This window comes from Lampris incognitus, chromosome 4 (genome assembly GCF_029633865.1).
Source record: "Lampris incognitus isolate fLamInc1 chromosome 4, fLamInc1.hap2, whole genome shotgun sequence".
Classification (NCBI taxonomy): Eukaryota; Metazoa; Chordata; class Actinopteri; order Lampriformes; family Lampridae; genus Lampris; species Lampris incognitus.
In genome coordinates this window covers 28,575,563-28,647,651 of record NC_079214.1, presented here as the reverse complement: position 1 = coordinate 28,647,651, position 72,089 = coordinate 28,575,563, and the positions used below count along the sequence as shown (strand labels likewise).

Below are 72,089 nucleotides of genomic sequence, written 5' to 3'. Positions count from 1 at the left end.
TTTTGCAGATTATTTCAGTCTGGGGCTCAAAATATCTCATTCATGAACAAAGATGGATGTCAGTCACACTTTGTGGTTAACAACATAAGGCTTTCCCAGCTGGATGTTTTATATATGGATGTAAATATTTCTTCTCGGACCATCAATGGACACATTCAATACAACTGTTTCCATATTCATTACTCGTGAAGGAAAAAGTTCTGTGAGTGAAGCTGGAAGTCTTTGAAAATCAGAGATTATTGTAAAAAAATAAATATTTTTGCCCCGTATGAATATGTCAGATCAGTCAGGATTTCTGTATTAGGTATTTGTTCTTATTAGTCAATTTCTTTTTAGAGCTTTATTTGTACTTTTTATCCATTTTAATAAGATAAGCTAATCAAATTTTACACATTTTTGACTTTTTTTCAGAGAATTATAGCGATCTATATATCATTGCTTATTTGATGTGAACATGCTTGAACAGAATTCGACAGACCTGATGGACACCTCAGTCAGACCAGTTAGCTGTGACTGCCACCGTTTGGTTCTATGTAGCCACATGTTGCAGAGAGACCCTCCCGAAGCTCAACCTCCCTCGAAAGACTGGCCTCGAGGTACAGTTATGGATGACGGCCTTCCATAACAAGTTGCTCTGTTAACTTTTTGTGAGTTCATGTAATGTGGCAGACGTACAGTAGATGGCGCTATCACTTAACACAGCCACCTACACCCAGGGACAGGCGTTGAGGAAAAATCCATCCCATTATTCAATACTCGAAGCGTAGTAGAGTTTAGTGCACTTTTGAACTCATCACACAGAAATGACAATTTACACATTTGCTTATTGCAGTGTTGAACCGTTCATCAATAAGTTGCATCTGAGGCAGAGCCGGCCCACGGCTTTATGGGGCCCTAAGCAGAATTTGATTTGCCCCCCCCCCCACGCTAAACCCACCTCCCACCACCGACAATATTATGTCCATGCTTGATCGTCAGCCCACAGGCATCTATTTAACTAACGTTATTGTTAGTGAATGTTCATGAGAACATGCCGTAATTGGTCGTGGAAACATACCTTTATCCTGCTGTTTTTTGTCCTCCTCTGCTTTCCTCCTCTTTCGCTTCTCTGAGCCAGACGGATAAACCCTTTAAGGTGACACTGTCGCGATGCACTTGCTTGCAGTTATAATGCGCATGAACCTGACCCCAGCTCTGACACAGGCAGCGGAAATGATTAAACCAGTAGCACTAATTTGTCAATCTGTTAACAACATGCTATCAAAATATTTAGTTGTTTTTTTTTTGGCGATTACTACTGATATGATATATCACACACACAAATATATATATATATATATATATATATATATATATATATATATATATATATATATATCAGCCTGTCGTGTTTGACACGAGCACGGGGGCCCTAAGCGACTGCTTAGTTCGCTTATGCCTTGGGCCGGCTCTGATCTGAGGCTGCTCATCACCATTGAGAAAGGGCCCTGCAAACACTGCAGCTTTTAGCACATGTCCAGACCATAGGGGAAAAAAAGTAATTTGTAATATAATTTTGAATTTGAAAAATACAAAAACTTTGCTTGACCCAATCTTTTTATTGAAATAACACATACACAGGAGACAAATTACCACAGAATTTGCAGCTTTGAAAAAAAAAAGTGATTCCTCTGCATTAAAAAAAAAGTTTTTTTTCTATGTCAGTAAACATTCACAGCTGGCTCTAGGGGCCAAGGAATATTTTAGGTGGTATGCCCCTTAAAATGTTCTAGGAATGTCCTGTATAGGCAGAAAGTAGGCCAAGTGGACTTTTGTAGTAGGGCCAGCAGGTGTGCCCCTGTGTTGCAGAGGGCTGATGGGCTGGCTAGGTACTCTACGGGCCTGCATCGGTTTCCAATTCCAACTCCATGTGCTGCGGTGTTACAGCTCTACCTCCTCATTTTCCTGTTTATCTACAGTGTACTATTTGGAGAATGAGAAGAACCAATGCGCTGACCCTTTTTTGGCTATACTTGGATGAAACAGCATTCTAAGTCACTCCAATTTATCAATCCCTTCAAAATATCACCCAAAGCCTTGTGTGATCTTGCATCAGAGCTACAAAAACTATACACACTTCTCATGACCGCCCACCCAAAATGCATTGACTAAGAAGAACGAGATCCATCATACATTCTTCATCCGCAACAAATAACTACAAGTGTAACACTGGCATGGCACCATGTTCTCCCTACTAGGTTTTAAAGACATGGAGCAATTCTAATTTTTCACGTGCCATGGTTGTTTTGATGACCCATGTAATGACACTGGTGTCCACCCCTTACTTTTCTTACTATCTATCAAGCAGGAAGCCAAACCAACTGGACAACCTTCCTCGGCCAACCAAGCCACAGAGATGTTCAGATAAGCAACCAGTGTCTCCCATCCCTCTCCTTCTTCAAACACACAAAAAATGTGTCCAGCGATGTGCTGACTTGTTTAATCATCAATCCTGAATAGAGAATAAATAAGGAAAATGCTCCCCCCTCCCGTTTATTTTCTATGCATAGCAATAACTAGATAGCAAATCAGAATCTGTAGCAAGGTCCACCGTGCACTCTTTAAAGAAATCCGTGTTAGCCTCTAGTGCAACAGTCGTTGCATTTACTGAGCAGACTACTGCATTTACATGGTGGACTAGACAACCCATGTCCAACAAGTGTATCAGTTCCGCTGGCTGAATCTGGCATGTGCTATTCTTACACACACACTCTCTCTCTCTCTCCTTTGCTAGCTCTGCTGCCCTATCTGTATTGAAAAAAAGGGGGGGAACAAACAAAAAAACTAGCAAAATGCTAATGCAAGCTAGATAGCCCATACTCCTAAAATCGTCCCCGTGAGCCGTCTCGTGCACAGGTGTTGAATACATTTAAGAAGAGAAACTTCCGCGAAAAACATCCGTTTCTTTCTACTTCATCACATGATTTTACAATTGAATAGATTCAAAGTCTCAGATCGCATATGTCATAATGCGATTCTGCTGCTTTTCTCGCCAACCCTCGCTAAAAAAACGTAAAAAAATTTTTTTTTTTAAAAAGCGCACTGTGACGGACAACTGGCTCTCTTGGGGCAAAAAGTCACCACGAAAAGTTTCATTGCCATCTGCCTCTCTGTAGCTCTGTCCCTGTCCTTCCAACTGGCTTGGCTGCATGGCTTCTGACAAGTTAAACTCTCCTCTGCCACCTGTTGAACACACCCCACCGTCTCCTTCCCTCTCCACGCCTCCAGTATGATCACCTCCCCCTTGGCCCCTCTGACCTCCCCTCACCGTGTCAACTGCCCACCCCTTCACACTTTAGGCCTGCGTTTCGTGGAGACTCCGATCCGGAGGGGCTCAGAAGTGCATAAAAGTCCCTCAGCCTTGCTTTGCATCACCCCCCCCCCGCCCCAACTAGCACCCACCGCCCATCTTTTTTCATAGACACACTGGGTTGAGTCGCACGTACTCCGCCCCTTTTTCTCTCTTTCACCATCCAAGTCTGCTGAGTTTCACCCCTCCCTATCTTCCGTCTCCTCCTCCCTCTACGTGCCTCAAGGTCCTTCAATTACATTACTGGAATAATCAAACTATAAGCTCATTGTATCCTTTACTTTTTTTCTGAGAACGTTTTGAAAACTGCATTGCGAGTGGACACCTATTAAATAAGGGTAATGGTAACAATGGCCCAACCTGTAACAAGAATTTCATTTATTTGATTCTGGTGTATTCGAGTAATACAGTCTTACACTGGATTTCAATAGTGTTTAAGTGTCAGATAAGCTGTATTTATCCGGCCCAACAGAAAGGCAGAATGAATATAAATACTAGATAACATCTAACCATGGTGATATGAAATGAATTGGCTCATCTAAAGCAACATCAAAATGTCTCTCCATATAGCACGAGTCCAGTCTTGAGGCCATCACAGAAATTGAATGAGAGTAGAAACGGACATTGAACTGTTTGCCATGGTCATTTGAGTAGTTCAGAAGAAAATTGTGATCGTTATTAGCTGTTATGGTTACGACACGTCACTGGGGCCGTAAATGTTCGTACTTTTCCGCTGTTCGTTTGGTCGTTACTGTCAAACCTCGCTAGAGGTAGTCCGCGACACGAATGTTGTTTCTTAGGATGAATCTGGGAAGTTCCCGCCCTCAAGCGCTAGGATTGGCCAGGTCAGCCTGTCAGTCAGCCTACCAGGAGTCCCTCCCTCAATTTTACATTCAATTCAACTCGCTACATCAGGCTGCAGCGACAGTACACATGACCTGTCATTCGTTCGCGAAAATATTGATATTGATTTGGGGACAATGACATAGCTGGATAGCTTGCGGGTCTTGTTGTTAAACATATTGTTGTAGCGGACTCTATCGGCATGATTTCCCATAATCGGTTCTGGTGGCTTTAGGAAAGTGTTTCCGGGTTCACAGGGTGAGCTACGACGATGATTGGTTGGGGCAGCGCCATGTTGCTCGGCTGTTGGTTTTGGATAGAGAAATAAAATTGTCCGTCTCTTCTTTCCTGCAATTCCACACTGGTGCCCCCGACGTTTGTCTGCTGGACGTTTCCAGACACAACTCTTTATGAACATGACGACTAAGGCAGTTTCTCTCAAGCTGCCGGACTTCTGGGAGTCATCAGCCTCGCCACAAAATACTATTATGCGGTGTCAGCTCTCGGCGGTTCAACAGCAACCAGAGTGGTGAGGATCCTCAAAAATCCTCCGCAGCAGGATAAATACGAGACACTCAAGGCTCACCTCTCTACAAGATCTCGGTGACAGTAAGCCGTCTGAACTTATGGACAGGATGCTGGATCTCCTGGGAGAGCACAAGCCCGACTTCCTATTCATCCAGCTGTTTCTGCGACAGCTGCCTTCTCAGGCACGGGCTGCTTTAGCCAACACCGCCATCACTGACTGTCGTGCTCTGGCCGAAGAGGCTGATAAAAAAAAATTCCTGGCCGGTCAACAGCACTGCGCAGCCGCGTTTTTTCCTGCCCAAACACTTTCACCACTGCCTGGAGACACAACAGCCGCCGCCACAAGAGCAGCTCCTCAACGGCGGAAGGACCACGGCCTGTGTTTTTACCACGCAAACTTTGGACCCAAGGCCAAGTGGTGCCAATCTCCATGCAGTTTCAGCGCGGCGGGAAACGCCGGGGCCGGCGCTCAGTAGCGGCCTCGTGCGTCGGCCGAACTGGCAGGCTGCTCTTCATCCAAGATACAATTTCTGGACGACGGTTCCTGTGCGACACGGGCGCGCAGAGGAGCGTCCTGCCCGCATCGAGAATAGACATCTTGTCCTGCGGATATGCCCCCCATGGAAGCCGCTAACGGCAGCCCCACCCGCACTTATGGCACTAGGTACGTGGAGCTGTGTTTCGGAGGACAGCGGTTCAGTTGGGACTTTGTCACCGCAAAAGTGGCCGTCCCCCTCCTCAGCGTGGATTGCCTATGCGCCTGTGGGCTGCTGGTGGATGTCAAAAATCGCCGCTTGATCGACGCTGTCACTTTCTGCTCATATGTGTGTACTCTCAGTGGAGCGAACTCCATCAAACTGTCTAGCATGCTCTCCGCCGCAGACGATTTTCTCCGGCTTCTCGCTGAGTTCCCGGTCCTCACGCAGCCCAACTTCTCGTCTTCCACCGCCAAGCATGGAGTGGAGCACCACATCGCCACCACTGGCCCACCAGTCTATGCTCGGGCTCGGCGCCTCGACCCGGCCAAGCTCACCGCCGCCAGAGAGGAGTTCGAGAATATGGAATGTCTCGGCAGTAACGTGCAGTGAGGTCCATGGCTGGGTAAGCAGAAGACGGCAAGCCAGAGGGTGGGAGAGAGTCAAAATACATCCGTTCACAAAACGCGAGGCAGGTTAGCGATGTGCCTCATCGCTGATGCTGACACTGTAAGAACAGACTACACACGTGCAAAACTCCGAAACCGTTTGCTTTCATTCCACACGCCAGAGAGAGGCACAAGCAGACTCTGCCTCAGCAGCCTGCATTCACGAATGCTAGCTTTGGGAGCAAGCCACCCTGAATAGGGTATGCCTTTTATTGATAAAACAAATTTTACATGATATTTTTTTAATTATTTTTTACAGCAATTTTAACAAATTAAAATTAAAAAATAAAAAATAAATACTTTTTTGTAACTATCATGATGTTTCATTTTTTTTCTTTTTCTTATTAGCCTGGGTGAGGCACTGCCTACCCTGCCTGCACATCACTGTGTCTCGGCATCATGAGGTTGAGGACCTCGTCGGGGGAGAGGGTGGGACATGGAGAGGTGAGGGAGGGTGCAGAGGGTGGGCTGATGCAAGGAGTGCTAACCGGGTGGTGAGAAAAGGAGGATCTGATGTCGTTTACCTTCTTGTCAAAGAAGTTAGTGAAGTCATCAGGGAGGACGGAGGAAGTAGAAGGAGGAGGTGGGGGTTGAAGAAGCGTAGAGAAGTTTCAAAGAGTTTCTTGGGATTAGAGGCAGAGGATTGGATTTTAGAGCAATAGAAGGCAGCTTTAGCAACAGAAAGGGAGGAGGAGAAAGTGGAAAGAAGAGATTGGAAGTTGAGAAGGTCCTCTGGGAGTTTGCCTTTTCTCCACTTGCGCTCTGCCACTCTTACGCTCCGTCTGTCAGTACGTACTGAGTCGGACGGCCAAAGGGCAGGTGGAGTTGGACGTGCAAGCCTGGAGGTGATGGGACAGAGGTTGTCCAGAGAGGAGGAGAGGGTAGAGAGAAGGTCAGTAGCAGTGTCAGGGGGTAGGAGAGAGAAAGATTCAGGTGTAGGAAGGATAGAGGTAACAGAGGAAGAAAGATCAGTGGCGGAGAGAGAGCGGAGGTGTCTACGGGTGGAAACCATGTGGGTAGGGGCTGAGGGGGGAGAAGAGAGTAGGACATGAAATAGTGGTCAGAGAGCTGGAGGGGAGTAACAGAGAGATTGGAAATAGAACAGTGTCTAGTAAAGATAAGGTCCAGCTGGTTGCCGGCCTTGTGGGTAGGAGGAGAGGATGAGAGGTCAAGGTCAAAGGAGGAAAGGAAAGAGAGAGAGGATCTAGCTTGTCAGTGTGGATGTTGAAGTCACAGAGAAGGATAGTGCAGAGTCATAAGTGTGTCAAGCTCCTCCAGAAAGTCACCAAGGGGGGCTGGTGGGTGGTACACAACCACAATGGTGAATTTGACTGGATAAGAGACAGTAACTGCATGAAATTCAAAAGAGGGTGGAGAAAATTGTGGAATGGAAACAAGAGAGTATTTCCATTTCGGGAGATTAGCACGCCAGTACCACCACCTTGCCTCCCAGCTCTGGGAGTGTGAGAAAAAGAGTACACATCTGACAGAGCTGTGGGCACGATAGTGTTTTCTGACGTAATCCAGGTCTCAGAGCAAGAAAGTTGAGGGAGAGCAAGGATGCGTAGCCTGAGATAAACTCACCTTTCGGCACCACGGACTGGCAATTCCAGAGCCCTCCCATCCCCACTTGCTCAACGTGAGTAGAGAGAGTGGGATAGATGAGATTGGTAGGGTCACAGCGCTGAGGAGTGACCCATCGTCTATGCCAGCCCTGGGAAGAGGAAAGGACAGGAATGTGAAGGTAACACATAGTCTATATTAGGTACACTAAATACAGATGACTGATTGGATCTAAAAAGAGCAATCCTTGCTTAATGATGTCTTGGCTTGAAAAAGTCACGCTTGCCTTTGTTCAGCCTAGACCTGTTTTCCCTTGGCTTGTTTGCCTGATGCCAAGTAGCACCAGTGACATAAGGAACACTGATTGCTAATTGTCTGCCCGGAGTGCAGGTCACACCCTGGCCACTTAACACCCAATTGGCCAAATAGCTAAAATGAAAGTAGGCCTATTGCCCAGAAACTGGTCACTTATGTAAAACTCTATCAAACCTCACACAAAACTATTAAAGCTGCAAAACAGCAAGTTACCAAGGAATATACACTCACCGGCCACTTTATTTGGCACACCTGTCCAACTGCTCGTTAACGCAAATTTCTAATCAGCCAATCACATGGCAGCAACTCAATGCATTTAGGCATGTAGACATGGTCAAGACGATCTGCTGCAGTTCAAACCGAGCATCAGAATGGGGAAGAAAGGTGATTTAAGTGACTTTGAACGTGGCATGGTTGTTGGTGCCAGTCGGGCTGGTCTGAGTATTTCAGAAACTGCTGATCTACTGGGATTTTCACGCACAACCATCTCTAGGGTTTACAGAAAATGGTACGAAAAAGAGAAAATATCAAGTGAGCGGCAGTTCTGTGGGCGAAAATGCCTTGTTGATGCCAGAGGTCAGAGGAGAATGGCCAGACTGGTTCGAGCTGACAGAAAGGCAACAGTAACTCAAATAACCACTCATTACAACTGAGGTATGCAGAAGAGCATCTCTGAACGCACAACACGTCGAACCTTGAGGCAGATGGGCTACAGCAGCAGAAGACCACACCGGGTGCCCACTCCTGTCAGCTAAGAACAGGAAACTGAGGCTACAATTCGCACAGGCTCACCAAAATTGGACAATAGAAGATTGGAAAAACGTTGCCTGGTCTGATGAGTCTCGATTTCTGCTGCGACATTCGGATGGTAGGGTCAGAATTTGGCGTCAACAACATGAAAGCATGGATCCATCCTGCCTTGTATCAACGGTTCAGGCTGGTGGTGTAATGGTGTGGGGGATATTTTCTTGGCACACTTTGGGCCCCTTAGTACCAATTGAGCATCGTGTCAACGCCACAGCCTACCTGAGTATTGTTGCTGACCATGTCCATCCCTTTATGACCACAGTGTTCCCATCTTCTGAGGGCTACTTCCAGCAGGATAACGCGCCATGTCATAAAGCTCGAATCATCTCAGACTGGTTTCTTGAACATGACAATGAGTTCACTGTACTCAAATGGCCTCCACAGTCACCAGATCTCAATCCAATAGAGCACCTTTGGGATGTGGTGGACCGGGAGATTCGCATCATGGATGTGCAGCCGACAAATCTGCAGCAACTGCGTGATGCCATCATGTCAATATGGACCAAACTCTCTGAGGAATGTTTCCAGTACCTTGTTGAATCTATGCCACGAAGGATTAAGGCAGTTCTGAAGGCAAAAGGGGGTCCAACCCGGTACTAGCAAGGTGTACCTAATAAAGTGGCCAGTGAGTGTATATATAAGCTAAAAGGATAACTAAGTTGAAACAGCTAGGCAACAAGAAATATTTAAGGACACACTAAGTGAAAAACAGCTACAGCTAAAATAACACAGCTGCACCTGGAATAAGATCCTACTAGTTCCCACTAGGAACCAGCAGCAGATCTATAGAGAAAAGGACTAATACTCAGGCAGCTGGAATAAGACTAATAGCAACTTGTTAAGCAGGAAAGATGATACTTACTCTATTCTAGATGATCCAGCAATTCAGAATCACTCCAGAAGTTAAAATGCACACTTGATTGAAACTGAACCAGGCCAGACTTATAAATCCCTTTGATATTCTGGTCACACCCTGGCCACTTAACACCCAATTGGCCAAAGAGCTAAGATGACAGTAGGCCTATTGCCCAGAAACTGGTCACTTATGTAAAACTCTATCAAACCTCACACAAAACTATTAAACCTTCAAACAGCAAGTTAACAAGGAATATATTTATAAGCTAAAAGGATAACTAAGTCGAAACAGCTAGGCAACAAAAAACATTTAAGGACACACTAGGTGAAAAACAGCTACAGCTGTAGCTAGAATAAGATCCCACTAGTTCCCATTGGGAACCAGCAGCAGATCTTTAGAGAAAAGGACTAATGTTCAAGCAGCTGGAATAAGACTAATAGCAACTTGTTAAGCAAGAAAGATGATACTTACTCTATTCTAGATGAGCCAGCAATTCGGAATCACTCCAGAAGTTAAAATGCACTTACTGTGTGTTAAGATCAAGTCAATGCTGAAGTTAGGGCAGTCATCTTGACATTTGTCTCAATAATTGATTTTCTACTTACTCAAGCTCAAAGTTGTGTTCGTTCAGTTTCAAGTCCTCCCATGAGTTTCTGTATCAGTACAGTACACCTGGCTCAATATCGGTACATCCTCAGATGTACCGATATTGAGCCAGTAGTAGTGCCCAGCGTTGAAGGCGCGGTGATGCAGCTGATTGAATGTTTTTAAGCTCACCCAGTAGACCCAGTAGGGGCTTGTGGTCAGTCTGGATGGTGCAGTTACGGCCATACACATATTGGTGGAGCTTCTTCACAGCAAAAATAACAGCTAGTGCTTCTTTCTCCAGCTGAAAGTAGTTCTTTTCTGCTGGCGACAAAGAGCGGGACGCAAAGCAGATGGGCCTCTCAGAGTTGTCCATCCTATGTGACAAAACTGCTCCAACTCCTTACATGGAGCCATCACATTTTATGATCAGGGGCAACTGTGGGTCATAATGTACCAGCAGTGTCGATGCTGACAGTAGGTCGTTAGTTCTCTGGAATGCTACATGCTGTTGAGACCCCCACATCCATTTTACACCTGTCTTGAGGAGATAATGAAGTTGGGCTAAGGTTGATGACAAATCCTGAAGAAACCGCTCATAGTAATTAATCATTCCTAGCAGCTCTATCACATCTTTGGGCTCTGGGGCCTCTTTGATGGCCCTTACTTTCTTCTCCAGGGGCTGGAGACTGGCGGCAGATACCCTGTGTCCAAGATATTCGACTGCTGGAGCCATGAACTCACATTTGGACTTTTTCAGCCTGGGTCCTGCTTCGTCTAGTCGTGTTAAGACCAGGTCAAGATTTCGAAGGTGATCTTCCTCTGTCGCTCCCATGATGAGCACATCATCCAGATATACCGCTGTGTGTGGGATCCTGGCCAGTAAGTTCTCCATTGTCCTCTGAAAAATTGCACAGGCTGATGAAAACCCAAAAGGGAGATGTGAGTACTGGAATAACCCCTTGTGAGTGTTAATTGTCAGCAGCTTGCGTGAGTCTTCCGTCAACACCAACTGTTGATGCAGAAGCTACTCCAAACTAGACATTTCCCATAAATGTCTAGTTTGGAGTAGCTTCTGCATCCTGCCAGTTTTGCAAAAAGCTCTTCAATTTGTGGCAAGGGTTATTGCTCCAGTCTTGAAGCTAAGTTTGCAGTCAGCTTATAGTATCCGCAAATTCTGACTGTATTGTCTGGCTTCAGTACAGGCATGGTCGATGTAGCCCAATCTGAGTGTGTCACAGGTTCGATGACCCCTATTGCTTGTAGTCGGTCTAGCTCTGCTTCAGTCTTTGATCAAATGGCAAATGGCACAGGTCTGGCCTTACAATAGCGAGGTTCACATTCTGATCAATATGGAAATGCACTTCCATCCCTTTTAATGTCTCAAATTAATCTTTGAAGATATCATCATGTTTGAAGAGAACATGTTGCAGCTCGCCATCTGCGACCCTGAAAATTGGCTTGAAAAGCTCCTTCCAGTCGAGCCACAACACGCCCATCCAGTCCCGTCCCAGCAGATTAGGACCTCAGCTGTGGACTACCAGCATGTTCAACTGTAATGTCTGGCCCTTATAGCGCACATTCACCTTAGTTTTGCCTTGGACATCGACATTCTCCCACATGAAAGACCTCAGCACGATTGCGGAAGGCTGCAACTCCAACCCTGGGACTGTGGCTTGTAGTCTGGTAAAACACTCCTCACCTGTGACCATACGAGATGCTCCCGTGTCCACGTCAAAATGCACTGGGCAATTGTTCAGTCAGCTCCACTGTTATCACTAGTGGACCATTTGGTCTCTCTTTCAGTGCCAAAAGGTAATCAGCCTGTTCCTCCCCTTTCTATACAACCGACGACGGAGAACACTGACATGAGATGGGCTTTCCTTGAGCCCAGCGTCCGAGTCTGCTTGCCTTTGTCCTTTATCCACTGCCTACACACACACGGGCGATATGACACCGTTTTTTACAGTAATTGTCACGCCCCGTTTGGATAGTTAAGTTATCTTTTGTTTCTCCCAGTCTTCTTTGTCTTGTACTTCCTGTTTCATTTTGATACTCACCTCTTGTCTCGTTTCAGGTCCTTTACTTCCTGCCCTCGTGTCTCCCTCCTGTGTGATTACCTGCCCTGCCCTAATGTGTTGCACCTGTGTTTCATTGTCTCCCCTCCTCCAGAGTATATAGTCCTAGTGTTCCCTTCCTTCTGTGCCAGTTCGTCTTGTTCCTTGTGACAGCGTTCCAGCATTTTTTCCTTGTGTGAGTTTCTTGAGCCCTATAGTTTCCTGACCTGTTTTTGCCTCTTTTTTTTACCTCACCTTTCGCCTGCCGATTTGGACACTGTTTCCTTTTTATCTGATCACCTGTTTACCGACCTCATTTTTATTAAAAAGACTGATTTTTCTGAACTGAGACTGAGTCTGCATTTTGAGTCCAAGCCTGTGGTTCAGTACTGACAGTACGAACTGGCCATAACATAGACTCAGCGGACTCAGATACAGTACGCTCTGTGCTCCGGGCACAGGTTCACAAGATCCAGAGTCAAGATGAACAGATTAATCTTCTTTGCCATTAAGTGAAGGAGCTGATAGACCGTCAGGAGTCCCTCTTGGCAGCTTTCGGAACCCAGCTCAACCATCTCTTTGACCAAATGCGGAAGATGCAGAGCCCTGGTGAGACTGCGACAGGGTAAGAAGAGGGTCTCTGATTACGCCATAGAGTTCCACACTCTAGCAGCAGAGAGTGATTGGAATCAGCCAGCCTTGTTTGATGCTTTTCTTGATGGACTTTCTGACACTCTCAAAGACCAATTAGCCCCCCTTGACCTACCTGCAGAGCTGGATTCCCTTATAGCCCTGGCTATAAAGATTGACAAGCATCTGTATGAGAGAGAGAGAGGCAGAAAAAAGACCCTGCAGTTCCCCGCTGCTCCAGCGGAGGCAACAGGTCAGGAACTCTTCTTTTTCTTCCTGGCAACGCACTCCTCCTGCTGACTCTATCACAGCGCCTCCCCAAGACACGGAGGAACCTATGCAGCTTGGCCGAACCCACCTGACCCTAGAGGAACGCCAGCGATGAGTTTCAGAGGGTCGCTGCATCTACTTTGGCCAACTGGGCCACTTCATCGCCTTCTGCCTGTTAAAGACCGGGCTTGCCAGTGAAGGTGAGGGCACTGGTGAGCCGTACTTTGACTGTTTCTAATCCCTCTCGTTTACAACCTCTAGTGTCTCTCATCTCCCCTGAGTTTTCTCTTAAGCATCCAGTCCGAGTTGATTCCGGCTCAGATGCTAACCTAATGGACTTTGATCTAGTCAGGAGGCTGGGCCTCAAAACCTTCCACCTCAACTAGCCCCTGGATGCCAGTGCCCTGGACGGTAGGCTATTATATAAGGTCACCCATCGCACTCAGTCACTGCACCTGTCTTTTCCTGACTCTCACATCGAAAGAATCAGCTTTCATGTCTTTCGAGCTCCTCAGCACCCACTTATCCTGGGATACCCCTGGCTCACACTCCACAGCCCCCATATAGACTGGAAAACAGGGCAGGTAATTTCATGGGGAAAGACTTGTGCAAAGAACTGTTTCTCACCCTCTCAACCTTTCCTGTCAGAGCTTCAACCTCCTAACACCTCCCAGAACTCCCCCAGCCTGGATCCAGAGTTTTCCGACCTTTCCCGGGTTCCCGTCTGCTACCATGACCTTAAGGAGGTTTTTAGCAAGGCCCATGCCATATCCTTGCCTCCACACCGGGCCTATGACTGCGCCATTGACCTGCTCCTCGGAACTTCACCACCCAAGGGTCGCCTGTATTCCCTGTCAGCTCCTGAAACCCAGGCCATGAGAAAGTACGTTGAGGAATCCCTGGCTGCAGGGAGTATTTGGCCTTCCTCCTCTCCCGCTGGCGCTGGGTTCTTCTTCCTTGACAAGAAGGATAAAACTCTGCGGCCTTGCATTGACTACAGAGGACTCAACGAGATCACCCCCTCCTTTTAATTTCCATTGCTTCTGAACTACTAAATGGTGCTAAGGTTTTCACTAAACTGGACTTAAGGAATGCTTATCACCTAGTTAGAATAAGGGAGGGGGATGAATGGAAGACAGCATTTAACACTCCCAGTGGTCATTACGAGTACCCGGTCATGCCATTTGGACTTACCAATGCCCCAGCTGTCTTTCAGGCCCTGGTGAACGACGTCCTCCGGGATATGCTCAATGAGTTTGTTTTTGTTTACCTGGACGACATCTTAATCTTCTCCCCTGATGAGCAAACTCATATTCAGCACATCCGGCGGGTCCTCTAGCACCTCCTCCACCACCAACTCTTTGTCAAAGCTGAGAAGTGTGAGTTTCACGTGCCCTCTGTGTCCTTCCTGGGGTTCATTGTGTCTGAGAGGGAGGTCAGGATGGATCCAGAAAAGGTTGGCGCTGTTGTGGATTGGCCCACTCCCACTAGCCGTATGGAGGTTCAGCGACTGCTGGGGTTTGCTAACTTTTACAGAAAGTTCATCAGAAATTTTAGTTCTGTTGCTGTCCCCTTCATGCACTGACCTCTTCTAAGCTTAGCTTCCAGTGGAACCCCTGAGCTGAGCCCGATTTCCAGAGACTGAAGACCAGCTTCACCTCAGCTCCTGTCCTCACGTTGCCTGACCCCAACCTGCAGTTTGTGGTGGAGGTGGATGTCTCCGACGTGGAGGTGGGAGCTGTTCTCTCTCAGAGGTCGGCTAAGGACAATAAGCTACACCCCTGTGCCTTTCTTTCCCACAAGCAGTCAGCCTCTGAGAGAAACTATGATGTTGGAAACCATGAGCTGCTTGCCATCAAGGTGGCACTGGAGGAGTGGAAGCACTTGTTGGAGGGGGCCGAACAGCCTTTTCTCATCTGGACGGATCATAAAATTCTTGAGTACTTGAGGACGGCTAAGAGGCTCAACTCTCGGCAGGCAAAGTGGGCTCTCTTTTTCAACTGGTTCCATTTCACCCTGTCTTATCGCCCTGGCTCCAAGAACTTAAAGCCTGATGCTCTTTCCCGTTTCCCTCCGATAACTCTTGCAAAGATCCTACTCCCATTCTTCCTGCCTCGTGTGATGTGGGTTCTGCCACTTGGGACATTGAGAGAAGGGTCAATGAGGCTAATGTGAACTGTCAACCTCCGGCCGGCTGCCCGCCGAACCGGCTGTTTGTGCCTCCTGTTTTGCATTCACAGGTCATCCACTGGGCCCACTCTTCCCGGTTATCCTGTCACCCTGGAGTATGCAGGACCTTGGTCGTCATACGACAGCAGTTCTGGTGGCCGGTCATGGAGAAGGAGGTGACAGAGTACGTGGCAGCCTGTCCGGTGTGTGCTCGCAGTAAGGTCTCTCGACGCCCAGCTTCTGGTCAGCTTCGCCCACTCCCTGTGCCCCATCGACCCTGGTCAGACATCTCCGTGGACTTTGTGACTGGTCTCCCCTTCCGAAGGTAACATCACCATCCTCACGGTGGTTGATAGATTTTCAAAGATGGTTCATTTTGTTCCCTTGCCCAAGTTGCCCTCGGTCAAGGAGAAAGCCGAGGTGATGCTGCATCATGTTTTTCGCCTCCATGGCTTCCCCAGGAACATTGTGTCTGACCGGGGCCCGCAGTTTGTGGCACAGTTCTAGCGGGCTTTCTATTCACTCCTGGGAGCATCCATCAGCCTCTCATCTGGCCACCATCCCCAAACCAATGGTCAGACAGAGCGGCTGAACCAGGAGCTGGAGACCAGTGTTATGGTCAGTGTTTTCTGTTGGTTTTCCCCCTCCTCTCTCTGAGTACCTGCAGGATGGGCTGCGACATGGAGGCGTGGCTGATCTACTTCTGGGCTGAGTGCAGCAAGGCACACCTGATCCCCATGTGCAATTACCCACCTCTCCTCCATAACAGCCTGGTTCAGTCTTCACCACTTTGCCAGATAATTCCGTCTCATCGGTAGTGCCTGCGTACCCTATCCAGAAGAAGTTTACCAAGAAAGTGTTCTCGCCGTTTGTTTGTTTCTTGACCAAACTCTCCCCCTTGCCATTTCCAGATCCAGGACCTCGTTGCTTCAGCCCAGATCCCGGGAAGGCGCCAGCCTGCCTTCAGTCACCGCCTCCTGCCTTTTCCTGTTTTTCTGTTGCTGACCTTTTGGCTAAGACGAATAAACCCGTTTTAGCACCACAGCACTGTCTCCTGCCTCCTTGGGTCCGCGCGTTCGCCTAGGCCCTAACAACCAGCCTGCGTTGCCTCGCCTCCCAGAGCCTCAACACAAGGAGCAGTCAGCTCACCTGGGTTGAGTATGCACACAACTCTCTCCCATGTTCCTCAACTGGTCTCTCCCCCTTTCAGTGTGCCTATGGATATCAACCTCCTCTCTTCCCTGCCCTGGAGAGGGAGGTCAGTGTGCCTTCTGCACTGGCTCTGGTGCGCCGCTGTCGCCACACCTGGACTCAGGTCCGACGCACCCTGCTCCGCAATTCCGAGCGTTACAAGAAGGCTGCTGACCGACGGCGGATCCCTGCCCCCACTTACAGGAGCGGCCAGAGGGTATAGCTACCCACTAAAGACCTGCCTCTCAGAGTGGAGTCCCGGAAACTCGCTCCCAGGTTTGTGGGGCCATTCCTTATTTCCAAGGTCATTAACCCAGTTGCTGTCAAGCTCAAACTCCCCAGAGCCATGAGAGTCCACCCATCCTTCCATGTGAGTCAGATCAAACCGGCCATGGAACCGGCCCTAGAACCGGCCCTGCCTCCAACCCCCCCCCCAGTTCGTCGATGGTGGCCCTGTTTACACTGTCCACAAGCTCCTGGCGGTCTGGCGTCGGGTCCGGGGCTCCCAATACCTGGTTGACTGGGAGGGATACGGCCCGGAGGAGCATTCCTGGATCTCAGCCACCAACATCATGGACCCCTCCCTCATCTGGAACTTCCATCAGGCCCATCCTGGCGACCCTGGGCCGTCTGGAGCCGGCCGTGGGGGGGGGTGAACTGTCACACCCCGTCTGGATAGTTAAGTTATCTTTTGTTTCTCCCAGTCTTCTTTGTCTTGTACTTCCTGTTTCATTTTGATACTCACCTCTTGTCTCGTTTCAGGTCCTTTACTTCCTGCCCTCATGTGTCTCCCTCCTGTGTGATTACCTGCCCTGCCCTAATGTGTTGCACCTGTGTCTCATTGTCTCCCCTCCTCCAGAGTATACAGTCTTAGTGTTCCCTTCCTTCTGTGACAGTTCGTCTTGTTCCTTGTGACAGCGTTCCAGCATTTTTTTCCTTGTGTGAGTTTCTTGAGCCCTATAGTTTCCTGACATGTTTTTGCCTTTTTTTTTTTACCTCGCCTTTCGCCTGCCGATTTAGACACTGTTGCCTTGTTATCTGATCACCTGTTTACCGACCTCATTTCCTGAAAAGAGGGGTTATTTAGCTAGTTGCTATGAGGAGTCTATCTGGCATTGATAAAGTGCTCCTCATCGCCTTGAAGAGAAATGGCAGTTACTCCAAACCAGGACCCTCTTACATATGCTGTTGGTGAATTAAATTGCCTTTAATACAGAGCCATATCCATTAAAGACAATGAAGACAAATCAAAATTAACGAGGAAGCAACTTGATGGTGTGTTTCTTTATAGTGTTTTGCCATGGGGTAGTCCAGATTGTTGGGACCAGTGACATACTTGTGCAAATCACTCCACATGCACACATCGGCCGACACAAGACAAATTCAAAGTTCATGACATTAGTCTTATATCCTTTTTATATTCCTTTTGGGTTTTCAGATCATAAAGTGTCTTATTTTGAGTGACACCATCACAATGGTCACATTGTAAGTGTGTTGTCCTTAATGGATATTTCTGCATCAGGACACCTGTCTGTGTGTCTCTATCGCTTCATATCTCTCTGTGAGCCTCTTTCTTCTACAACTAATCCACGTCTTCTTTTCTTTATCCTCCTCTCTTAGTTTCTCTCTTTCTCTCTCTTTACCTCTCCACGTGTCTCTCAATCCCTTCCTTGGTAGTGAGCATGTGTCAACGTCACTTCCTTGAAGTTTATTATAAACTCCTTGGCACCTCCCACCCCCTTCTACGCTCTCCGGCTCCTCACACCCCAACATAGACACCAACACACACATGTGTACACATATGCATGTACGCACACTGACTTTCTTTTTCTCGGCGCGCGCACACACACTCACACACACACACATACACACACACACTAGACCCCTCCTCCGTTAGAGTTATAATTAATCCAACTCCTTCACTGACAGAATAGAATCAGCTGTTGGCTCATGCACCCCAGTTAATGTTTTTTTCTTCTTATTTATACAATAACCACACAAACCATATGCTATTTAACAAATTCGATTTTTGCACTCTATAGAATGTCACATTTCGTCATTAATAGTTGCTTTTTGGGAAAACAAATCTGCTCACAGACGTACACACCTTTAACAATATTTAGAGAAGGTTGGTATTGGCTTGATGTTGAAGGGCAAGACTAGCAAGTCTGCAACGCGGAGTGAAACGATCGAAACAAACTTGCTGCTTATTTGCAGGTGCAAAATGACACGCCATGGTTTAGGCTACCTCTGTCCTATCAAAATGCTTGTGTTCACGGTTGAAAACTGAGTTGTGGACTAACGATAGATGATTCAATCATTTCAAAATTTATTGGAATATGATTTTGTTTTTGTTTTTGTTTTTTTTACAACATATATCCTGCCTTTTCTTTTTCCACGTATGATGTTGCATGAAAATATGACTTCACGCTGACTTCCCCGTATCGATTAAAGTGAGTGGACGTTGAATTCCTTTTAATTAGCGCTCAGCCGGGTCGGCACCCCGGTCATTTGTCCAATCCCCTATAGGCACCGGCTGGGGCCTAAATGTGTTCAGATGAGAGCAGCATTTTCCCGTTTTAAGGCTGGATGAGGCCTGGTTGCACCAAATCTATAACCCTGCTTGGTTGCAACTGCTGTTGCTATACCGAGAAACCCTTATACGGGCCGTGAGGTGGGACCGCGGAGGCGCGGTGAGGTCTGCTGGGGAGGGGATGGGGGGTTGTGGGGGTACTGGGGGTGGGGTGGGGTAGGGGGGGTCAAAGCGACAGATCCATATATGGGGCGCGCTCGTCTCTCGCCCACTCGGAAAACCTCGTCGGGGGCGCGCAATGAAACTCACCCGTCTGACGGAGTTCCCTCGCTCGGGCGCGGCTCCTCACTTCTCCCACATAATCCACCCCCCCACCCCACCCTCATCCTCACCCCCACAACCTCCTGCTCCTCCTCCTCCCTGCCATCCTGCTTGTCAACGGCCCTAATATGGCAGAGGGCCGTGATGGGGGGGCCCGGTGCGCACGGGTTGTGAGTGGTGGAGGTGGAGTATATAAGGTGGACGGGCAGCAGGGAGGACTGTAGCTGGTTCAGCAGCAGCAGCATTGGTTGGGTCGTTCTCTCTCCGAGCCGCAGACACACTCTAAGGTAAGAGACAAAACTCTAGGACCAGCTATACCTATGGAGCCCAAGACTGGAACACAGACTCTTGGCCATAGGCTACCCACGGAAAACAACACTGGAGAAACTGCTGGAGCATGACTTAGGCTAGACCACCAGTGTTAGGCCAGCTAAGAAAACATCGGAGGCTCTGTTGGAGCAGAGAGAGCTGAGCTGTAGAGTTGCCACTGGATGAGTCGGAAAAGACGTGAAATTATACTTCTTATTAGATGAGGCACGGCAATGTGTCCCATAGGGAGAAAGAAATGCTGTACACCGCTGCGCTGGGGGATTACTACCATTGGAGTATAGCTCTAGTCTTGTGGATCGTGGATAGAGTGAATCATTGAGTAAAACCCTAAACTTCAGAAACGCATCCTCTTAGCTCAACTTTGATCTTTGTAAAGATGCTGATGCTGCAAGACGCCACGCGCCTTCAGCCCAGCCAAACACAGGACAAGGAAAGCCTGTCAGATAAGAAGTCATCTCCCCGCAGAGAGAATAGTTTTACTCGGATGTATTTATTTAAGTGGAAAATAGTTTGTAGATTTACTTGACTGTCGAGTCATACTTCAAGTAGAGGGATTTCGTCGCAAATCGTCCTCGTCTCGTCCCAGGTTATAGGACAGACAATTATCAAATCTGGACGGTGAAGTGGATTTACATGTCTGCAAGTTATGCAGCTGTAATTTCTGCCCGTAGTCTGGGTCACCAGTAGCAGGTGTTCAGCCGAGTTTCATAGACTTCCTACAGGTGTGCGAACAACCGCCGCTATGCGTAACGGCCTTTTTATGCGTGTGCCACGGACGCACCCTATAGTTTCTGCAAATATCCTTCACAAATACGATTGGGGCAATATTGAATTTTGAAAGATTTGAATAGTTTACAACCATACAGATTAAAGAAACTGGGTTAGCGAGGTTTAAGAACGAGGAAACCAGCAAAAACAAACAAACAAACAAACAAACAAAAACACTTCTGTGTAATTATTATCTGTCGCCACGTTATGTGAATGCACTGACCCGGATTATTCTCCCTCTTCTCCTCTCCAGAAGCCAACATGTGTGACGACGATGAGACTACCGCCCTTGTGTGCGACAACGGCTCCGGCCTTGTGAAGGCTGGCTTCGCCGGAGACGATGCCCCCAGGGCCGTCTTCCCCTCCATCGTTGGCCGTCCCCGTCACCAGGTATCAACAACGAATCCAATCTTAGCATAATGATTACAATTGAAAAACTTTTTTTTTAAATGAGAGACAAACGGGCAAGACGACTAGAAATAATCACAAGACTGTGTGTGCGATTTATTATCACGAGACACATTAGTTCCGTGACACAAATTGGCTGCTCACATTTGGAAGAATTATAGTTTGATTTAAAGAGGGGAACCCCCCCCCCCCCACACACACACACACACACACACACACTAGAACAACATCCAATCTGGGAGCTCGACGCTATCCGAGTAACGACTCGACTCACTTCTCTCTACGTACTTAATTAACAATGCATTCAACATTTAATTGAATTTAACTGTCGGTCGTTCAGCAATATATTTTTTTTTTCATTATAAGGTGCGTAGCCCGGAATTTGGGGAGCGCGCCGTGTGGCACCGGTTTCCTCGGCTGTCATTCTGTCCCTTTTCAGACCGATGGAAACCGTTGTCTAAAAAAGGAGGGAAAAAAGCACAATCATTTACTAAAATCTGCGAATGGGTTCTCTTTTAAAAGCTGGCAACATGTGCCATTCTACCATTTAGGCGTGTGTCCCTTTACTCCGCACCACGCTGCTATATTTGGCAAATTGCGCAATCACCGCCATGCCGGTGCGCCCGTGCTCCCATTTGGAAGACTTAAGCTGTTAGAGGCTCATGAATCCCCCGGCTAACCTTCCTCTCCCTCTTTCCTCCCTTCCTCATCCAGGGTGTCATGGTCGGTATGGGTCAGAAGGACTCCTACGTCGGCGACGAGGCTCAGAGCAAGAGGGGTATCCTGACCCTTAAGTACCCCATTGAGCACGGTATCATCACCAACTGGGACGACATGGAGAAGATCTGGCACCACACCTTCTACAACGAGCTGAGAGTGGCCCCCGAGGAGCACCCCACCCTGCTCACTGAGGCCCCCCTGAACCCCAAGGCTAACCGTGAGAAGATGACCCAGATCATGTTTGAGACCTTCAACGTCCCCGCCATGTATGTGGCCATCCAGGCTGTGCTGTCCCTGTACGCCTCCGGCCGTACCACCGGTAAGACTGACAACGCAAAACTAGAGAATGAGGTCAAATTCCACAACACGGGAAATGCATAACAATCCCATTGCACACTTCATATACAGATAAAACTAACCAACCTTAAATTCACATCACATAACAGTAACTCGACCTTTAACGTGCCATATAACCAGGTATGGAGTTGTTGTTTGATAAAAAGACAGAGGAAAGCCGTGCGCCAATTTAGTCCCATGCCATTGCGCGAGTAGTCTGCGCGCAGTTTTACGCACAGTTTACGCACAACTTAACATTCCAGTGGTACAGAGAACAAATTCGGGTTTTTTTCCCGATAACTTTGCACTTGTGCAGCAGTTTGCTGAAATTGACTCGCCTTGTGTCTGCAGGTATTGTGCTGGATGCTGGTGATGGTGTGACCCACAACGTCCCAGTCTATGAGGGTTACGCCCTGCCCCACGCCATCATGCGTCTTGACCTGGCTGGTCGCGATCTGACCGACTACCTGATGAAGATCCTGACCGAGCGTGGCTACTCCTTCGTCACCACCGGTATGGACTTTATACTCTATACAGCATTAAAAAAAATACTTCAACTTAAAAAAAATGTTAAATGAATTGGCAGAACTGTATTCAGTCCACTAAAAAGGGGATTATTTCCCCCCAAAAAGCGGACCTTTTTATTCCGAGTAACAGATACTTTATGCACGACAGCCTTCAATCTACTACAGCTACAAATAGCTACACAAACCCTGTAATGTAATGGAGGGATTGCCAAACCACCCCACGGTTACGCCCATTAATAGCCCAGAAAAACATTTATTGGACATCAAGAGTATAATATTTTATACTTTTAACATATTTTCATCGATTATGTCGGGTTTTTTCTCCTTCCCGAACATTTTACCCGTGTGCCAAGTTTGAACAGTCTAAGTGTGGGACATGGTGTGTTGAAATACGGTGGTTTCGTTGTTGTTTAAGTCACCGAATGACACAAAACTAATCCAAAATGGTCTCCCCACAGCCGAGCGTGAGATCGTGCGCGACATCAAGGAGAAGCTGTGCTATGTGGCTCTGGACTTTGAGAACGAGATGGCCACCGCCGCCTCCTCCTCCTCCCTGGAGAAGAGCTACGAGCTGCCCGACGGTCAGGTCATCACCATCGGTAACGAGAGGTTCCGTTGCCCCGAGACCCTCTTCCAGCCTTCCTTCATTGGTACGATGTGATGACGAGCAATAGGTTTCTAATATAGAAGATAATTTATTCATATCCAAATTAGGGGGGGGGGTTGAATCGCACATCTCTCATAAATACTTGACAATCTCACCTGACCAGGTATGGAGTCTGCTGGTATCCACGAGACCGCCTACAACAGCATCATGAAGTGCGACATTGACATCCGTAAGGATCTGTACGCCAACAATGTGCTCTCCGGTGGTACCACCATGTACCCTGGTATTGCTGACCGTATGCAGAAGGAGATCACTGCTCTGGCCCCCAGCACCATGAAGATCAAGGTAGATGAAACAAACACACACCCACCCACACACACACACACACACACACACACACACACACACACACACACACACACACACACACACACACACACACACACACTTGGACAGCTTGTTACAACTGCTTTTACAATAATTAGGTTTTTTTTAATTGAATAATTGATCATAATATATCGATTAGTATTTTCAACATACATTTCAAAAGCTCTTGCATAATGTCCATACTGACTTTGTCAACTCGGCTCATTTTTATCCCTGTTAAAGAAATAACAAAAACAAAACACTAGTCCCATTACACACATACTTCAAACACTCTAACTGAATGTCGTCATGCGAGGTGCTCTACGATGCTAATCCAACTATCTCCTCCTCCAGATCATTGCTCCTCCTGAGAGGAAGTACTCCGTCTGGATCGGTGGCTCCATCCTGGCTTCCCTGTCCACCTTCCAGCAGATGTGGATCTCCAAGCAGGAGTACGACGAGGCTGGCCCCAGCATTGTCCACAGGAAGTGCTTCTAAATCCCCTCCATCTTATTCTCCATCTACTCCACCATCTCCATCACCTTCAACACCGGCTATCTGGATGGAGATTAAGCGAGGAGGAGGAGGAGGACCACCCTCTGCGGCACAGCGACATTCTGCTGTCAACGGACTGTCTGCCTGCGCTGTTGACATTATATGCATTTTTTTTACTAGTCTAAATTTTGCATATCTTTTTGCTGTCTGTCGCCTGTGTTGCACGGAGAACAAGCTGTGAAAAAACCCAACACTGAACCATGCATCCAACCATAAAATTTAATAAAAAAATCAAATAACGACATGTAGCCCAACACATGTGAATGTAAGTGTATATACATGACTATTAATAATTTATTAAAGTCCATTATTTGGTATTTTCCACCCTTGTCTTTTCATTCTAATCGGGATAGAAAAAAATTACGGGGTTTAAAGTATAAGTACTCAAATGCCGGCCTTAAGTCGCCTCTCTAAATTGGAAACGTGGACAAAGGGTGTCATAGAAAGTGATCTCATCTGCCAGGCTCATCGTGCAGCTATATCATGGTTTAAATAGTGAAATACTGCACTTGCTGGCAGCAGCAATAGCCTCTCAATAAAATAAATCGCCCTGGAGCCCCATAACATTTAAGCCGGCTTGTCAAGGCATAAACACAGTTGAAACGAGGCTTCAGAGAACACACAAGGGTGGTCTGTAGGAAGATAGGGGACAAACGCCCACTGCCATATAACGAATCATATAGTACATATTCATATACTACGCTGTGCAAATCAATAAGCCGAGGATATTAGAGGGAAGGAGTGTGTGGAGATGGAGGGAATGACAAGGTTTTTGGGGCGCACAAATTTGGTGGGAGGGCGCGCGCGCCTGTGTGTGGTCACACGAGGAGAATGATCATATCACGTATTTACACGGAAGGTGGCTCCACGTCCCCTCTAAAGGCAAATCCTCAGTCTCCAACAGGGGAGGTTTGACTTGCCAGGAATGTGCCTCGGCAGCAGCAGCAGCAGCGACAAGACACCTGACACCGTCTCTGAATCCCGTTGAGCTGCCCGCCTTGTCCGGCCACGTACAGCCCCCCCCCCCAGACCATCTTTAGACAAAAATCAGACCCCGCGTGTCAAGAGGGACATCTTTACCATACCATATATGCATGAAAACAACACAAGACATCAGGACGGCATGCGGGTTTAAGCACCCCCCCCCACACACACAAACAAATCTGCGCACCTGTAGTTCACACCACCTTGGTTACGAACATTTTTATGAATAAAGAAAAACACCCCCTCCTCCAAAAAAAACAAAAAACAATGACCATGTCTAAATGGGCCAAGGACATATCTCTAACACTGTATTTATGTCACTCTATTCCTCACATTATTGAGACCTGCAACGTCCGTAAATACAAAGAACAGCCAAAATGTTTAGGGTCCTCTTGAAGATTTTAGAAGTTACCAAGACGCATTTATCAAAGGACAGCAATTTTGACTACGGTGGCCATTATCGGATAGGCTAGACGGGCAAATTTCGCCTTAACCAAAATCTGTTGGTTTACGTCTATGTGCTGGAGGTGTGGGCAGTGATCAGAAAATTATTAGAATAAAAATGCGATTGTCTGCGCTGCCTTTCTATTGGCCCAATTAACCGATTGAAACAACTTGCCCAACAACAAAATTGCGCGTGATAGTAAAATGACCGCATTCTTCGCATCCCTCGCCTTGACCACCTGTTGAGGGGTGTGTTGGGCTTTTTAAAAACGTCTCAAGCGGGCGGAGCTAACCGACGCAGCGTGTGATTTCAAGACCTTATGGTGCCGTACGCCATCTGCTTCGTTTGTCTTCCGTGAAATCCGACCTACTGTAAGTATTGTATACCAAATTAGATTCCGTCAATTCGGAGCTTCCGTGAATTTCTGTTGTCATTGTCTTGCTAGTTTACGAACGTTGGAGGCAGTTCGTGGTCGCGTCGATCTGGATATTGGCTGAACACTGAATAAACAATAATATAAACAAAAGCCAACCAAGCACTATTTCCCACACGTGATTACGGGCCACTGGCCTATAAATAACGTCGCACAGGCTAATCTTAATTTCGGTAGACAGGCAATTTACTATTTGTTGCTGGATAATGACGCCATGCCACTGTGGCGATAGTTTTTGGCGGCGCGTATAATGGCTGCCAAATCAGCGGGTTTATTTGTTAAACGTAGATAGAAAATTGCGCCATCAGGGATAACGCTTGGAGGGTTTAACAGTAAGTTGAGCGACTTCACACTGTTTAGGCCACCAGCCTGCATGCAATATTCACACAACCCGGAGAAGACAACAAGGCGGTTTAAACACGCAATTTTGATACATTTCAAACGGAGCGGTCGGTCCTAAACCGGTAACGTAGATAACGCCAGCAGCTAATAATAACTCCCGTGTTAGCCTCGGTCTCTCAGACTGGATTGGTTTTTAAGCGTGGGTGTTGAAGTAGGGGGAGGGCGTGGTTTCTCCCCCTCGGTGGAAGCCGTCAGCTGCCTTGCCATTGGTTTCTGTCGCGTCGAGAGTTTGGTTTAAATGTCAGGCGGCGTCACTAAAGCGACGCTCTTTCGGTTTCATGAGTTCTGTGAGTGCAAAGGACTTTATGTGTACGTATCTGTGTTTTTCCGCATGTTTTTAGCCCTTATACTACGAACGATATATGAACGAACTATACTTTAGTTGCAATTACTCCCGGGTAATGTTCATTTGTGTTACCGTAGTTTTTTTGTTTTTCTTTTGAGCTCTGAATGTGTTCAGCTTCCAGGCAGCCGTTGGTTTCCATTCATTTCAGCACGGTATGAAAATCCATCGCAGACTTGAAGCTTGCTATCACAGTGAATATTTAGTAAAATGTCATTCGTTATTTGTTTAGTTTTGTTGCAAACTAGGCTACGTTATCGTTGCCGTTGAAAACGCGCACTGATCGGGAAAAATAGTCCCTGGAGAAACGTGATTTAAACGTCCACGACACGTTAACGTGACGTTAAGAAGAAACGTGGAAATCGAGTAATTTCTCAGAAATCCAACAAGATAAACTAGGGTGTGCGTTGGAAATGTCTATTGTAAAGGATACTTGATTTGTAATAAATGGGTTTAAACGTGCAAAACCACCCGTATGGTCCTTTATCAGTTTCGTGACTTACTCAGATTCGCTTGTGAAGAGTGAACCTTGACAATCAGTACTGCCTATGATCTTGTAGTAGTGTTAGCGATGGATGCAATTCGGTATCGACTCTCTATATAGTCTGTGTATAGTCATGTAACCTGTTTTGAACTGTGTGTACTTGAAAAGGGGAAAACCTCACTAATCGAAAGATCTCTTTTGAAATCAGAAAAAAAAATGCTGACCAAGAGGATCCGAACAGAGTACATGAAGAAATTCAAGGACCCCAAATGGGAGACCTACACCAAGTGCTATGAGGAAATGCTGAGGTACAGACTGACCCGCAGGCTGCTGGAACACACCCATAACCCCTGGATCTGGACCGGATCTGATAGTGATTCAGATTCTGGAGGGGGTTCACCGCTGCCGAATATGAACCAAGTCATCTCTGGGACCACAAAAGATGGAACAGAGGCAGAGTATGAAGAATGTGCAGGCGAGAGGACAGACCAGCAGCAGAGGCTTTCTGTATCCAAAACTGCAGGGCTTATCCCAAAGATGGCCCTTACAGATGACAGAGAGTATTTGTCTCCTCAGATTTCAACAGTCACTGGTAATGTTTTGTGAAAGGTTGTGGATTCCATTGAATAATTAATGTCATTGATTTGCAGAATTTAAATCAAAAGACCATTTAAAGACAATTAGTTTATTCATTTGCTGCAATCAGAGAAAAGCAAAATGGTAAATAACCCAATTTCTGGATTTCGTCCTGCCCTCCTCCTTTACCTCCACCTTTATTTTCCCTCTTCTCTCCTTCATGCCCCAGCTTTCTCCTTATTGCACACAACTGTCCTGGTGCTCACAATCTAATTAACTTCCTCTTTTTTATGTTATGTTGCTGTAAAGCCCCTTGAGGCAAAATTGTAATTTGTGATATTGGGCTATACAAATAAGATTGATGACTTTTTAATCTTAATTGTCTCACACATACTTTGTCTTGTCTTCCTTTCCCCCTTTCCTCTGTCTTGCCCTCCTTCTTCCTCCTCTCCCATAAACTGCCAAATTCCTTTGGTCCTCTCTCTCTCCTCTCCTTCTTCTCTCCTCTCAGGTGCCCATAAAGAGGGTGCTGGTGTAACAAAAGCGCCAGAGGAAGAAAAAGAAAAGGAGCTAGGAGGGGAGCAGAAAGCCACCAGTAGAGGGAGTAAACAGCCAAAACTTCCTCAAAAGGAGAGACACCAAGGTAATTAAATATAGAAAGTTCTATTGATAGCCAGTATGCATCCCTCAATGCTATGTGGTTATGTACACCCCTGACAGAGGACAAGAATCATAGTCAGATTACAAGGGAGTCAATTGTTTAGATGGCCCAGGCATAAACTCCAGTGGCAGCAAGCTTCTGCCTGGCTTGAGCAAGACACTGAATCCCTGCCACTATGTGAACTCGCTCTTTGACTTGGGGAACAGAACAGGCAAAAATATGATATTTATGGGGGTGTCCAGGTGGCGTTGCGGTCTATTCTGTTGCCTACCAACACGGGGATCGCTGGTTCAAATCCCTGTGTTACCTCCAGCTCGGTCAGGCGTCCCTACAGACACAATTGGCCATGTTTGCAGGTGGGAAGTGGAATGTGGGTATGTGTCCCGGTCACTGCTCTAGCACCTCCTCTGGTCGGTCGGGGCGCCTGTTCAGGGGGGAGGGGGAACTGGGGAGAATAACGTGATCCTCCCTCATGCTTCGTCCCCCAGGTGAAACTCCTCACTGTCAGGTGAAAAAAAAGCGGCTGATGACTCCACATGTATCGGAGGAGGCATGTGGTAGTCTGCAGCCCTCCCTGGATCGGCAGAGAGGGTGGAGCAGCAACCAGGACAGCTCTAAAAATAGGGTAATTGGCCAAGTACAGTTGGGGAGAAAAAGGGGGAAAAATCCACAAAAAAAAGATATTTATTCATTATGCTGATTATTTTATGGCTGAAATAAAAGAATATCGGCAAGCTTGCTGACTGACAATAAATGTAACTACCATAAAGTATAGAAACGTTTAGAAATGAATAGAAACTGTCTGTAGCCATCAGCTGAGCCCATCAGCGTTACCAACATATTTCAACGGAAGGAAGCTTTGCTGGTTGGGATGCATTCATATTTGAAAAATAAACCAACGAGCACCAGGAACCTTTGACTTTAAATCCACACTACATTTCATGAAATGGGCAGAATAACATTTTATGAGATGTCATACCCAGATATTCTAAATGAGGCCCATGCACGGCCAAAATAGACCGCTGTGTAAAACTAGGCACACATCACACAGAAGACCCTCTACGTTGTGGAGATGACATAAAATTTGTGTTGTATTGCACTGCTCTGTAATTCATCATGTGTGTCTATAGCCACCTCGTCACTTATTTTTTTTCCAAGTGTTCCTCCAGTGTTAATCACTCATCAGATAATCTCACTGAACTGTCCACTGTTATGATAATGCTTGTCCCCCTGTTTTCTTCTTCTAGTATCATAGGACTGCTTGATATGGCCTTGGTTTCTCTCTAAAAGCCCAATATGACCCCTCCTTGTTTTCTGCCCCTGGTATGATGATGATGCCTGGCCTACTTTTTTTTTTTTTGCTTCTAGAGAGGGATCCCAGAACGCTCCATCAACAACAGACTAAACCCTCCAAATCTTCCAAACCCAGTCGGCGTATACCACGCACCAGGCCTGCACCACTACAGAAGCCCAGGGAGGACAAAAAGGAGAATAGGCATCCTTTTGCTTTGTATGGTTGGGGGGACAGGCATGCAGAGGTTGCCAGCAAAAAGACACACAACGTTGGCCCTGCAGCTTCTACTAATGAGGTAATCTCTCTTTCTGTTTGTCCACTTGTCTATTTTCTTTTACCATGATTAAACTTGTCCTCGCAATGTGACTTTTTATTATCACATTTGCAACAAGTTGGGAAGTACGCCTGTCTATCTGTCTGTTATTTCACTGTTCCCTTTGTCTTACGCTTTCAACACATGTGAGCCATGTGCCAGCTGAGCCATTGTTTTCCTGTGGAGGTAATGGCGTCGCCCAACCTAGCAGCATTGCTACCTTAAGTGGCGTAGACCGCTTGGATTTTCTGCTTTCCCACTGCGCTCGTGGTCAAACCATTTGAACTTTCGGGGTGTCCGGGTAGCGTAGTGGTCTATTCCGTTGCCTACCAACACGGGGATTGCCGGTTCGAATCCCTTTTTTACTGTCGGCTTGGTCAGGCGTCCAGACACAATAGGCCGTGTCTTGGGGTGGGAAGCGGGATGTGGTTTTGTGTCCTGGTCGCTGCACTAGCTCCTCCTCTGGTCGGTCGGGGCACCTGTTCGGGGGGGAGGCGGAATTGGGGGGGAATAGCGTGATCCTCCTATGCGCTATGTCCCCCTGGCGAAACTCCTCACTGTCAGGTGAAAAGAAGCGGCTGGCAACTCCACAGGTATTGGAGGAGGCATGTAGTAGTCTGCAGCCCTCCCCGGATTGGCAGAGGGGGTGGAGCAGCGACCGGGATGGCTCAGAAGAGCGGGGTAATTGGCCGGATACAATTGGGGGGGGGGGGGCTATTTGAACTTTCAACCCTGTTTGCTGTTGACTTCTCAAAGTGCATCCAATCGGATTAAAGCTTTGTGTTGACGTACTAGATATCAATGGCTCTGGCTCAAACATGTAAGAGAAGCTAATGCCATGTCTGATTTCTCAAGTTAAAAAACATTAATTTGAAATTGTACCACAACCTAGGACGAAAAAGCATTGCATGATGACATGTCAGCCATCAAACAAGGCTACCCAGTTTGGGTTCCTATTCTAAAGCTAACTGCGCCTAGCAATTTAGGCTGTTTTGCTCTTTGAGCTAAGTTTAGCTGATGGTGCTGGCAACAGCTCTAGCTAGCAGCTCTTTGCCCAACCAAGTGGCGAGTGCAACTCAGACTGCTCATCATGTACTGACGGTTTTAGTCTTAAAGATCCCGTCCCATGAAAATCATGTTTTCCAATCTCATGTATTTTTCAACAGGTTTATTAATGTAAAGTTACCCAAAATTATAGAACCATTGTTGTAATTATGACTAAAACGCCTTGAAAAATTATCCTCTTGGTTCTCAACATAATTAAATAGTTTGAAAAAAACTAATCTGCTTCTGGTAATAATTGCATCATTGAATACCCTGATTTGATTGGGTAGTCAATGAATTGTCATCATCAGTCAGTCTAGTTGCCTAGCAACATCATGCAAGTTAGCGAGATAGCAGCTATTAGTAACAAGTCTTGTTAACTCAGGGCCACACCCCCCCAACCACCTGAGATTGGGCTGTGCTGCTCAGAGAGAATACACTAATGCCCTTTTCCCACTGGACAAAAAAACCCGCTAACATCCACCTTTTTACACTGACCAAAGGCGGACATTAGTGGGTTTTTTGGGCAGTGGGGGAAGGATGTAAAACAGTTGATGATCCTTATGAAGCTTAAAAAATGGAAATCGTGGGTCCGCGGTGGTGTAGCGGTCTAAGCATCGGCTCTGTGTCGATGCAGTTGCCCACTGGGGACTGGGGTTCGCGCCCCGGTCTCGTCAGATCCGACTATGGCCGGACTCGACGAAGCAGCGATCATTGGCAACGCTGTCTTCGGGAGGGGGGCGGAGTCGGCTTGTGTTCGTCACGTGAATGCGTCTCTGTGTGTGTCGGAAAAACAGTGGTTCGGCTTGGAGTCGCCTTGTCACGAAAGTGGCGAGGCGGTCTCCTTCGAGACTGCCGGCCGGAGAGATGCAGTTGGCGAACGCATACAGTGCGAGGGTGGGTGTTTGAATTAAAATAGGGATCGATTGGCCACTAAATTGGGAGAAAAAAGGGAAAAATCAGAAATAAATTAAAAAAAAAAAAAAAGGAAATCGTAACATTCATATTCCACAATGAAGCTTGTCTGATGAATTAAAATTTTTGAACTGGATCTTTAAAGGAAAACTGATATTTTTTAGCCTAAGTTCATAGTTAGAAGTCAAACCAAGGAAGGTATAGCAGAATATTTTAAACTTATTCAATACTTAGCAAGCTAGCATCAGCCGAGTGCTGCACACAAATGTGCAGTGTAATCCTTCAGCACAATAGCGCTCTTCAAATAACATCCTCTAAAAGAGTTCTTTTTTTTAAAAATTTATTTCTGATTTTTCCCTTTTTCTCCCAATTTAGTGGCCAATCGATCCCATTTTTAGTTCAAACACCCACCCTCATACTGCATGCGTTCGCCAACTGCATCTCTCCAGCCGGCAGTCTTGGAGGAGACGCCTTGTCACGAAAGTGGCAAGGCAAATCCAGGCCGAACCACTGCTTTTTCCGACACACACAGAGACGCATGCATGTGACGAACACAAGCTGACTCCGCCAGCCCGCAGACAGCGTTGCCAATCATTGCTGCTTCATCGAGTCCGGTCATAGTCAGATCTGACGAGACCGGGGCGCGAACCCCGGTCCCCAGTGGACAACTGCATTGACACAAAGCCGATGCTTAGACTGTTACACAACCGCGGACCCCTAAAAGAGCTCTTTTTGGGCATTAACAGTTTCAGAGGGTTTTGAGAAGTGACTGAAAACATCTTCCATTATGAAAATTGACATTGTACAAGAAAATGCGAATATCAGTTCTACATACAGCGGAATGAGCAAATGCAAATAACAATGCTAAATACAGCTTTATAATGTAGCATGACTGGTCTTCTTTTTTTTTATACAATGCAGCCTGTTTGCAATTCAGAAAGTTAAGTTTTCACATTTTCAGCTTGTCTGCCGGTGACGTCACTGTCGAATGCAATTTCGGTGTCGTTTCAGAGACACGGAAGACTATTATCCCCGCAGCCTACAGTATATTGTTTTACTTTGACTGTAGTTACCAATAACAAAACGATGCGTAAAAGGAAAGTGGATGCTAGGATAGCACTGCATGTCAAAGCATGCAACACATCCTCCCCAAACATCTCCACAGAACAGCACTGTCAAATGTATTTGCTTTATATGTGCCAAGTTTTCTTGTGACAAAGCAAGGGGCATCAGCCAAGTTGAGCTCTTACTGATGGTCATTTACTTGTCAGATCCATGAGTCAGCACTGCGAGCTAAGACCAGGAGAGAGGTGGAACACCAGATCCAGACGGAGAGAGCTGAACGCCGAAGAGCCAAATCTGCTCATGTGGATAAGAACAGAACCAGGCGGACGCAACCGGATTTCAACCCCTGGCTCACTGAGTACATGCGCTGCTTTTCCGTTCGCTCCCGATAGGACACATGCATAGATACACACACGGATGAACAGATAGAAAGCGTGTCTGTGAACATACATGATTGCACAATAATGCGCACACTCTCACACACACACACACATACAAGAAACAATGATGCCAAGATGCTTCCAGAGGAAACACAACTGCCAATCTTTTTCTTTTTTTTTTTTAAATTTATTTCTGATTTTCTCCCAATTTAGTGGCCAATCGATCCCTATTTTAGTTCAAACACCCACCCTCGTACTGCATGCGTTCGCCAACTGCATCTCTCCGGCCGGCAGTCTCGAAGGAGACGCCTCCCCACTTTCGTGACAAGGTGAATCCAGGCCAAACCACTGCTTTTTCCGACACACCCAGAGACGCATTCATGTGACAAACACAAGCTGACTCCGCCCCCCTCCTGAAGACAGTGTTGCCAATTATTGCTGCTTCGTCGAGTCCGGCCATAGTCGGATTTGACGAGACTGGGGCGCGAACCCCGGTCGGCAACTGTATCGACACAAAGCCGATGCTTAGACCGCTACACCACCGCGGACATACTGCCAATCTTTTTCAATGGTAACAGTAAATGCCATCCTACCACACCCCTCGCTGCATGGTTGTTACACTACTCCAGTATTTGAAAAGGAGTTGTTTGGAAAGCCCTGTATGTGAGGTAGATATGTGGAATTTCTACAAAAGCCCAACAATATATAACATTTTATATTTAAGAAGTGAGGGTGTAGTTTGACAAAATTAGTTTCGGTGCGCATTTTGTATTCAGCAATGTTCAAGGTGTTTTTTTGCAAAAAGCAATTTCCAAATGCCTTGTAAAAAAAGAACGCACTTTTTTTTTTAAATCATGAACTGTGTAATACATGGACTCGTTCATTTGAATGAGTCCCTTTATTCACTTTGGCACAAGCTAGTGAAAAGGTCTGTTTTTTTTGTTTATTTTTTATTTTATTTTTTTAATAGAAAATTGACAGACCACAGTAAATGCTTCAGAGAATTCAAAGGAGGATCAGGCATTTCCAGCTTTTGGCCTGAAATTACTTGATACGGTCATGTTTTTATTATTTGTTTAAGGTTAAATGTTGACGGAATCAAAAACTTATCTGTCCACCAGTTGAATCAGTTGCTGCACACTGAATTTCAAAAAACACTGGCTCAATAGGCGTTTGTAAGGAGTAAGACTGCTCGTTCAATTGCAAGTTTTGTGGTTGAGGAACAGAGCTAAGCATTCGATACACGAATGCTAGACATTTAGTCTTGTGCTGAGTGTTAATCGGATTCAGGTTAAAAATATGTTTTTTACATTTTAAGATTACACAACAGGCGCCCCGACTGACCAGAGGAGGCGCTAGTGCAGCGACCAGGACACATACCCACATCCGGCTTCCCACACGCAGACAAGGCTCGTTGTGTCTGTAGGGACGCCCGACCAAGCCGGAGGTAACACGGGGATTCGAACCTGTGATCCCCGTGTTGGAAGGTAATGGAATAGACCATTACGCTAGCCAGATGCCCAGATCAGATTTTTTTTTTTCCTATTCAACAAGCATGTTTTAGGTAAACCTAAAATAGAGTTGTCTGACTGTTCTGTGAACTTTCCACTTGCGAAAAGGGGGCATATCATTGTTTCTGAATGATTGCCCCGTTGGATTGAGTTGAAGTTCGGCGGGAAGATTCGGTGAAGTGTCAAGTGGAGACAAACTCTTTATGCAGACCTGTATGATTTTAAATGACATTTTTTTTATTAGGTCCAGTTAAAAAATAGTCCCCCTATCCTTTTTATTATCTATATAACATCATATTTACATGCGACGCACTGGTAATGACGTTACCAGTGTATTTTTAAATAAGTGATTTGTCATATTAACATTGGCTCAAGTTTGGCTGAGATAACATTAACATATTTGTGGGTTTTGTTTTTCATTTATTTATATATTTTTAAATTACACTTGTGCAGTAATTAGTTGAGCTGGTGGGTAACGTTTTTTGAAATTTAATGATATGTTTACTTCCAAAGCCATTTTGATACTGCGAACAGGGGATTTGTGTGATGTTGAATAGAGAACAGAGTGTTGCCTCCATGACCGTTAAATTGTTTGGTTCTGTTTCAGTAGTTTACATATGCATTAGTTAGACTACTATGCATGTTCTTCTCTAAACAAGTGATCCTTGGATACCTAAAGCGAGACCATATTGGGGATTTGAAGCCAAAACTCAAAATAACTGCTACTGCTAAGAAGAAGTAAGAGGGGAAGCACACAGGCTTCAGTAGATATGTCTCTGCTCTACTATGTGCTTTGTGTTTCTTTCCATCACCTAAGACTCTCACAAATGAACCAGTTCTCTTCCAAATGATGACCAAGCTGTTAAAATGGGATGTATCCGGTGTATTTTATGAACTACTTGGTTTTTCGGCTATACGTTTGTTGGTATGTGGAGTATTGTGTTTACAGAGCTGGTTGAGTTAACCGGGAGCTCAGATCCCTCTTGTTTTTAAGACAGTTTATGAGAGGATCAAATAAGCACCGCAAAGCTTAAAAAAAGAAAAAGAAAAAAAAGAATCAGACTTGTCTCATGTGATGATTTATGATCAATGTGAAAGGAAAGCCACAAAAAGAAGTGGGGTGTACTACCATTCCCGTGTTACACTTCATATTAACATTTTATAGTGGGGTTTTGTTTGTTTGGTTTTTTTGCGATAATAATTTCAGTGTTATGCTTATAATTAGATTAATAATATTTTAGGAATATTTAATTTTGCGGTGTGTTTTCAACAAGAATGATTTACAAGTGTATGCCGCAATCTTGTGATGAGCAGCAGCTAGCACTTGTTTCAGGCAATGATCGGTTTAATGAGAAGCCACATAGAAGATTTTGTGCAATATTATGATGCTTTAGACAGTCATTGTTTTTAGATCTGCAAGATGCATTAATATCTTACCCAGCTGTCTGACTTTTATTCACCAGCTTTACCTTACAGTATGACCCTGCAGGACAGATAAATCTGGTGGTTTAGTTCACTGGCACTGAGGCCTCTGTAGTTATAAGGCCAGAATGTTGTAAAATTGTCAGCAACCAGAATCTCAAATAGGTGCTAAAAAAAAAGATGGCATATTTCTGTCACTAAATTTCTCCTTCGGTCGTGTGAGTTTGAATTGGGTTCAAACCATGTTTAACATCCACAAGAGAGGGTCCCTAGATTTTTCTTAGGGAGTTTCCCTGGACTGAAAATAATTTAAAGATAACCCCATGTGTCACAACTATTCAAACGCTTCATGGTACATATACATTTTGATGTTCATGTTTTTCAGTTTTTAAACATTTGCACAAAAGACCATTACAGTTGATGTTTTCTTTAAACAGGTTTGTGGTGCAAAGCTTTTAAACTAATAAATCACTTTTTTTTTGGTTTGGTGTTACATCTGTTCATTTTCCACAGCTAAATTGAACAATTCATCTATGAACTTTTAATCAGATGAACTATTTCAAAATTAATGAGGTCAGTGGGTTAACATGCAAATCACAATCATGTATTGTCCCATAAATGTGATGCCAAAGATCAAACTTTTAAATAAGCTTAGCCCTGTACAAATGTTTTTTTTTACTGCAGGTCCCCACTAAAATAATTTATTGTTCATGTAGGTGGCTCACTCAAGAAAAATACCCTTTCAGTCATGCTACAAGATTTGTATTACTTTTATTTTAAAAACATCTGCTTGTATCATACACACTGCTTGTATCATACACAATAAATTTAAAAAAAAATCCATGAGATTCTTGATGATCAAGGTTAGGATTGGGGTAAAACAGAGAAAAAACAAAACAAAAAGCCTGATTACACAAAACGGCAACAACGCAAGTCCAAGGAACCAAGACTCAGCAGTCAAACCTGGAACAATACAAGCTTTAAAAATTATCACAACCAAAATTTAAGACAGTGGAAAAAAAGTTCATTGATGATTGTATACGCTGAAGTAGAATACACCAATATGACATCACAACAGCTGGAATAACTTGAGAAAATTGTAAAATTCTTATTTTTCCTTTTTCTTTTTTTTAAAGAATGTGTAGACCTGCCCAAATAGAAAGCTTCAAAATTAAAACTGGGCGCTTTAAATTGCAAAAAACTTTAAATGTGACAAATTATCAAGCTCTTTTCAAATGATTTGAAATGGGTATTTAGCTTGTATTATCCCAGCTTTGTCAGAAGTCAGTCAGTTATTCTGTCTTGTCAAAGCTCTCATAACTATATGGAGGCATTGAAGAGGGACACATTTTTCAACAACTAGAACCCCTCAGACTAATTAATACCCAACAAGTCTGTTTAACGATTCCAAACCACAAGTTGTTAACAAATGTCTTGTGATTAAATGGACCCGCTTTGTAAAAACATCATTTGAATTTTGTTTACAACTGCACATTTGGGTGAACAATGTTTGGTAATCTGTAACTTCCACAGTTTAAATAACAAACTGAAATCAGACTGGCCGTTAACAATATTTTCAACTAGGCATGTACAAGAGTCCTTCATTTCAAAGTTTCAACTATGACTGACAGTATTTATTTTATTATTATTATACATTTCTTACTCATAGTCTGCCATGTATTCCACAATGACTTGTGCCATTTAGCAACGCATATCCTTGTAACAGGCAACCTGTCCATCTGTATCACCTAGAAATCATCGATATATCATTGCCTTAACACGATGGGAAGGAAGAGGGTGTTGAGGATGAAGACGATATTATTAAATTTATAGATAACAGCTCTCCATAATGAAATACTCTGATATTCTGTTTGATAAAACATGCGTTAATCTCTTTATACAGAAATGCTGTACAGTCTACAAGACACTGTATGTTGGGTTAAGAGGGACAGAGAAAAAGTTTGGAAGAGACAGGCGGGTAGAAAGAGACATAACTAAGACAGAAGTGGACAGATAGGTTATTGGGGTAGAGATAGATTATGAAGGCAAGGGAGTAAACAAAAGGGAGAAAGGTATAGAGATGAACAGGAACACATGGAGAGATAGATGAAGGAAGTGCTGTGTGTGAAGGAGGGGTGGACTGAGGGACGGGAAGCGTGACAAAGAAATGTTGGGTAGTGAGATTTGAATAGACAGTCACAGTCTAGGCTGTGTATGAGTAGGTGGGTGATGTCTAATTTGGCTACTAGTTTGCTGTGGCAATTTATCAAGAGAGAAGGTAGCTAAATAGGGAGTCTAACAGGGGATTAGGGAGTGCAGAAGATATGTAAGTAGGTAGACAGACATTGCAGTTTATTTGGTGTATGGGTAACTAGGTCAAAGACATATGGGCTAAGTGGCCAAGTAGGTAAAGAGGTATGTTGGTAAAAAGACCAGCAGGAAAGTTGTACAGTTTGTTAGTGGTTTAGATAATCAAGTATGACATTATATACTTGGGCATATGACATTATACACTTGGGTAGTGTGGAAGGTATATAGGCAAGTGGTCACGAAAGTCAGGACACGGCAGGTAAGTATCTAAGTAGGAAAGGTCACAATAATGTATGACGATAAAATTAGTATTTAGGTATGGTAGTTTGCTTGGTCGAGATTTATGAAGAATGGTTGGTAAGTTAGGCAAGAAAGTCAGGCTTGTAAGTAGTAAGGTGTATAAAAAGAGTAGTCAGCTGTGTATGTCAGCAGGTGAGAAAGTTAATAGATCTGTTGACTGGTGGCGAGGTGAGTGGTAAAAGTAAGTTGAGAAAAGTGACGGGCAGGCTAATAGATTATGTAAGTACAAAGGCAAGGGTGACAACTGAGTAAATATTGTAGATAGGGTTAGGTGATAAGTGTGCAAGTAAGCACAGAGAGGGGTAGAGGGTTAAGTGTACAAGTACATCGGTAAGGACGGGGAGAGAGGGCAGTGTGGTCGGGTTTATGGTTTGGGGGAAAGCCAGGAGTCCACAACATGACAAGACAACATGTCAGTAATGTACATCCAGATTGGAGGGCTGGGGGAAGTTTGGTCCAATAGCTGTGCAGGATTTGGGGAAGTGGTCAACCTCGAGCTGCAACCAGAGTTACGCCAGCGATGCTCAGAGCTCTGAAAGGGGATGTGGTAGTAAGTCTCTTCAGCTCTCTGCATATGCGGCCATATTAAAGAGGATCAACGTGTTCTGTAGGTTCCGTGCGAAGGATGAAGATCAAAGGTCAGGGAAGGGTCACAATTATCATATCCTGAACCCAGCAGTTTTAGTTCCTCTACAGCTGTCCTTCTCCTGGTCTGGTCTTCACAAACCTGCCTGGAACACACAGACACAGAGAGAGAAACAGGTACAGACACAAACACAGACAGAAATAGATACAGACAAAAGAAGATACAAACACAGACAGAGAAACAGACACAGGCAGAGAGAGGGAAAGAGGAGATTTGAAGAGATCCCACCACAGGACCAAAAGGGATCAACTTTGAGCGATCTAGCAGTATAGTACTTTCTGATCTAAATACCTCAACTGACACACTTGTGCTCCAGGCGTGCCCACTAACAGCCACACTCCTGAGTGCCCTGTGGCTGAGCACGCCGAGGAGAACGGAGCTGTCGCAGAGCAGCGTCTCCATACTGGATACCCGACCCCATCCTTTCTGGATCCAGCTCCCCTGAAAAGAAGGAGGGGGTTGGGTGAGACGAGAAAGTCGGGGATAGTCTCCTGTTCGATCTAAGAAGAGCCACATCAACTTGAAGGTTATCCTTGCTTTTACCTAGGCTAGGGACAGTTAAAATAATGTTATATTTATTCGTTTACTTTTCCCTTACGTGTCTTATTGTGGGGCCTTTTAGTTTTCTATCCTGTTGAAATTTCAATCTCTTTTTCCATCTTTTATCTCTTTGTTTTAAATGCTTTGTTCTTAATCTACTCTACACTTTAACTTAATGTTCAAGTTATCGCATGGTAGTTTATTGCATGAAATGTGTTATCTAAATAAACTTTAATTCTGACTGAAACAAAGAACATTTTGACAAATAAACCACTGGTTAAGCTTGTCAGGGTGGATGGTAGTTTTAACAGAGGCAGTGGTACAGTATAACAGCAACATTGGTGTTATTAACTGCACAACATAATGATATTTGGTAGTTACAAAACGAGAGCACACAGGTTTGGTGTTAATGTTTGTTGACGAGGTTAAATCAATCAACACTCACAACATGTCTAAGATGCAAATCACTTATTGATGACAGTGTAAAAGATTTGGTGTCAAAGCCAAGTGCTGCTGCTTTCTGATATCAAATTATATTGGTAGTGAAGTAGACAGAAGAAGTAAAGGCCCTAACTCAGGAGTTGCCAACCCGTCGACTGCGGTCAACAAGTTGATCTTGGAAGCACACCAAGTCAACCGTGAGAAGTTTTCAAAATCAGAGAAAAAACCCCCATAAATGTCAAAACGTTTTCATTTATTCATTATTATTTATTTTAATTTCAAATGCACCCTGTGTGAGCCCTGTGTGTAGTGATGGTGGTCAAGGGGCAGGGAAGGGGTATATCTGGCCAATCAAATACAGTTTCTAGGTCTTTTTTTTTTTTTTGGGGCACCAGCCTTCCATTCCTACGCTGAGAGGCCCACACACCCGGCTGACAAATTACGTCCCTGACTCCCGCCTTAACTAGCTCAGGCACTTCTTGTTATGCTCACGAGCTATCAAGCTAACGGTACATGATGGCAGAGGCACAATGGAAAAAGCAAAAAAAAACTTATCATTTTCACATAGAATGGGAACACGATTTTCTGTTCACCCTAGTAAAGGACAAAACAATTTGCTTGATTTGTCACCAGGCTGTAGCGCTCACAAAAAAGGTAACATGGAGCGGTACCACAACACCATCCACCTCAAGTTCAAAGACACCTACCCGCTAAAGAGCATGCTTCATTCAAAGAAAGTTGACGAGCTCAAGTCTATATTGAAAGCACAGCAGTCGCTTTTTATCAAAGCAACACTTAAAAGTAAGACTGCAACAGAGGCATCCATCCATGTCAGCTATCTTTTGGCTAAACATAAGAAACCGTTCACCGATGGAGAGCTATACAAGGAAGCAATGGCCGTTGCCGCCGAGACGTTATTCATCCATCCATTATCCGAACCGCTTATCCTGCTCTCAGGGTCGCGGGGATGCTGGAGACTATCCTAGCAGTCATTGGGCAGCAGGCAGGGAGACACCCTGGGCAGGCCACCAGATCATCACACAGGGCAGACATACACACACACACCCACACACACATTCACACCTAGGGACAACTTAGTATGGCCAATTCACCTGACCTACATGTCTTTGGACTGTGCGAGGAAACCGGAGCCTCCGGAGGAAACCCAAGCAGACACGGGGAGAACATGCAAACTCCACACAGAGGACGACCTGGGATGACCTCCAAGGTTGGACTACCCCAGGGCTCGAACCCAGGACCTTCTTCAAAGAATTCAAAAACAAAGAAGACATTAAAAATTCTATCGGAACTGTGCCACTTGTACCAGCCACTGTGACAAGGGTGGAGTCGTTATCGGAGGATGTGAATCAGTAAGTGCTCAAGGATTTATCACTTTGTCAGTGCTTTCGCTTCAATTTGACGAATCCCAGGATATGACACACACTGCACAGCTGATGGCGTTTGTTCACATGGCTTTTAAGGATTCAACTACTAAGGAGGCTTTTCTCACCCTTATACCATTAAAAGGGAGGATAAGAGGTAAGGATATTTACAACAAGTTTAAACATTATGGTCATGATAACAGCATTCCCATTCATACGTTGGTAGCGATCAATACAGATGGGGTCCCAGTAATGCATGGGGTACATTCGGGCTTTGTTGCACTGTGCCGTCGTGATCCCGATTTCCCCAAGTTTGTGAACTATCACTGTGTGGTCCATCAGCAAGCACTGGCTGGTTAAGTAGTGGACTTGTCTCATGTCATGACAGTTGTCGTCATGATTGTTAATTCGATTCGTGCAAAAGGACTTCATCACCACTTGTTTAAATCTTTATTAGATGAGCTTGATGCCACATATGGTGACTTGATTCTCCACACTGGCGTAAGGTGGTTGAGTCGCGGGAAAGTACTGCAGTGATTTGCTGACTTGCTTCCCGAGATCAAATCATTTCTGGAGTCACGCAATGAGGAGCATGAGGAACTGTCTGATGATGCATGGCTGCTAGACTTAGGTTTCCTCACTGACATAATAGCAAAACTGAACGAGCTCAACTATGACCTTCAGGGAAAAGACAAAGACATGGCACACATGACCAGCGCTGTCAATAGCTTTAAGGCCAAGGTGGGTGTGTGGGCCTCTCAGCGTAGGAATGGAAGGCTGGTGCACTTCCCAAACCTAGAGAAAATGTCACAAAACACCAGAAACAAAGATGCTTTTCTCCCGCAAGAATTTGTACCCACCTGGAGAAACTGGCATCCAAATTCAATGGGCATTTTTAGGAGTTAAACGACATAGGGGAGGTTGTTGCATTTATCTCAAACCCTTTCCTCCCCATTGACATTGAGGAGGTGTCCGTGAAATTCCAGCAAGTACATATTTACTTTACCAGTCGGAGTTGACATGGAGATAATTGATTTGCAAAATGACATTGGGTTGAAAGCAAGATCAAGAGACAGTGACTTTAGGGGTCTTGTAAACGCTGGAAAGTTTCCCCTCCTTTCATCTTGCGCACTTAAAGTGAAGGCCCACTTTGGATTAACATACCTTTGTGAGATGGCTTTTTCACAGGTGAAAATAATCAAGTCAAAGAACAGGTCTTGTCTAACTAATAGACATCTCACAGACAGTATCATACTTGCTATATCAAACTATGAGCCAGACACAGAGCACTTGCTGATAGTGTGCAATCACAGCCATCACATTAAATGTGTGTGTGTGTGTGTGTGTGGGGGGGGATCTGCTACACAGCCATCAGTGAATATTGCCAGTTTGAAATATGATCTGTTGTAGCCTATTGTTTAAAAAAGGATATGATCTGTGTTGTATGTTCATGCTGGGAGGCAATTATTTCCACAGAGAATGATGACTATGTTTTGACTGGCCAACATCCTTGCATCACTAAGCCAAGTGGTCAGAGCGTTGTATGTCTCACGACTGGAAGAGAGAAAGCGTTTGTGTGAGATCCAGAGAAAGAAGTAGACGGTGACAGAGAAGGTAAGAAATGTGTCAGATTTTGCAAAGGAGGAAGGCACTTATCAATGTGAGTTAGTTCAGTTCCTTCAAAAGGAATATCAAAGGATGGTTGACGATCTGAAACTGAGCTCTCTAACTCAATTCACCTGGTGATGTCGTAGACCAGCAAAGCTCCTGCTGCTCCTCTGTAGTAACTTCTAGTAACAGACCTGATGGACAGAAGACAGACATATATATATATGATCCAGTGATTCAACTAAATTCTTTATGAGACAGTACAAGCCTGTTTCATGCCATATGCAGTCAGTAATATTACACGGGAAAGAACATACCATTAACTGCCTCGTCATGCACACCACGCATCATGTGCACAACGCCTAATGGGGAAGGGAGAGGTGCCTACATTCAAAAATTCAAAAACACATGACCGCTAATGGTCCAGTAGGGGCGGGGGGGGGGGGGTATTTGTCTATTGGCATGGTTTATTTATAATTACAAAATAGATGCTTATATCTATGACTGCAACTGCTGGCCAATTTATTCCTGTTATTCAATGTGGACATTTCTGGTTTGCAAATGATAAAATAGACGAAAGGAGTCATCTACCAAGCTACGGTGATGAGAAATGACAACGTCAAAATAGGGACATACGTCGGTCTAACAGAAGGAACATTCAAAAGAGGTTTAATGCACACGCGTAGCTTTAGAGACAACCGTTTAAAGAATGTAACATCTTTAAGCCATTATATTTGGTCATTGGTGGACAGAAACATTAATTAATCAACCACCTGGAAAATCCTCTTAAAAAACAAAGCATAGTCAACCAGTAGTAAAATGTGTAACCTATGTCTAACTGAAAAATATTTTATCATTTGCAAACCAGAAAAGTCAACATTGAATAACAGGAATGAATTGGCCAGCAGTTGTAGACAAAGTTATAAGCATCTATTTTGTAATTATAAATAAATCATGCCAATAGACAAATACCAACCCCCCCTCCCCATTGGACTGTTAGCGACCACGTGCTTTGGAATTTTTGAATGTAGGCACCTCTCCCTTCCCCACTGGATGTTGTGCACGTAATGTGCATGACGAGGCAGTTAATGTTATGTTCTTTCCCGAGTAGTTTTATTGACAGCTGATGATTGCTTATGGCATGAAACAGGCTTGTACTGTCTCATAAAGAATTTACTTGAATCACTGGATTATTTTGCTCCTTATTTGACACTTTTCTTACCGTTGAGTGTTTCTTTTAACAAAGTTTTATATAGTATATATATATATATAATAATAATTATTATTATTGTTATTACATGTCCAATTCAAACCCGGACCAAAAAAAATCATGTTTAAAAAAAGCAATATTGTTAACTGCTTTTGACCATATATTTACAGTGAATTCTTAAAATACATAGATATTTTCATTTCCCTCTAACTTCTAAATACATGTGAATACCTTCCATTTCTAATTAATGTTCCTGTTATCTGGAAAGTCACAGCAATATGCAACAGAGGTCACTGTGATAGGAGACACTAAGCTAAAGATATCTGAAACATTTTTTTTAGAAACTTTGTGACAATCACTTAGAAAATTATCCTTTAGTTTGCTTTCCATTGCAAGTGAAACAAAATAAAAATACATTGTCTGATAACTCCTGTCTTACAAAGGTTTAACAGATATACAGCGATAGTATCAACTTGTTGGTTGACAAAGAACATCAGATGTGCCTCTAGTAATGACGGGTTTGTTTAAGCTTCTAAAATTACACACGTAATGAATTGATTTTGATTGCTTACACCAACGCCTAATAAAACAATTGTTCCATTTTAGTGTTAATAGCCTAAATTTACAGACAGCACAGAAAACATGAAGCCACTCCATGCAACTCACAAACCTTCTTTTAATGAACCTATTTTCAGCAGAAAAAACACATATCATATGGAAAAGACCCCAATACAGTCTCAGTCTTATTCATTAGCAGCCAAACTCAAATAACACTGAAATACAATTTGTAAAAGTACCCTATGTCTCGATGCATGCTCAATAATCCAGGTAAGAAAATCAAACCCAAAGATCAGGTCCCCCGACACAAACAGAGCAATATAGTGTATGCTGTTAAGTGCCAGGAGGATTGCCGTGACTTGTACATTGGGGAAAACAAACAGATGCTGGCCAAGAGGATGGCACAACACAGAAGAACTAACACATCAGGCCAGGACTCCTCAGTCTACACCCATCTACAGGCCACTGACCACTCTATCAAGGATGACGATGTGCACATCCTTGATGAGGAAGAAGGCTGGTTTGAACAAGGAGTCAAAAAAGAGGGAACGACCATCCCTGACTGGGGGGGGGGGGGCTAAGCGTATATCTGCTGCCATCTTACAATGCTGTGATTGCAAACATTCACAAATCCTCTGTGAATAGTACACATAGCCATTGAAACTCTACTTTATGGTCACACCCATATTTGCATAAAACTGATCATTGGTTTCGGTCGTTATGCCACTGTATTGTTTATAAGGGTGGGGATACCTGCAGTCAGTTTAGACTGAAGAGGTCACTAAGATGAGTGATGAAATGTACCTGTCAATAAACGCTGTATCTAGATGAACTGATTCAACCTTCTTTGAAAAGTACCCTATATTTCATTTTGATCAAATTTACCACTAGTGATGAAAATTAGGAATTTTGCTACCTGGTTGTAATGTTCACTCTATGGACTGGTTGGCTACCTCTACTGTCAACAGTAAGAATTTATGATGTAATATTGGAAGACAGGATAGTTGCAATGGTATCCAGTTAGCTTACCTGAACCTCTCTTGACCTGCAGTGTCCCAGATCTGTAATTTCACCATTTTGTTAACTACACTGATGATCTTGGAGCCAAATTCCACCCCAATGGTGTGATTGGACTCATCCTTAACTGGGAAAACAAAAGAACAAATAATCTCATTATTATTAAACAACTGCAGTAATGGTAGCCTACATTAAATGTAAAACAACAGGTCTGTACTGATGGGCTTGACTATATCTGTTCTGAGGATGTAAAGCATGCATTTACAAAGTGGATGGACTCACCATCATAATACATCTGAAAAGAACATGTTGAACCTGACCTCAACCCAACAACAAACAATAACCCTTAAACTCAACCATAACTTATCAATTTGCAATAACCCTTAACTTTTTCCTTAACCCAACAAAATACAACATTCAACAAAAAATGTTTTAACACCAATCTCAACCAAAAAACAACCCAATTTAAAAGATAGGTTAACTTGTTTTCGAACTATGACCTCATTTAAACATTGTCACTATCGTGCTGTAGAACAGTACAGACAAAAACTTCATTGATCACTTCAGTATTGAAAAAGACTTAACAGCACTTTGCTGAATCTTCTCGCTGAGCTTTAACACAACCCAATTGGGAAATCCTTTGAGCCTTTACAAAACATGATATATCTCCTTTTCAAACAAAGGAAGCTCACATCCATTATCCAAACCACTTATCCTGCTCTCAGGGTCGTGGGGATTCTGGAGCCTATCCCAGCAGTTACTGGGTGGGGAGACGCCCTGGACAGGCCGCCAGTCCATCACAGAGCCCCCCCACACACACACACACACACCTAGGGACAATTTAGTATGGCCGATTCGTCTGACCAACATGTCTTTGGACTGTGGGAGGAAACCGAAGCACTCATAGGAAATCCACACAGACACAGGGAGAACATGCAAACTCCACACAGAGGACGGCCTGGGATGACCCCCAAGGTTGGACACCCCAGGGCTTGAACCCAGGATAATAATAATGAACTTTATTTATATCGCACCTTTCTGAACAATGTTACAAGGTGCCTTACACAACAGGATAGTCAGACATGTTTTAATATGTTCTATTGACAACTTAGTGGCAAACCATGCTTTCTATTCATTTACAATTAGTTTGTGTTGCACCTCTGCAAAAAAGGTTTGCTTGCTACATCTGTACTGTGGTTGTAGATGATGCTATGGAACTGCTGGGCTACAGGTCTTCTGGCTGTAATAAGTGCTCATTGAGAAGATTCAGCAATGTGGTAAGTTTCAATACCGAAGTGATTAGTGAAGTTTTTGTCTTTGCAATTCAGTGATGCCCAATGATGTAGTTAAAAAGGAGAATCTATCCTTGAAAAAGCCTAATACAGACATTATCCCAGATGTTTTGTCTTGGATGAATGTGGTGCCCGAGTTGTAAAACATTTCGACCTGTCCACTGATTGATAAGTTTGGATATGTACAACTATAAGTGCCATATAAAACATGGTGTTTCATAATAGCAATAGAACACGGAGTCATAGTTACCATCACCTCTCTAAGTAATAGGCATTGCAGCTTTCAGTTAGCCTGCATAGCACAGTAAAGTTACATATTTAGATTTATTCAAAACAGACATTGTTTTAGACAGCAAAGACATTGAGTATTCATGATCCCTACAACTAGAAACTTGTCTTTAAGAATTAAGAGTATGTCACTACAGTATAATATGTCCATCTTGACAACATTAAAACAATGTGCAGTGTGTGTAATCTCAGACTTACATCTCTTCTCTATAAACTGGTGCAGCAAACAGGACTTGCCTGTCCCGGCATTCCCAATCACAAGGAATTTAAACAGGAAATCTGCAGAGACAAGATAAATCATGACATTGACATCTAGGCCATCTTTCAGAGGCGATTTGCTTAGATTGGGAGAACATACTGTGATTTGTATTTGTCTCATTGGTTAAGATAACTTTTTCATAACGCACCAGAAAATGACATAATAGAACAAATGAAAGTGAAACTGAATACGCACTGTTACGTCTATGTGTGTGAGCAAATATCAATACAAAAGATTTAACAGCTGAGAGCAGCCTAATGCGAGTCTAACATGCAAACTTGAGCCATCGTTCTCATCACAAAGACAAATACCACACAAGTTAAACCCTTCTCATTCTATGGGCATGGAACACTTTTTGAACCAACCGCGGTCAAACGCAGGAATTACAAAATGAAAGAAGGAGAAATGACAGTCACAGCACCGCCCGCCTCACATCCATATGAATAACCGACCCGCACACAAATCCCTCTGTACTACCGGATCACCATTCGTCCCATATGGTGGTCGGAGTCCATAGGCAACACAGCAGTCACACCCTCCAGAAAGCCAAGCCGACGACCATCATCACCAGCCAAATCCCCCAAGCGTCAGCTCCCTCCCTGCCCATTTCGCAAACCTTGCTCTGTACTCTTTTTCCAAGCAAATTAGATATGATATAGCTCGTCGGTCCATCTGCAATACACTACAGTTGTATAACCTAGGAAGTAATATATATACACAATCCCCTCCCCTCTATTTTGATATCGGCTAGCTTAGCCGGGGAGCTTGATATTTATTTACGATGGGAACACCACGTTAGTACACCTGCCCCATCCCGACCACTGAAGGATGATGATGATGGTGGTGATGATGGTTTGGCGGCTTGTCAAACCGTTTTCCTTACCGTACGTCTCCGACATGGCCACTGCAGCTGTCTGACTTTTATTCACCAGCTTTACCTTACAGTATGACCCTGCAGGACAGATAAATCTGGTGGTTTAGTTCACTGGCACTGAGGCCTCTGTAGTTATAAGGCCAGAATGTTGTAAAATTGTCAGCAACCAGAATCTCAAATAGGTGCTAAAAAAAAAGATGGCATATTTCTGTCACTAAATTTCTCCTTCGGTCGTGTGAGTTTGAATTGGGTTCAAACCATGTTTAACATCCACAAGAGAGGGTCCCTAGATTTTTCTTAGGGAGTTTCCCTGGACTGAAAATAATTTAAAGATAACCCCATGTGTCACAACTATTCAAACGCTTCATGGTACATATACATTTTGATGTTCATGTTTTTCAGTTTTTAAACATTTGCACAAAAGACCATTACAGTTGATGTTTTCTTTAAACAGGTTTGTGGTGCAAAGCTTTTAAACTAATAAATCACTTTTTTTTTGGTTTGGTGTTACATCTGTTCATTTTCCACAGCTAAATTGAACAATTCATCTATGAACTTTTAATCAGATGAACTATTTCAAAATTAATGAGGTCAGTGGGTTAACATGCAAATCACAATCATGTATTGTCCCATAAATGTGATGCCAAAGATCAAACTTTTAAATAAGCTTAGCCCTGTACAAATGTTTTTTTTTACTGCAGGTCCCCACTAAAATAATTTATTGTTCATGTAGGTGGCTCACTCAAGAAAAATACCCTTTCAGTCATGCTACAAGATTTGTATTACTTTTATTTTAAAAACATCTGCTTGTATCATACACACTGCTTGTATCATACACAATAAATTTAAAAAAAAATCCATGAGATTCTTGATGATCAAGGTTAGGATTGGGGTAAAACAGAGAAAAAACAAAACAAAAAGCCTGATTACACAAAACGGCAACAACGCAAGTCCAAGGAACCAAGACTCAGCAGTCAAACCTGGAACAATACAAGCTTTAAAAATTATCACAACCAAAATTTAAGACAGTGGAAAAAAAGTTCATTGATGATTGTATACGCTGAAGTAGAATACACCAATATGACATCACAACAGCTGGAATAACTTGAGAAAATTGTAAAATTCTTATTTTTCCTTTTTCTTTTTTTTAAAGAATGTGTAGACCTGCCCAAATAGAAAGCTTCAAAATTAAAACTGGGCGCTTTAAATTGCAAAAAACTTTAAATGTGACAAATTATCAAGCTCTTTTCAAATGATTTGAAATGGGTATTTAGCTTGTATTATCCCAGCTTTGTCAGAAGTCAGTCAGTTATTCTGTCTTGTCAAAGCTCTCATAACTATATGGAGGCATTGAAGAGGGACACATTTTTCAACAACTAGAACCCCTCAGACTAATTAATACCCAACAAGTCTGTTTAACGATTCCAAACCACAAGTTGTTAACAAATGTCTTGTGATTAAATGGACCCGCTTTGTAAAAACATCATTTGAATTTTGTTTACAACTGCACATTTGGGTGAACAATGTTTGGTAATCTGTAACTTCCACAGTTTAAATAACAAACTGAAATCAGACTGGCCGTTAACAATATTTTCAACTAGGCATGTACAAGAGTCCTTCATTTCAAAGTTTCAACTATGACTGACAGTATTTATTTTATTATTATTATACATTTCTTACTCATAGTCTGCCATGTATTCCACAATGACTTGTGCCATTTAGCAACGCATATCCTTGTAACAGGCAACCTGTCCATCTGTATCACCTAGAAATCATCGATATATCATTGCCTTAACACGATGGGAAGGAAGAGGGTGTTGAGGATGAAGACGATATTATTAAATTTATAGATAACAGCTCTCCATAATGAAATACTCTGATATTCTGTTTGATAAAACATGCGTTAATCTCTTTATACAGAAATGCTGTACAGTCTACAAGACACTGTATGTTGGGTTAAGAGGGACAGAGAAAAAGTTTGGAAGAGACAGGCGGGTAGAAAGAGACATAACTAAGACAGAAGTGGACAGATAGGTTATTGGGGTAGAGATAGATTATGAAGGCAAGGGAGTAAACAAAAGGGAGAAAGGTATAGAGATGAACAGGAACACATGGAGAGATAGATGAAGGAAGTGCTGTGTGTGAAGGAGGGGTGGACTGAGGGACGGGAAGCGTGACAAAGAAATGTTGGGTAGTGAGATTTGAATAGACAGTCACAGTCTAGGCTGTGTATGAGTAGGTGGGTGATGTCTAATTTGGCTACTAGTTTGCTGTGGCAATTTATCAAGAGAGAAGGTAGCTAAATAGGGAGTCTAACAGGGGATTAGGGAGTGCAGAAGATATGTAAGTAGGTAGACAGACATTGCAGTTTATTTGGTGTATGGGTAACTAGGTCAAAGACATATGGGCTAAGTGGCCAAGTAGGTAAAGAGGTATGTTGGTAAAAAGACCAGCAGGAAAGTTGTACAGTTTGTTAGTGGTTTAGATAATCAAGTATGACATTATATACTTGGGCATATGACATTATACACTTGGGTAGTGTGGAAGGTATATAGGCAAGTGGTCACGAAAGTCAGGACACGGCAGGTAAGTATCTAAGTAGGAAAGGTCACAATAATGTATGACGATAAAATTAGTATTTAGGTATGGTAGTTTGCTTGGTCGAGATTTATGAAGAATGGTTGGTAAGTTAGGCAAGAAAGTCAGGCTTGTAAGTAGTAAGGTGTATAAAAAGAGTAGTCAGCTGTGTATGTCAGCAGGTGAGAAAGTTAATAGATCTGTTGACTGGTGGCGAGGTGAGTGGTAAAAGTAAGTTGAGAAAAGTGACGGGCAGGCTAATAGATTATGTAAGTACAAAGGCAAGGGTGACAACTGAGTAAATATTGTAGATAGGGTTAGGTGATAAGTGTGCAAGTAAGCACAGAGAGGGGTAGAGGGTTAAGTGTACAAGTACATCGGTAAGGACGGGGAGAGAGGGCAGTGTGGTCGGGTTTATGGTTTGGGGGAAAGCCAGGAGTCCACAACATGACAAGACAACATGTCAGTAATGTACATCCAGATTGGAGGGCTGGGGGAAGTTTGGTCCAATAGCTGTGCAGGATTTGGGGAAGTGGTCAACCTCGAGCTGCAACCAGAGTTACGCCAGCGATGCTCAGAGCTCTGAAAGGGGATGTGGTAGTAAGTCTCTTCAGCTCTCTGCATATGCGGCCATATTAAAGAGGATCAACGTGTTCTGTAGGTTCCGTGCGAAGGATGAAGATCAAAGGTCAGGGAAGGGTCACAATTATCATATCCTGAACCCAGCAGTTTTAGTTCCTCTACAGCTGTCCTTCTCCTGGTCTGGTCTTCACAAACCTGCCTGGAACACACAGACACAGAGAGAGAAACAGGTACAGACACAAACACAGACAGAAATAGATACAGACAAAAGAAGATACAAACACAGACAGAGAAACAGACACAGGCAGAGAGAGGGAAAGAGGAGATTTGAAGAGATCCCACCACAGGACCAAAAGGGATCAACTTTGAGCGATCTAGCAGTATAGTACTTTCTGATCTAAATACCTCAACTGACACACTTGTGCTCCAGGCGTGCCCACTAACAGCCACACTCCTGAGTGCCCTGTGGCTGAGCACGCCGAGGAGAACGGAGCTGTCGCAGAGCAGCGTCTCCATACTGGATACCCGACCCCATCCTTTCTGGATCCAGCTCCCCTGAAAAGAAGGAGGGGGTTGGGTGAGACGAGAAAGTCGGGGATAGTCTCCTGTTCGATCTAAGAAGAGCCACATCAACTTGAAGGTTATCCTTGCTTTTACCTAGGCTAGGGACAGTTAAAATAATGTTATATTTATTCGTTTACTTTTCCCTTACGTGTCTTATTGTGGGGCCTTTTAGTTTTCTATCCTGTTGAAATTTCAATCTCTTTTTCCATCTTTTATCTCTTTGTTTTAAATGCTTTGTTCTTAATCTACTCTACACTTTAACTTAATGTTCAAGTTATCGCATGGTAGTTTATTGCATGAAATGTGTTATCTAAATAAACTTTAATTCTGACTGAAACAAAGAACATTTTGACAAATAAACCACTGGTTAAGCTTGTCAGGGTGGATGGTAGTTTTAACAGAGGCAGTGGTACAGTATAACAGCAACATTGGTGTTATTAACTGCACAACATAATGATATTTGGTAGTTACAAAACGAGAGCACACAGGTTTGGTGTTAATGTTTGTTGACGAGGTTAAATCAATCAACACTCACAACATGTCTAAGATGCAAATCACTTATTGATGACAGTGTAAAAGATTTGGTGTCAAAGCCAAGTGCTGCTGCTTTCTGATATCAAATTATATTGGTAGTGAAGTAGACAGAAGAAGTAAAGGCCCTAACTCAGGAGTTGCCAACCCGTCGACTGCGGTCAACAAGTTGATCTTGGAAGCACACCAAGTCAACCGTGAGAAGTTTTCAAAATCAGAGAAAAAACCCCCATAAATGTCAAAACGTTTTCATTTATTCATTATTATTTATTTTAATTTCAAATGCACCCTGTGTGAGCCCTGTGTGTAGTGATGGTGGTCAAGGGGCAGGGAAGGGGTATATCTGGCCAATCAAATACAGTTTCTAGGTCTTTTTTTTTTTTTTGGGGCACCAGCCTTCCATTCCTACGCTGAGAGGCCCACACACCCGGCTGACAAATTACGTCCCTGACTCCCGCCTTAACTAGCTCAGGCACTTCTTGTTATGCTCACGAGCTATCAAGCTAACGGTACATGATGGCAGAGGCACAATGGAAAAAGCAAAAAAAAACTTATCATTTTCACATAGAATGGGAACACGATTTTCTGTTCACCCTAGTAAAGGACAAAACAATTTGCTTGATTTGTCACCAGGCTGTAGCGCTCACAAAAAAGGTAACATGGAGCGGTACCACAACACCATCCACCTCAAGTTCAAAGACACCTACCCGCTAAAGAGCATGCTTCATTCAAAGAAAGTTGACGAGCTCAAGTCTATATTGAAAGCACAGCAGTCGCTTTTTATCAAAGCAACACTTAAAAGTAAGACTGCAACAGAGGCATCCATCCATGTCAGCTATCTTTTGGCTAAACATAAGAAACCGTTCACCGATGGAGAGCTATACAAGGAAGCAATGGCCGTTGCCGCCGAGACGTTATTCATCCATCCATTATCCGAACCGCTTATCCTGCTCTCAGGGTCGCGGGGATGCTGGAGACTATCCTAGCAGTCATTGGGCAGCAGGCAGGGAGACACCCTGGGCAGGCCACCAGATCATCACACAGGGCAGACATACACACACACACCCACACACACATTCACACCTAGGGACAACTTAGTATGGCCAATTCACCTGACCTACATGTCTTTGGACTGTGCGAGGAAACCGGAGCCTCCGGAGGAAACCCAAGCAGACACGGGGAGAACATGCAAACTCCACACAGAGGACGACCTGGGATGACCTCCAAGGTTGGACTACCCCAGGGCTCGAACCCAGGACCTTCTTCAAAGAATTCAAAAACAAAGAAGACATTAAAAATTCTATCGGAACTGTGCCACTTGTACCAGCCACTGTGACAAGGGTGGAGTCGTTATCGGAGGATGTGAATCAGTAAGTGCTCAAGGATTTATCACTTTGTCAGTGCTTTCGCTTCAATTTGACGAATCCCAGGATATGACACACACTGCACAGCTGATGGCGTTTGTTCACATGGCTTTTAAGGATTCAACTACTAAGGAGGCTTTTCTCACCCTTATACCATTAAAAGGGAGGATAAGAGGTAAGGATATTTACAACAAGTTTAAACATTATGGTCATGATAACAGCATTCCCATTCATACGTTGGTAGCGATCAATACAGATGGGGTCCCAGTAATGCATGGGGTACATTCGGGCTTTGTTGCACTGTGCCGTCGTGATCCCGATTTCCCCAAGTTTGTGAACTATCACTGTGTGGTCCATCAGCAAGCACTGGCTGGTTAAGTAGTGGACTTGTCTCATGTCATGACAGTTGTCGTCATGATTGTTAATTCGATTCGTGCAAAAGGACTTCATCACCACTTGTTTAAATCTTTATTAGATGAGCTTGATGCCACATATGGTGACTTGATTCTCCACACTGGCGTAAGGTGGTTGAGTCGCGGGAAAGTACTGCAGTGATTTGCTGACTTGCTTCCCGAGATCAAATCATTTCTGGAGTCACGCAATGAGGAGCATGAGGAACTGTCTGATGATGCATGGCTGCTAGACTTAGGTTTCCTCACTGACATAATAGCAAAACTGAACGAGCTCAACTATGACCTTCAGGGAAAAGACAAAGACATGGCACACATGACCAGCGCTGTCAATAGCTTTAAGGCCAAGGTGGGTGTGTGGGCCTCTCAGCGTAGGAATGGAAGGCTGGTGCACTTCCCAAACCTAGAGAAAATGTCACAAAACACCAGAAACAAAGATGCTTTTCTCCCGCAAGAATTTGTACCCACCTGGAGAAACTGGCATCCAAATTCAATGGGCATTTTTAGGAGTTAAACGACATAGGGGAGGTTGTTGCATTTATCTCAAACCCTTTCCTCCCCATTGACATTGAGGAGGTGTCCGTGAAATTCCAGCAAGTACATATTTACTTTACCAGTCGGAGTTGACATGGAGATAATTGATTTGCAAAATGACATTGGGTTGAAAGCAAGATCAAGAGACAGTGACTTTAGGGGTCTTGTAAACGCTGGAAAGTTTCCCCTCCTTTCATCTTGCGCACTTAAAGTGAAGGCCCACTTTGGATTAACATACCTTTGTGAGATGGCTTTTTCACAGGTGAAAATAATCAAGTCAAAGAACAGGTCTTGTCTAACTAATAGACATCTCACAGACAGTATCATACTTGCTATATCAAACTATGAGCCAGACACAGAGCACTTGCTGATAGTGTGCAATCACAGCCATCACATTAAATGTGTGTGTGTGTGTGTGTGTGGGGGGGGATCTGCTACACAGCCATCAGTGAATATTGCCAGTTTGAAATATGATCTGTTGTAGCCTATTGTTTAAAAAAGGATATGATCTGTGTTGTATGTTATTTAAAAGGGAAAGTGAAACAGTGCTGCACATGATTGGCTTAGGCCTGTAGTTGACTGATTGTTGAGGTTATTATGAATGGTGAATGAGTGATAGGCCTGTGGAAATATTGAAAATGTTTTAATACGAGTGTTGTCATAACATTTTGAATGATAGTTGCACTTCTGATTATACTATTTGCATGATTAAATGAATATTAATAATAATAATTTTATTTATGTACCACTTTTCTAAAACAATGTTACAAAGTGCTTCACAAAAAAAACAAAAACATAAAACCAGACAAGACAAAAATAAGAATACTTTGAATGAATACCTGAATGAATTAATACTCTGCCTGTTGTCATAATTAAATTATAATTGGCTTGTGATCTTGGTGGGAGACAAATATTTGATAGGGGCTTTGAAACAAAAATAACTGGCTTATGACTGACAGGTAAGCCTGTCAAAGTGGAACTACATTGTGGGCTTGTTTTTTTTTTCGGCATTTTTTGCAAGTGGTAGATCTTGGTTTACATTTGGACTTGGGCTATGATCTTAGGCTTGAAAAGGTTGGTGACCACTGCCCTAACTGCAGGCTTGAGGGAAGGTGATGTACTAAACATGGGTGGTGCTAAATATATGATTGACACCCTAATTACCACAATCTGTAATTACATCAGTCAACCAGAAAATGGCACTGAAACCAAATTATGTGGCTAACATGGCACTATAATGAATGGGAATACCACAAATCACTTGTAGAGATTCATCCATCCATTATCCGAACCACTTATCCTACTCTCAGGGTCGCGGGGATGCTGGAGCCTATCCCAGCAGTCATTGGGTGGCAGGCGGGGAGACAACCTGGACAGGCCGCCAGGCCATCACACAGGGCCAACATACACAACACTCACACACATTCATACCTAGGGGCAATTTAGTATGGCTGATTCACCTGACCTACATGTCTTTAGACTATGGCAGAAAACTGGAGCACCTGGAGGAAACCCACGCAGACACAGGGAGAACATGCACATGCACACTCCACACAGAGGACGACCCGGGATGACTCCCAAGGTTGGACTAACCCCGGGCTCGAACTCAGGACCTTTTAGCTGTGAGGCGACTGTGCTAACCACTGTGCCACCATGCCGCACACTTGTAGAGATGGCTGTGTTAAATGTATAAATCAAATGTTTAGGATCACCCTTGTTCACTAGTTCACCCTCTTGCAAACCCTGTAGTTCAGTATACCTGTGGAAGACCATAATACACAATAAAGTGGGCCAATGACCCCCCTCTAGTGGCAAATGGCAGGGATTCTGCCTATCAACAATAAAGGGTAGCAACATAAATGTAGATATGGTAAATAATTGTGTATCTAACAAGCTTGTTCGGGATTTTCAGGAAGCAGTGCCACAATAGAGTGCAAGGTTGGGAGTTGGTCAAGTAAGGGAGATCAAAGAGGATATTCATGTAAACAGGGATGGTTAGAGGTTATGCGGTTAAGGGTGAGGATAAGCATTTGTACCTGACTCTATCTTGTTGAGGATTTTGCGGGCGCACTGGACAAAGGCCTCCTCAACATTCTCTCCTGTCAGAGCACTGGTCTCCAAAAACATGAGCTCTGAAACACACCAACATCCACACATGCATAATCTTAAATTCATTACAATTATCATTTCACACTTGTTGATGCATGTAACCATGTTAACTGAGCCTACCTAATAAAAAGAATCATACCAGTATTGTCACTGAATGGGTCCTCTTGGTTACAGGGGCCAATTGTGAACAGACTGTGTTCAATGTGTATCTGAACAGGATGTGTTGATATTTCCAAATAAAAACACAGATTCACTGTTCTTTCTTTTTTGTTAAGTGACCCTAATCATCTCATGCAGCTTGAGTTTTGTCCATTTTTTTCTAATTCATACTTACATCCAACATCATGCAGTTTATTATTTCAAGTAAGTTAAACAGGAAAATGATTTCTCAGCATTGGGCAATATAGTATATTTGCAGGCTATTCTGCTGTTTTCATCACATCCTGATGTTGCCATACTTATCAAATCAATGGGGTAAATAAAGTTTTCTTTAGTCTCTAGCCAGAACTTTGGCAATCTCCTGAAAATATTGTTTGTTAATTTGAGTGAACTACTACTATCTGCTGTTCCCATTAGGGGTTGCCACAGCAGATCATCCGTTTCCATCTCTTCCTGTTCTCCGCATCTTCCTCTGTCACGCCAGCCACCTGCATGTCCTCCCTCACCACAACCATAAACCTCCTCTTTGGCCTCCCTCTTTTCCTCTTCCCTGGCAGCTCCATATTCAGCATGCTTCTCCCAATATACCCAGCATCTCTCCTCCGCACATGTCCAAATCAACTCAATCTTGCCTCTCTTGCTTTTTCTCCAAACTGTCCAACCTGAGCTGTCCCTCTAATATACTCGTTCCTAATCTTGTCTGTCTTCGTCACTCCCAATGAAAATCTTAGCATCTTCAACTCTGCCATCTCCAGCTCTGCCTGTCTTTTCGTCAGCGCCACCGTCTCCAAACCTTACAACATAGCTGGTCTCACTACCACCTTGTAAACCTTCCCTTTAACTCTTGCAGGTACCCTTCTGTTGCAAATCACTCCTGACAGTCTTCTCCCCCCACTTCACCCTACCTACACTCGCTTCTTCTCCTTTCTTCTGCACTCCCCATTACTTTGAACAGTTGACCCCAAGTATTTAAACTCATATGCCTTCGTCACCTCTACTCTTTGCATCCTCACCATTCCACTGTCCTCCCTCTCGTTCATGCATATGTATTCCATCTTGCTCCTACTGACTTTCATTCCTCTTCTCTCCAGTGCATACCTCCACCTCTCCTCAACCTGCTCCCTACTCTCGCTACAGATCATAATGTTATCCATGAACATCATAGCCACAGAGACTGCTGCCTACTCTCGCCTGTCAACCTGTCCATCACCATTGCAAACAAGAAAGGGCTCAGAGCCGATCCTTGATGTAATCCCACCTCCACCTTGAAACCCTCCATCATTCCTACTGCACACCACCCCACTGTCACACTTCCCTCATACATATCCTGCACAACTCTTATATACTTCTCTGCCACTCCAGACTTCCTCATACAATACTACACCTCCTCTCTCAGCACCCTGTCATATGCTTCCTCTTAACTCCACAAAAACACAATGTAACTCCTTCTGGCTTCTCTATACTTCTCCATCTACATTCTCAAAGCAAATATCGTATCTGTAGTGCTCTTTGTGGCATGAAACCATACTGCTGCTCGCTAATCGTCACCTCTCCTCTTAACCTAACTTCCACTACTCTTTACCATATTTTCATGCTATGGCTGATCCAACTTTATACCTCTGTAGTTGCTACAGCTCTACACATCACCCTTATTCTTGAAAATTGGAAATCAGTACCAGTATCCTTCTTCCCCACTCCTCAGGCATCCTCTCACTTTCAAAGATTGTATTACAATCTAGTTAAAAACTCCACTGCCATCTCTCCTAAACACCTTCATGCCTCCACAGGTATGTCATCTGGACCAACCGCCTTTCCACTCTTCATCCTCTTCTTAGCTGCCCTCACTTCCTCCTTGCTAATCCACTGCACTTCCTAATTCACTATCCCCAAATAATCCAACCTTCTCTCTCTCTCATTTTCTTCATTCATCAGCCTCTCAAAGTACTCCTTCCACCTTCTCAGCACACTCTCCTCGCTTGTCAGCACATTTCCATCTCTATCCTTGATCGCCCTAACCTGCTGCACATCCTTCCCAGCTCGGTCCCTCTGTCTAGCCAATCGGTATAAATCCTTTTCTCCTTCCTTAGTGTCCAGCCTCTCATACAACTCACCATATGCCTTTTCCTTTGCCTTCACCACCTCTCTCTTCACCTTATGCCACATCTCCTTGTATTTCTGTCTACTTTCTTCATCTCTCTATCCCACTTCTTCTTTGCCAACCTCTTTCTCTGTATACTTTGCTGTACTTCCTAATTTCACCAAGTCTCCTTGTCTTCCTTCCTCTGTCCAGATGACACACCAAGTACCTCCCTAGCTGTCTCCTTCACTATTTCTGCAATGGCTGCCCAGCTATCCAGCAACTCTTTCCTACCACCCAGTGCCTGTTTTAACTCCTCTCTGAATTCCACACAACAGTCTTCTTTCTTCAACTTCCACCATTTGATCCTTGGCTCTGCTTTCACTGTCTTCTTCTTGGTCTCCAAAGTCATCCTGCAGACCACCATCGAATGCTGCCTAGCTATGTTCTCCCAGGTGATTTAGCACCTGGTTCTCCACAAACATGGGTTGCAAGTTCAGAGAGGGGCAACTACCATCCGGCCGCACCCCAGCCCCACCACGAATGGCCCTACTCACTGACCGATTTGTTAATTTGAGTGAACATCAATCAAAAAATTAACTATAATATGGAGATCCCTATATAAGACAAATTCAAAAACACGGATGTTAAAGCACATTCACAAGAAAAATATTAATGCGAAATTAATGGTACAAATTTAGTCAAAGGCACAATCATAATTATTATCATCATCATACACAAGCTGTTATGCACACTATATGTAATCATTGCCATCTTAGAACACATTTATGCATAAACACATTCAAAACCCAGCCATTTACTGTGCAATACATGAAGGCTCCAGAGATCTAATAATTCTCTATCCAAGGCTTTCCCTGTTGCTACTCACAAGCATACATGCACATGCACACACTGCTCAAACATACACACAAGTGTGTGCACATACACACAATTGCAGCCTATTCAACATTGATACGGTGCCAGATATAGATACAGTCCAACACAAATCATCAATATTACCGTTCTCTTGTGCGAAGCGGGAGGCCTCCAGGAATGTGACCTCTCTGTCAGCATCCAGGTCCTTCTTATTTCCACAGAGAATGATGACTATGTTTTGACTGGCCAACATCCTTGCATCACTAAGCCAAGTGGTCAGAGCGTTGTATGTCTCACGACTGGAAGAGAGAAAGCGTTTGTGTGAGATCCAGAGAAAGAAGTAGACGGTGACAGAGAAGGTAAGAAATGTGTCAGATTTTGCAAAGGAGGAAGGCACTTATCAATGTGAGTTAGTTCAGTTCCTTCAAAAGGAATATCAAAGGATGGTTGACGATCTGAAACTGAGCTCTCTAACTCAATTCACCTGGTGATGTCGTAGACCAGCAAAGCTCCTGCTGCTCCTCTGTAGTAACTTCTAGTAACAGACCTGATGGACAGAAGACAGACATATATATATATGATCCAGTGATTCAACTAAATTCTTTATGAGACAGTACAAGCCTGTTTCATGCCATATGCAGTCAGTAATATTACACGGGAAAGAACATACCATTAACTGCCTCGTCATGCACACCACGCATCATGTGCACAACGCCTAATGGGGAAGGGAGAGGTGCCTACATTCAAAAATTCAAAAACACATGACCGCTAATGGTCCAGTAGGGGCGGGGGGGGGGGGTATTTGTCTATTGGCATGGTTTATTTATAATTACAAAATAGATGCTTATATCTATGACTGCAACTGCTGGCCAATTTATTCCTGTTATTCAATGTGGACATTTCTGGTTTGCAAATGATAAAATAGACGAAAGGAGTCATCTACCAAGCTACGGTGATGAGAAATGACAACGTCAAAATAGGGACATACGTCGGTCTAACAGAAGGAACATTCAAAAGAGGTTTAATGCACACGCGTAGCTTTAGAGACAACCGTTTAAAGAATGTAACATCTTTAAGCCATTATATTTGGTCATTGGTGGACAGAAACATTAATTAATCAACCACCTGGAAAATCCTCTTAAAAAACAAAGCATAGTCAACCAGTAGTAAAATGTGTAACCTATGTCTAACTGAAAAATATTTTATCATTTGCAAACCAGAAAAGTCAACATTGAATAACAGGAATGAATTGGCCAGCAGTTGTAGACAAAGTTATAAGCATCTATTTTGTAATTATAAATAAATCATGCCAATAGACAAATACCAACCCCCCCTCCCCATTGGACTGTTAGCGACCACGTGCTTTGGAATTTTTGAATGTAGGCACCTCTCCCTTCCCCACTGGATGTTGTGCACGTAATGTGCATGACGAGGCAGTTAATGTTATGTTCTTTCCCGAGTAGTTTTATTGACAGCTGATGATTGCTTATGGCATGAAACAGGCTTGTACTGTCTCATAAAGAATTTACTTGAATCACTGGATTATTTTGCTCCTTATTTGACACTTTTCTTACCGTTGAGTGTTTCTTTTAACAAAGTTTTATATAGTATATATATATATATAATAATAATTATTATTATTGTTATTACATGTCCAATTCAAACCCGGACCAAAAAAAATCATGTTTAAAAAAAGCAATATTGTTAACTGCTTTTGACCATATATTTACAGTGAATTCTTAAAATACATAGATATTTTCATTTCCCTCTAACTTCTAAATACATGTGAATACCTTCCATTTCTAATTAATGTTCCTGTTATCTGGAAAGTCACAGCAATATGCAACAGAGGTCACTGTGATAGGAGACACTAAGCTAAAGATATCTGAAACATTTTTTTTAGAAACTTTGTGACAATCACTTAGAAAATTATCCTTTAGTTTGCTTTCCATTGCAAGTGAAACAAAATAAAAATACATTGTCTGATAACTCCTGTCTTACAAAGGTTTAACAGATATACAGCGATAGTATCAACTTGTTGGTTGACAAAGAACATCAGATGTGCCTCTAGTAATGACGGGTTTGTTTAAGCTTCTAAAATTACACACGTAATGAATTGATTTTGATTGCTTACACCAACGCCTAATAAAACAATTGTTCCATTTTAGTGTTAATAGCCTAAATTTACAGACAGCACAGAAAACATGAAGCCACTCCATGCAACTCACAAACCTTCTTTTAATGAACCTATTTTCAGCAGAAAAAACACATATCATATGGAAAAGACCCCAATACAGTCTCAGTCTTATTCATTAGCAGCCAAACTCAAATAACACTGAAATACAATTTGTAAAAGTACCCTATGTCTCGATGCATGCTCAATAATCCAGGTAAGAAAATCAAACCCAAAGATCAGGTCCCCCGACACAAACAGAGCAATATAGTGTATGCTGTTAAGTGCCAGGAGGATTGCCGTGACTTGTACATTGGGGAAAACAAACAGATGCTGGCCAAGAGGATGGCACAACACAGAAGAACTAACACATCAGGCCAGGACTCCTCAGTCTACACCCATCTACAGGCCACTGACCACTCTATCAAGGATGACGATGTGCACATCCTTGATGAGGAAGAAGGCTGGTTTGAACAAGGAGTCAAAAAAGAGGGAACGACCATCCCTGACTGGGGGGGGGGGGGGCTAAGCGTATATCTGCTGCCATCTTACAATGCTGTGATTGCAAACATTCACAAATCCTCTGTGAATAGTACACATAGCCATTGAAACTCTACTTTATGGTCACACCCATATTTGCATAAAACTGATCATTGGTTTCGGTCGTTATGCCACTGTATTGTTTATAAGGGTGGGGATACCTGCAGTCAGTTTAGACTGAAGAGGTCACTAAGATGAGTGATGAAATGTACCTGTCAATAAACGCTGTATCTAGATGAACTGATTCAACCTTCTTTGAAAAGTACCCTATATTTCATTTTGATCAAATTTACCACTAGTGATGAAAATTAGGAATTTTGCTACCTGGTTGTAATGTTCACTCTATGGACTGGTTGGCTACCTCTACTGTCAACAGTAAGAATTTATGATGTAATATTGGAAGACAGGATAGTTGCAATGGTATCCAGTTAGCTTACCTGAACCTCTCTTGACCTGCAGTGTCCCAGATCTGTAATTTCACCATTTTGTTAACTACACTGATGATCTTGGAGCCAAATTCCACCCCAATGGTGTGATTGGACTCATCCTTAACTGGGAAAACAAAAGAACAAATAATCTCATTATTATTAAACAACTGCAGTAATGGTAGCCTACATTAAATGTAAAACAACAGGTCTGTACTGATGGGCTTGACTATATCTGTTCTGAGGATGTAAAGCATGCATTTACAAAGTGGATGGACTCACCATCATAATACATCTGAAAAGAACATGTTGAACCTGACCTCAACCCAACAACAAACAATAACCCTTAAACTCAACCATAACTTATCAATTTGCAATAACCCTTAACTTTTTCCTTAACCCAACAAAATACAACATTCAACAAAAAATGTTTTAACACCAATCTCAACCAAAAAACAACCCAATTTAAAAGATAGGTTAACTTGTTTTCGAACTATGACCTCATTTAAACATTGTCACTATCGTGCTGTAGAACAGTACAGACAAAAACTTCATTGATCACTTCAGTATTGAAAAAGACTTAACAGCACTTTGCTGAATCTTCTCGCTGAGCTTTAACACAACCCAATTGGGAAATCCTTTGAGCCTTTACAAAACATGATATATCTCCTTTTCAAACAAAGGAAGCTCACATCCATTATCCAAACCACTTATCCTGCTCTCAGGGTCGTGGGGATTCTGGAGCCTATCCCAGCAGTTACTGGGTGGGGAGACGCCCTGGACAGGCCGCCAGTCCATCACAGAGCCCCCCCCCCCACACACACACACACCTAGGGACAATTTAGTATGGCCGATTCGTCTGACCAACATGTCTTTGGACTGTGGGAGGAAACCGAAGCACTCATAGGAAATCCACACAGACACAGGGAGAACATGCAAACTCCACACAGAGGACGGCCTGGGATGACCCCCAAGGTTGGACACCCCAGGGCTTGAACCCAGGATAATAATAATGAACTTTATTTATATCGCACCTTTCTGAACAATGTTACAAGGTGCCTTACACAACAGGATAGTCAGACATGTTTTAATATGTTCTATTGACAACTTAGTGGCAAACCATGCTTTCTATTCATTTACAATTAGTTTGTGTTGCACCTCTGCAAAAAAGGTTTGCTTGCTACATCTGTACTGTGGTTGTAGATGATGCTATGGAACTGCTGGGCTACAGGTCTTCTGGCTGTAATAAGTGCTCATTGAGAAGATTCAGCAATGTGGTAAGTTTCAATACCGAAGTGATTAGTGAAGTTTTTGTCTTTGCAATTCAGTGATGCCCAATGATGTAGTTAAAAAGGAGAATCTATCCTTGAAAAAGCCTAATACAGACATTATCCCAGATGTTTTGTCTTGGATGAATGTGGTGCCCGAGTTGTAAAACATTTCGACCTGTCCACTGATTGATAAGTTTGGATATGTACAACTATAAGTGCCATATAAAACATGGTGTTTCATAATAGCAATAGAACACGGAGTCATAGTTACCATCACCTCTCTAAGTAATAGGCATTGCAGCTTTCAGTTAGCCTGCATAGCACAGTAAAGTTACATATTTAGATTTATTCAAAACAGACATTGTTTTAGACAGCAAAGACATTGAGTATTCATGATCCCTACAACTAGAAACTTGTCTTTAAGAATTAAGAGTATGTCACTACAGTATAATATGTCCATCTTGACAACATTAAAACAATGTGCAGTGTGTGTAATCTCAGACTTACATCTCTTCTCTATAAACTGGTGCAGCAAACAGGACTTGCCTGTCCCGGCATTCCCAATCACAAGGAATTTAAACAGGAAATCTGCAGAGACAAGATAAATCATGACATTGACATCTAGGCCATCTTTCAGAGGCGATTTGCTTAGATTGGGAGAACATACTGTGATTTGTATTTGTCTCATTGGTTAAGATAACTTTTTCATAACGCACCAGAAAATGACATAATAGAACAAATGAAAGTGAAACTGAATACGCACTGTTACGTCTATGTGTGTGAGCAAATATCAATACAAAAGATTTAACAGCTGAGAGCAGCCTAATGCGAGTCTAACATGCAAACTTGAGCCATCGTTCTCATCACAAAGACAAATACCACACAAGTTAAACCCTTCTCATTCTATGGGCATGGAACACTTTTTGAACCAACCGCGGTCAAACGCAGGAATTACAAAATGAAAGAAGGAGAAATGACAGTCACAGCACCGCCCGCCTCACATCCATATGAATAACCGACCCGCACACAAATCCCTCTGTACTACCGGATCACCATTCGTCCCATATGGTGGTCGGAGTCCATAGGCAACACAGCAGTCACACCCTCCAGAAAGCCAAGCCGACGACCATCATCACCAGCCAAATCCCCCAAGCGTCAGCTCCCTCCCTGCCCATTTCGCAAACCTTGCTCTGTACTCTTTTTCCAAGCAAATTAGATATGATATAGCTCGTCGGTCCATCTGCAATACACTACAGTTGTATAACCTAGGAAGTAATATATATACACAATCCCCTCCCCTCTATTTTGATATCGGCTAGCTTAGCCGGGGAGCTTGATATTTATTTACGATGGGAACACCACGTTAGTACACCTGCCCCATCCCGACCACTGAAGGATGATGATGATGGTGGTGATGATGGTTTGGCGGCTTGTCAAACCGTTTTCCTTACCGTACGTCTCCGACATGGCCACTGCGGCGTTATAACACCTGCCTCTTGTTTTCCCAGACCAGTACAGAGGAGAATAAAAAGGAAAAATACAGACAGAAAAACAATGAAGTGGACTATCCTATTGACGGCCGCAGATCCTGGAGTTTTTTTCCCCTTTCGACTTCCTGTAGAAAGGTTTGCGTTTCAAAATAAAAGCTCTCCCCAAAGGGAATAGGAGTGCAGTGTCTTACTCCTATCGCAGAGTGCCTCTGTTGTAGTAGAGATGCGCCCCGTTCAAGAAGCTTTCGTTATTTCCCTGGATTGAAAATCGAAGTACATCTCTTTCGTGCCAGCGTTTACAACCAAAAGAGGGCATAAACAACCGGTTTCACAATGCTGAACTAAAACCCATGCGATACAATTCTATCGATTTTATACGACAAAAGAACCGAGGAACCCTCTGAGTTTAGATTTCATTATAATTTAGGCAGAGTTGTAAAAACCAGGTCCAGAAAGTAAATGTCAAACCGTGTATTTGCTCAAACCATGTTACTAAACCAGCTGATTTCATTAGCTAGTTTTCCCTACCTCGTTGAGGAGTGGTGTTGACTAGAAAATGCTGGTGTAGTGCATGAGTGGAGTAAATACATGGTTTGAACTTTTACTTTCTGGACCTGTTTTTTACAACTCTGAATTTAGGGGACCCCTGCGGGGAAAAACAATTGTTTCAACAACAGGTCAAGCTAAAATTGAAAACAAGGTGGAGGGTAGAAATAAAATCAAATTTGGGGAAAAAAAGCATGGTGACCCTAAAACTAGTCACTGAAATCCCGGTAGCACGGTTGCCTCACAGCACAGGGTTCCAGGGTTTGACCCCGGCCCTTCTCTGTGGACTTTGCATGTTCTCCTTGTTAAAGTGTGTTGTTTCCTTCTACTAATGAGACTTTACAACTCGTTTCAACCCCACTGGGCTATGAACTTTAATAATAACTTCGGCACGTAAGGTTATGCATCATGCTCGGTCCGTTATTCCAGGTGCAACAACATAAACGACCCCTGTGTAAACAAGGAACTAAACAATGGTTCCTAACAATAGTTCCTATTGTTACATCCTTTCTCTTTTCAGAGTTTCTTCTTTTTTTAGAACCTTTAATACATTTTTTAATTGTCTATTGCTGTAAACAATAAAATACAAACAAAACTCTTTGCTACTAACAGTGTACGAATATCAACATTCAAAATGTTTTTCATATTAACAATGACATATATTTATCAGTTACTTATAGCTACTAATGAAAATGATCATTATCAACGACTGTGTATCAAAGTGCTATGGCTTTTCTTCACAGTTTAACTTAACCAATGTTTAAATGAATACCTCAACTTGCAGATAACCAGGTGAACAAGAACACATGTACACAACATTTGTGATTCACTTTTTTTCCCTTTTTTTTTTCATTCATGCCCCCCCCCCAAAGTCCATTAGTGCTACAGATCCATTCATCTGTGTGAGGTCACAAAGTCTTTGTATCGCTGCGGCTGCACAACAGAGCGGCCTGATCTGGTGGTAACAGGGTTGGCCCTGTCACCAGTGTCCTTGGTTTTGTTTCCTGCTAAGACACTGCGAGAAGGAACACTCTCTGAATGTCCGGGTTCAACACTCTCTGGCTGACTGGGGCTGCTGATCTCCATGTCCATAGTGTCAGTGAAGATTGCCCCTGGTGCATGCCTGAGGTGTCTGCGATTTCTCCTGATGACACCACCTGTGTGCAGCTGGACCTCATAGGATCTCCTATCGACCGGCCTCAGCACCTTGCCCACTCTCCAGCCAGTGTGGGGTGCCAGAGGCTGAACTCTCACACATTCACCTGGGGCAAGCGTGTCCAAGTCTTTAGCCGACCTGTCGTAGTATGCCCTCTGCCGTTGTTGGTTATTTTGTAAATCCTGTTTCACCTGCACAACTTTCGGCTGTAACAGGCTTGCCTTGGTTGGCAGTAGTGTTTTGGTACGGCGACTGAGCAGCCGCTGTGCTGGTGTGGTATCAGTACCCTGTGATGGTGTGTTGCGGTGGTCCAGAAGGGCGAGATAAGGATCCTGTCCAGCAGCCTTGGCTTTGAGCAAGAGTCTTTTTGCAGTCTTAACGGCTGACTCAGCTTTGCCGTTGCTTTGCGGGTAACCTGGTGATGAGGTTTTATGTTGAAATCCCCACAGTCGACTGAACTTCTGGAATTCTTGTGACGAATACTGTGGGCCATTGTCCGAGATTACAATATCTGGGATACCTTGGCGGGCAAAATGAGCTTTCAGCTTCTGTATCAATGTGGTTGACTTGGTATCTGCCAGGTAATCTATTTCCCAAAAATTTGAGAAAAAAATCAACAATTATGAGGTAGTCTTTGTTTTCAAACATGAACAGATCCGTGCCCACCTTTGCCCACGGCCTGCTTGGCACATCATGTGACATTAGTGTTTCTTTTTGTTGCTTAATGTCCATTGATCTGCAGATGTCACACTTTGCTATATATGATCTTATTTGGTCGTTCATGCCCTGCCAATAGACACACTCCCTAGCCCTCCGTAGGCATCCTTCCACACCCAGATGTGATGCATGTAGGCGGCAAGTGATGTCTTTCCTCAATGCATCAGGGATGACAGCGCGCTCACTCCTGAACACTATTCCATCTTGGTGGCTTAACTCCTCTTGGTGTTTTTGACTTATCGTCAGGCCATCCTTGCTGCATCATTTTGATGAGAAGCTGCAGTGTTTCATCCTCTTTTGTGGCAGATCGTATATCATGTAGCCTGTCTGCTGCGATAGGTAAGTGTTGTGCCATGTTGACAGTCTCTAGTTCTGCATCCGGTGCACTCTCAGGAAGATAAGCTCTGCTCAGTGTCTGCTAGCAGCATGTCTCGACCTGGCACATATACTACATCTAGATCATACTTTTGTATGCGCAGCATCATCCCCTGCAGCCTTTTGGGTGCACTTAGTAGAGGTTTTCTCACTATTGTTTCCAACGGCTTGTGATCACTTTCCACCGTCACTTTTCGGCCGTATGTGTACTGGTGAAATCTTTCCATGCTAAAAACCATTGCTAAGAACTCCTTTTCTATTTGTGCATACCCACGCTCTGTTTGAGTGAGTGCTCTGCTTGCTAATGCTATTGGCTTACCCATCTGCATGAGCGCTGCACCTAAGCCTGTGTCTGAAGCGTCACACAGCACTGTGAGTTCCTCATCTGGGTTGTAATATTTCAGTACTGGGACCTTTGCTATAGTCTCTTTCAATTTGAGGAAAGCCTCCTCGTGCTGTGCTGTCCAGTTCCACTCCCTGTTGTTGTGTGTCAAATCTCTCAACACTATGCACTGGTCTGAGAGGTGGGGACACCTCACCCTCTGTTTGTCATCGGCGTCAGCCATGGCTAAATCCACATACAGAGCAAACTCGTCCCTCCAGGCCTTCCGTGTCTTCGAAAGGTTGCTTGAGTCCAGACATAACGTTTGCGGTGGTTTTAGCCCATCCATGTCACACGGCAGTCTCACGCTAGCAGCTAATGCTAACATATACTGAACGTTGCTTAGGAACACTAACCGCTCTCCCGCTCCTAGAAACTTTTCCGCACGAAACTTCAAACCAAGTCGTCCGCCGCTGCCACCATGTTAAAGTGTGTTGTTTCCTTCTACTAATGAGACTTTACAACTCGTTTCAACCCCACTGGGCTATGAACTTTAATAATAACTTCGGCACGTAAGGTTATGCATCATGCTCGGTCCGTTATTCCAGGTGCAACAACATAAACGACCCCTGTGTAAACAAGGAACTAAACAAACGGTTCCTAACAATAGCTCCTATTGTTACACTCCTCCTCATGTTAACGTGGATTTCTTCTGTGTTTTAGGGTGCTTTGATTTCTTCCCACATCCAAAGACATTAGTATTTGATGAAGGGGAGACTGAATTACTCGTAGCAATTTGATGGGCTGGTGAGCTGTCCAGAATATCTCCCTTTCCGCTCAGTGCCTGGTGACCCTGAATTGGATTAAGAGGCATACAGAGTGAATGAAAGTATACAAGACATACTAGAAGATTCAGATATAAGATAAGTATAATTCTAGTTGTAAATCTAACGATAAAATTATTAAACCAGTAAAATAAATTATATTGATCAAGATTAAAAACAGAACAATTATGGCATATCGATCAGCCAAAACATTAAAACCACTGATAGTTGAAGTGACGAAGACTAGCCCATCTGGTCTGACCCCACAGAAGAGCTTCTGTAGCTCAAATTGTTGAAAAAGTTAACGCTGGCTATGATAGACAGGTTTCAGAACACACAGTGCATCGTAGCTTGCAGCGTATGGGGCAGCGTAGCTGCAGACCGGTCAGAGTGTTCATAATGACATCTGTCCACCTTTGAAAGCAACTATAGTAGGCAGAACTGGACCATGGAGCAACGGAAGAAGGTGGCCTGGTCTGATAAATCACGATTTCTTTTACATCATGTAGACGGCTGGGTGTGTGTATCATTTACCTGGGGAAGAGATGGCGCTAGGATGCACTTTGGGAAAAAGGCAAGCTGGCGGAGGAATGGTATGCCTTGAGGCAAGTCCAGGTGTGCGGTGGGATTTTGTGAAACCATACATTACTATTGCAATATACAGCTAAAAAGTTATTAATGAATGTTTAATTTTCTGTCAGTATTTTGCACACACTCATTTCACAATACAGAGACCCACCACTAACTACCAGTGCAGACGACGCACCACCTACAGAAAAGGGGGGGGGGAGAAACTGTCAGTAGACAGCAGTGGCGGCTGGTGCTAAAAAAAAAATTGGGGGGGGCGCAATTTACCTTGGCGCTGCACAACCTGACAGCTGCTTTAATGTCCCCACAGTCACAGAGTTAGAAGGACAATGTAGTCTATAGATTTTATCATGGTTCGTAGACGGTGGATGATTGACAGTCGAGACGCGGGGTCGTGGTGGGTGTGAACATGACTGACAGCCACGAGAATTGTCCAATCACATTCAATCAAGAAATATTAAAACAATACAAATTCGCTGCCGATAAAAGTGGGAGTGTCTGGGCCGCACAGAACTGCGCCCCATGGAAAATCTGAAGAAACCAATCAGACAGCAGCCTCAGGTCACCTGCTCGCCAAAAGTTTGAGGGCTTATAAGGTATAGTTTGGCCGGCGCCCGTCACCCAGGAAGTATATGTATCCAGACAGAAATCAACCAAATACCAGTTGGAACCAATATTTAATGGTTGCTGACAGGCGCTCACAGATTGAAAAACACTTTAATTTCATAATTATTTGCATTATAGAACTAAATTATATTTGACATGTTTAAGTAGATTTTCATCTCTTGATGTTTGAAGGGGCGGCGCCCCAGCGCCCTCTACTGGCCAGCCACCACTGGTAGACAGTATCGCGAAAGCTACCTGTGTTATGGCTTCAGATGGACCGGGGATGTCAACAGCTCGAAACACGAGGGCGTCATCTGTCGGGAGAAGTTAGCTAATGCTAACATGGTGCCAAGCAAGCTGAAGAGGCACTTGGAAAACAAACATCCCTTCCACATTGAGAGAGACTTGGTGTACTTCAAACAGTGCCGGTTCTAAGGGGGGGGAGCAAGGGGCAGTGCCCCGTAATATTAAGCCTGGACCCCCCTCTGGCCCCCCTAA

The 72,089-nt window shown here is 43.8% G+C and overlaps 3 protein-coding genes and 1 pseudogene across 3 annotated transcripts; 2 read left to right on the top strand and 2 right to left on the bottom strand.

Moving 5' to 3' along the window:
- Window positions 1–19,289: 19,289 nt before the first annotated feature.
- Window positions 19,290–24,020, top strand: acta1b (actin alpha 1, skeletal muscle b). Its single transcript, XM_056278387.1, has 7 exons — window positions 19,290–19,448; window positions 20,513–20,649; window positions 21,382–21,706; window positions 22,075–22,236; window positions 22,709–22,900; window positions 23,021–23,202; window positions 23,578–24,020. The coding sequence occupies exons 2-7, from the start codon at window positions 20,521–20,523 to the stop codon at window positions 23,719–23,721; spliced, it is 1,134 nt and encodes a 377-aa protein (XP_056134362.1). The 5' UTR covers window positions 19,290–19,448; window positions 20,513–20,520; the 3' UTR covers window positions 23,722–24,020.
- A 1,503-nt stretch (window positions 24,021–25,523) lies between these two features.
- On the top strand, window positions 25,524–33,216 carry ccsapb (centriole, cilia and spindle-associated protein b). The gene is made up of 5 exons (XM_056279188.1): window positions 25,524–25,578; window positions 27,078–27,461; window positions 27,957–28,088; window positions 29,475–29,695; window positions 32,944–33,216. The coding sequence occupies exons 2-5, from the start codon at window positions 27,086–27,088 to the stop codon at window positions 33,127–33,129; spliced, it is 915 nt and encodes a 304-aa protein (XP_056135163.1). The 5' UTR covers window positions 25,524–25,578; window positions 27,078–27,085; the 3' UTR covers window positions 33,130–33,216.
- Window positions 33,217–39,350: 6,134 nt separating this feature from the next.
- Window positions 39,351–48,806, bottom strand: LOC130112015 (ras-related protein Rab-4A-like; annotated as a pseudogene).
- Window positions 48,807–52,373: 3,567 nt separating this feature from the next.
- Window positions 52,374–66,548, bottom strand: LOC130111512 (ras-related protein Rab-4A). Its single transcript, XM_056278734.1, has 7 exons — window positions 66,419–66,548; window positions 65,475–65,555; window positions 63,709–63,823; window positions 61,043–61,105; window positions 60,703–60,857; window positions 57,374–57,469; window positions 52,374–52,489 (listed from the first exon to the last, which is right to left on the bottom strand). Exons 1-7 carry the CDS (start codon window positions 66,432–66,434, stop codon window positions 52,374–52,376), a joined length of 642 nt encoding a protein of 213 aa, XP_056134709.1. The 5' UTR covers window positions 66,435–66,548.
- Between the last annotated feature and the right edge of the window lie 5,541 nt (window positions 66,549–72,089).

Excerpts from the sequence above, each read along its gene's own strand:
- ccsapb (XM_056279188.1), top strand. The coding sequence starts at position 27,086 with ATGCTGACCAAGAGGATCCGAACAGAGTACATGAAGAAATTCAAGGAC. Across the intron at positions 27,462-27,956 it reads TCAGATTTCAACAGTCACTG|GTGCCCATAAAGAGGGTGCT; the intron begins GTAATGTTTTGT and ends CTCTCCTCTCAG. Across the intron at positions 29,696-32,943 it reads CTGCAGCTTCTACTAATGAG|ATCCATGAGTCAGCACTGCG; the intron begins GTAATCTCTCTT and ends TTTACTTGTCAG.
- LOC130111512 (XM_056278734.1), bottom strand. Across the intron at positions 63,824-65,474 it reads CCAGTTTATAGAGAAGAGAT|TTAAGGATGAGTCCAATCAC; the intron begins GTAAGTCTGAGA and ends TTGTTTTCCCAG. Across the intron at positions 52,490-57,373 it reads CCTCAACAAGATAGAGTCAG|GGGAGCTGGATCCAGAAAGG; the intron begins GTACAAATGCTT and ends CCTTCTTTTCAG.
- acta1b (XM_056278387.1), top strand. The coding sequence starts at position 20,521 with ATGTGTGACGACGATGAGACTACCGCCCTTGTGTGCGACAACGGCTCC. Across the intron at positions 21,707-22,074 it reads CGCCTCCGGCCGTACCACCG|GTATTGTGCTGGATGCTGGT; the intron begins GTAAGACTGACA and ends TTGTGTCTGCAG. Across the intron at positions 23,203-23,577 it reads CCAGCACCATGAAGATCAAG|ATCATTGCTCCTCCTGAGAG; the intron begins GTAGATGAAACA and ends CTCCTCCTCCAG.